Genomic DNA, 72089 nt, shown 5'->3' with positions numbered 1-72089 from the left:
TTACATTACTAAAATATCATAACTAAAACAAAAATAAACCATCAGACTTCCAAAGTGTTATTGTTAACCTGACACTAAATTTATCATTATTAATTGTCATAGAGTTTGTCCCAAAAATGTGTCTGTGAAAAAAAGTCTGATGTGGTTTGGGATTGGAATCATTTGCCCTTGAGCATTAAACCGAGGTCTTGCCGTGATGACTGATAGCCAGGCAAATGATTCCAATCCCAATTGCAGCCCTTTTCACAACATGCAGGATTTTACACAGCTTACTTAACACAGCACTGAAATTGATTAAGGCAAGGAACTTGGTCACAGTGTCCCAAAATGTTGTTGTGATCAATTGACAAATGTGCAGTAATGCGTGGCTGAAATTAAATGAAACTCATCGGGGTTGAGGCCAAGATAGGGAGTATCTGCACAATCAAACTTTTTCAAATTGGACTTCATGGTTTTGTAGTTATTTCACAAATAGTCAGACGGACATTTCTTTTGGACATACTGTATAATGCGTATAATATTTGTTTGCATTAAAAGAAAAACAAAAATTGCATTAAAAATATACGAACACTGTACACACTTACCATAACGCGCACACTGTCGTTTTCTGCTATGCTTCCGAGGATTAATTGGCTTTGTGTTTTCCTTTGTTCCCTGATCTAAACCTTTCCCAGAGACTTAGTGCACAAACCGGCGTTGGAGGACAATAGGCACTGTCGTTCGAGTACCGTATTTTGAGTACCGAAATGTGTACTCACAGTTGAGTACTTGAAGAAGACTTTGCGGAATGAATTTTGATGAACAGTTTGAGTAAAATGCAAGCAGGTCTTTAAAAAATTAAGCCAAAGTGGCAAAATGTATAACAAGATCATTAAACCAGATTTGTCCAGGTTTTTGGCTTTTTGCAGCGCTAACGTTGGTCTTTTCCAAGACCTGGACACGATTTATTTAGAGCAAATGCATTCACATTTTCCTTCCTGATTGGTTTCCGTCTAGATTGGTGGGTTGGGTAAGATCAAGACCAGCACAATCATCAAGGAGCTCTCCAAACCCTGGATGCTGGATGAGGAAGCAGCCTGGAGACCACGGAGAAGTTTCCTTGGAAGATCAGCAAGGAAGAAGTCACCATGCTCAAAGAGAAGGTAGAATCTCCTCCTTGCACTCAAGCACCCCCCCCCCTTCTATAGTGAAAACTATAAACTTTATTTTTATTTTTGTGTAAGTTGGTCAGAAGTGCAGAATGATTGTGTTAACTAATGCATGCAAAATAGAGAAAAAAAGTAAATTTTAATGACTATCATCCCAACTTTTATTTTCAGGCTAAAGAAATGTCAAACCCCCAAAAACAGATTTTTACCTACCCTACCACACAGTTGTTTCTTATATGTAAGGCCAAAAAAAAAATATTCGGTCTCTGGTCAGACCAAAGTTCCGGAATTGACGCGGGGACGAGGCTTTTTTTTTTTTCAAGCTTGGATTGTACAGATAAGCCAAGTTCGGGCAAGGACCATTAGTCGACTAGTGGTTGATTTGTGACGTACCTTACGCCTGCGCACTGATAGCAACGTGCGAACGTCTCTAGTCAAATGCTGGTCAAAATGTCATCGCAAAACTTCCGGATCCTGGCTCTCTGCTAGCGTTAGGAATACGCACGGCTATTGGTTACCAGCGAAACAACCAACCCCAGTAGGTTGGTTCCAAATAAACGACTAGCGTAGTCAATCACCGTCGACTAGACAGAGTTCGGGCAAACGTTAGTTAACCATTGGTCAACTATAGTCCTTGCGCGAACTTGGCCCAAGGTGGGGTACTATTTTGCTTTTTTGGTGTCCTCATGTACATTGGTGTCCTCCATAATTTGCCTTGGTGCTCTCGATGGTGCTCTCCAGCAATTTCCCATTCCTTGGTGCTCTTGTTAAAAAAAAATTGAGGAGATGCGGCAATAGATGGCGCTGTCGGAGCTACCGCAAAACATTTTGGAAAAAAAGATTGACGCGCATGATTAAAATCGACGCGCGCCCCGACCAGAGACCGACTTTTTTTTTTGGCCTAATAGAAAACACCCCACTTTTTGTTCTTGGTTGGCTTTATTATTTTGTTTCAGTGTCCTATTCATTTCAGGGAGCCTTTCAGAGATCTCTCAGGTTATTCTGGATGGCTGCATGTCGAAGGAAACACATGCTTTATGTCAAAGGGAAATAATGCTCTGTATAATTTATGTTTGTGAACCCCCCCCCCCTCAGCCCCCACCTCCCACCACCCCCCCCCCCCCCCAGGCTTGACCCTACTTATCCCAACCTCATCTCCTTGAAATCCAACTAGGAGAAATGCAAGCTGCGCGTCTTTGCCACCACGGGCAAGAAGGAGCAAATGGACAGGGAGAAGATGAACATGGCCAACATGCTCAGCAAGTTCCGCATCAACTGCTCGGACGTGGAGGTCATCCCTGACCTGAACAAGAATCCCAAGGAGTAGAGCCTGAGACGGTTCAAGGAGCTGTCCAAACCCTGGATGCTGGATGAGGAAGCAGGGGAGACCATGGAGAAGTTTCCTTGGAAGATCAGCAAGGAAGAAGTCACTACGCTCAACGAGAAGGTAGAATCTCCTTCTTGCGCTCAAGCACCCCCCCCCCCCCCCCTCCACAGAGAAAACTATAAACGAGGGCCATTTGGGCGCCATCGTGGCTTATAAATGCTGGTTCCAAATACACGATAACCAGCATGAGTGAACCAGTGAAGTGTCCCTCATTTCAGCTTCTGCTTGTTTGACTATTAGTCCATGCATGGAGACAATACACTTAGAGCTCTTCCCAGTATCCACTTTATACGGAAGACGGATAGTGCCACTCAATGAGTGTGAATACATTTTTTTTGGTGGGTGTGAAATTTTTTTTATTTTTTGCACACCGGCCGCCAGATAATAAGTGGCGGCCGCCACATAAGTCGTCATAATAAGTGGCGGTCGCTGTACAAAAAAATATTTTCACACGCACCAAAAAAATATATTCACACTCCTTGAGTGGCACTATCTGTCTTCCGTAACTTAACGCTTAGTCCCTGGTTTTTCAACAAAAGTCCAGTCTGGTCTTGCAACATCTTTAATTGCGTCCAACCTTTGACATTCTGGTGGGTGATTTTTCAAAAAATGAGTATTGATCACTTTCAGTGGAAATTGAACAACTCATAATTAGTTCATTTTCTTTGCCAAGTGGAACTCGACATATTAAACATCAATATTCCAGTCCATTGTCCACCTAAAATCTTTGGTCTTCTTCATAATTCCCTTCTAAAAAAAATCCTCCTAGCCAAGATAGTTAGTCTCTTTCATAAATTCCCTCTAAAAATGTCCTTATAGCCAAGATAGTTAGTCTCTTCCATAAATTCCCTCTAAAAATGTCCTTATTTAGCCAAGATGGTTAGTCTTCTCCATAAATCCCTTCTAAAACAAATATCCTCCTAACCATGATGGTTCCTCTCCTCCATAATTCCCTTCTAAAAAATATTCTCCTAGCCACGATGGTTAGTCTATTCCATTATTCCCTTCTAAAAAATATCCTATTAGGCAAGATGGTTAGTCCCCTCGGTAATTCCCTCCTAAAAAATATCCTCCAAGCCAATATGGTAGTCTCCTCCATAATTTCCTTCAAAAAAAGCACCCTCCGAGCCAAGCATGGTTTAGTCTCCTCCATAGTTCCCTTCTAAAAAATATCCCCCTAACCAAGATGGTTAATCTACTCCATAATAAAAGTATCCTCATTACCAATAATTATGGTCGTCTTCTCAGTAATTCGCTTAAAACAAGTCTGAGTCTTGCGCGTAACTTTGTACACACCTGTCCCAAGTTCTTTCCACTGACTATCCCTATTGCCGAGTATGATATATGTCTATATCTTTTATAAATAGTCGTCAATTGCTGATTCAAAGGCATATTCATAGAAAGGTGGAAATCTCCTTGCTGCCACGGTGTCAGATTTAACGTTTGGTATACCGTGAGGTATATATAGGTTGTGTTAACTTCAGGTTTACTCCGATCTTAACGATAACCAAGTTAACGATCATTAAATAACAATTGACTGTTTTTTTTTTCTTTTTCTGAAGGCTGGTACAAGGACAAGATTTTGCCCAAGATGGAGTTCTGTGCTGTTGGTTGGGTAAGATCCAAACCAACACAATAATCAAGGAGCTCCACAAACACTGGATGCTGGATGAGGAAGCAGCCTGGAGACTACGGAGAAGTTTCCTTGGAAGATCAGCAAGGAAGAAGTCACCACGCTCAAAGAGAAGGTAGAATCTCCTCCTTGGGATCAAGCCCTCCCCCCCCCCCCCCCCCCCACAGTGAAAACTATAAACTTTATATTTCTTTTTGTGCAAGTTGGTCAGTAGTGCAGAATGATTCACTTGTTAACTAATGCATGCAAAATAGAGAAAAAAGTTCAATGACTATCATCCCACCCAGGCTATAGAAATGTCAAACCCCAAAAACAGATATTACCTACCCTACGTACACAGTTGTTTTTTGTATGTAGTAGAAAACACCACACTTTTGGTTCTCGGTTGGCCTGATTATTTTATTATATGTTTCAGTGTCCAATTCATTTCATGGAGCCTTTCAGAGATCTCTCAGGTTATTCTGGATGGCTGCATGTCTAAAGAAACACATGCTTTATATAATGCTCTGTATAATTTTTGTTTGTGAACCCCCCCCCCCAACCTCCGCCCCCACCTCCCACCACCCCCAGGCTTGATCCTACTCATCGATCACCTCATCTCCATGAAATCCACCTGGGAGAAATGCAAGCTGCGCGTCTTTGCCACCACGGGCAAGAAAGAGCAAATGGACAGGGAGAAGATGAACATGGCCAACATGCTCAGCAAGTTCCGCATCAACTGCTCGGACGTGGAGGTCATCCCGGACCTGAACAAGAAGCCCAAGGAGTAGAGCCTGAGACAGTTCAAGGAGCTGTCCAAACCCTGGATGCTGGATGAGGAAGCAGGCGAGACCACCGAGAAGTTTCCTTGGAAGATCAGCAAGGAGGAAGTCTTTACGCTCAACGAGAAGGTAGAATCTCCTCCTTGCGCTCAAGCACCCCCCCCCCCCCCTCCACAGAGAAAACTATAAACGAGGGACATTTGGGAGCCATCGTGACTTATAAATGCTGGTTCCATATACACGATAACTAGCATGAGTGAACCAGTGAAGTGTCCCTCATTCCGGCTTCTGCTTGTTTGACTATAAAGCGCCCTCTTTGTCTATGCATGGAGACAATACACTTAAAGCTTTCCCAGTATCCACTTTACGCTTAGTCCCTGGTTTGTGTGTTTTTAAGTCCAGTCTTGCAACATCTGTTAATTGTGTCCAACCTTTGACATTCTGGTGGGTGATTTTCAATAATGAGATTGATCACTTTCAATCCATTTTTTCGTACAACTCTCAGTTCATTTGATTTGCCAAGTGCATGAAACTCGACTTTATTAAACATCAATAAATCACTCCATTTTTTCGCCTGAAATCTTTCTTTTTCTTTCAGACCAACAGACAGATGCGGATCCGTGAATTGCTTCTCCAACATTCCCAGGAGGCTCAGCTCATTGTCATGTAAGTACACAAAGCCACTACTAACTCAATAGACTCAATTTCATGGTTTAAGCACACAATTCTGTGCTGATGATCTAGCACACTAGCACAGAAATCCTGCGCTATCCCTGTAAGCACAGAAGTAATCCTCATAACTGATTGTTTACACTTTTGCAAAAGCCGTAATTTCTAAGTGTCATGCAAAAATGTCTGTTGTAGTGTTGGCGATTCCCATGAACATAATGAGTGGCTAATCTAAGGTCACTTACTAAACAATTACGCAAACCTACTCACTATAGCAGAAACTAGCGTGAAATCCTAAACAGGGGTGGATCTAACTTTGGCTGGGGGGTACGATGTCAAGTTGGGGGGATCTGGAAAATGTTTAGATTATTTGCGCCGGGGGGGGGGGGGGGGGGGGGGGGAGGTGACCGCCTATACATGTAGATCCACCACTGTTAAACCACATGCTCGCCATTTGAGAGCTGTGAAAATTACTTTTAATGTCTATAGAGATTGCACGATTTTAAGCCAGGTTGTTTTTTATGGGAAGGGGGGGGGGGGGGTCATTTAGACATGAAAAGGGCACTCGCCAATTCGTGCTGAAGGAACATGTAGATAGGTTTTTTTTCACTAGTCCCCCGGCCTCCGTAAAATCCAAAAGTGGGGCGTAGGGGGACGGGGCTGGGTACCATCTTCCTATGGGGTGCTTTTCAAACCGGCGATAATGGCCACTATCGGACAATTAACCTATCACGGAGGAATTGCGTCAACGCAGCTTGTGAAATATTGTCTAAACATGATATACAAATACACGTGGAACGCCAAAATCGGAGACTAACCAAAATTAACGTACAAAATTCCATGAGCTGTTTTGCGGATACCACCATCTTTGAAATGGGGGGGGGGGGCATTAAAATGAAAAGACATCCCATCATTCTCAGCTACAGTTGCATGATGAGACGTATTTTCATTGTAATGCCCCCCCCCCCCCCTCGAAAAAAATAATTCAAAGATGGTGGTATCAGCGAAAAGGCTTATAGAGTTGTCTAAGGGGCGTGGTTAACTCGCAAGCGGCGGTAGGTCAATGGGTGGCGCTTTTCATGGCGGCACAATTGCTGACGTTTACACGAAATACCAACAATCCTTAAAAGCCGCTGGCGAAACGAGAAACTTTTTAAACAAACTAAGGACACTTGTGTAAAAACTAAAAGTTACTTGTGTAAAAAGGGCACTCTTTACAGAATACTGGGGGGGGGGGGTGTTAACCGCTGGTGCAAAAAAATGGGGGCGGGGTGAGCAATAGATCTAACAGTGCTTGTGACACAGTCTGACTGAGCTACTGTGGTCACCTGATCAAAAGTGGTGATCTGATTGGCCAATGTGCACTGTTGATTGACATGCAGGAAGGGTCCATTATAACCTTTTCTTTGATTTCTTGCAGGAGTCTACCTATTCCCAGGAAGCGTACTTGTTCAGCTTACATGTACATGTGCCGGCTGGAGACATGATCCAAGGATATGCTGTCAGCAGGGGCCTTGCATCACCTGACCAAATATGGCATCCAAATTAACGTCAAGACAAAGAAATTCACTGGAAATGATAAAGTGACAAAGGACAATTCCAACCAGTTGAAAGACCCTCCTCACTTGAATGGAATTTGTGCTTTGTTTTGATTGATTTCGTTAAGATTGTTTCTTAATCATCTTACGGGCTCACACTTTCACTGATGTTTTCAAAGTGAGTTTCTTGAATGCAATCAAGTAATGCTGATTAAGAACAATAAAAGTCTTCAAATAATTTGGAGTCTTTTAATCAAAAAACACTTGTCGCACTCTTACGGGCTTTAAAAACAACAGCCAACTCCACATTTTTCATTACTGTAGGCACGTTTCTGTTTCAACTGAAAGTAATTAAAATCATTTTTTTTTTTTTTTCATAACGAAGCCAAGCGAAAAAAGAGAGTATTTATCAACAATGGTGGTGCTTTTGGTAATCCTCAGAATGAGGTTTTATGCATACTGTTTTCATAGCCAGTCAATTGTTACTTTTACATAATTCTCACATATTGTAACGTTTAAAATAATGTAATCATTTAATAAAAACCAGTGTATTCTAATTGCTGTGAATAGCATTAGAATATTTCAAACAATTGTTAATCCAAATGCCAAGCTTAAAGTCTATAAGAAAATCAGATTCACTCACTCGAGACTTTTTTCGTGACATGAAATAAAAATTGATACATGCATGGGATTGATTTAATTGACATCATCTGTGCTGGGCATACAGGGAACATAAGGCGAAGAAAATAACATGTTACAGTAAATGCTCTAAAATTATCCAGGTAGGTAGCAAAATATTGTGTTTGTTTGTCTGTATGTCTCTTATACTTTGCTTTAATTAGGACACAGTTATTGTGTTTAATTAATCTGTTTTAAATACCCAATACTACAAATTAGTTGCATTTATTTTCGGGAAAGAAAACACGTTATTTTATATGTTGACCAAATGTGGCAATAAAAAAAAAATGGCGGTCAGAAACATGGCCTAAAAAATCCAGGTTGGTCGAGATAACGCCATAAACATTATGACCCAGCTTGCTTTGAAAAAAATATTCTATCACAATACTTCTCGATAGGCCTACAATGGGTACACAAAAAAATTGTCAAAAAAATTAACGCATACTTTTCACTATATCTCAATACTCGTGCATATAAAGCTAAATATTTTTGTTTTGCAAAAAGTTTAAAAAAAAATTGGCAAATCCATTGAAGTATACAGATCGGCGCATGCGCAATGCGAAAACATTAATAATAATATTTTGTGACATTGTCATGGAACATTATTTCTTTTAATTCATTGGTTATTGTTTCGGCAAAATGGAAAGCGATTAAAACAAATCAACAACACAATGCTCGTGTATCTTTATGTGTTGGATTTGTTTTGTTTATTCGGGGTAAAGGAGGAAGCCACTGAATGAGGTCCGGTGATTGGAATTACTATACGCCCTACCGTACATTGTGAGATACATCGTATCTCCACGCTGCAGAACCACCACCGCGCTCCCAGACACCTGCTCATGGTGACTTGAATCACTGCTACGGCCAGTGACAACCACGTCGCCGTTCTTCCGGAGATAAACGTACATCTCGCTGCTGGAACGATATTTGCACACAGAAAACATGAACACGTAGGTGCCCGGCACACCACACGTGAACGTGCCGGTCTCGAGATCGAAGCTGGTACCCGGCAGAAGCGTCTCGGTCTCCTGGAAGGGCAAACGGGTGCTGCCACTCGTAGAGGTGAACTCGCTCGTCCTGACCACGGTGAATGCTACCCGCTGGTTGGAGTCGTCTGGTGCCTCCCCTGGCTCACCCTTTTGACCTTTGACACCAGCCCGACCGGTTTGCCCGACTGAACCTTTAGGCCCAGTGTCACCTTGAGGGCCAATCGGTCCGATTAGGCCTGGCTCGCCTGCAATACCAGTACGGCCTTGGAGCCCCAACTGACCTTTGACACCACGTGCTCCCCGCTGACCCCGGGGGCCGATATCACCCTTTTGACCTTTGACACCAGTTTCCCCTGTTGGCCCAATTAAACCTCTTGGTCCCATCTTTCCCGGCAGGCCTCTGCCGTCGTCACCCGGCTCACCTTTTTGACCTGCATCACCCTTTGACCCTTGTAAAATTCCGACAATTGCAGCTGTTTCCTGGCAGCACGTTTGGCCCGCCTGAGACGCAGGACCATCACCGTCCAAGGCAACCGGCCCAGTAACGGAAGCTCGGAGGTTGACGGAGTTACCCAGAAGGAGGGCGATTGAAAGAACGGTTGCCACGAAGATTTTCATTCTGTACAGAATAACAACGATTAAAATGAAACAAATCAGGTGAGATTTTTTTTTCGATAAAATAGTTTTTAAAAATGGGAAGAGTAGTGAAAAATATTGAGGTTTGATAAACAGGAGAACTAGTCTAAAATTCATGACAATCTGCCGTCAGATTTGAAGAAAAAAACCCCAAAAACATGAGATTGGAGGAATCATTGTTCGAAGAATGTTTTCTTTGTTATATAACAGTGGCGTATGAGGGATCAAGGGGCTAACATTTATGAAAAGCCTAGTTTATAAAACCGGTTGTCATGGCAACCCATCGAATCGATTTGTTTTATTTCGCCCGCCAATAAGAGTTAAGAAAGGTCACCAAAATGCATTCCGATAGGGCGAAGCGTTCCGGAGCTGTAGTATGGGGGGGGGGGGGGGGGACGGATTACATCTTGCCCCTTCCCCGTCCTGATAGAATCATTAAACCTCACCACACCCACCTCGATGGTTCGTTCTTGAAGATCAGGTCCAAGAAGAGATCACAAGGAGTTCAGTAAAGGCTGAAAAAAACATACAAACGAATACTGGTTAAGTTTACATTTTAATACTATTTTATTATCAATTAAGATAAATGAGTGAGTTTTTTTTTCTGATTGGGATCCATTGCCACTCAAAAGCATGATACTCACCAAGTTATTAGGGTCAAGTGATTAAAATAGTAGGTTTTCTCGGCCGAATTCGTCAAGAAAAACAACCTGTTTTAATGTCGCATTGTTCAATTTCTCTCGAATTGACTGATTCGTGAAATAAGCTTTCAATTTGTTTACACGTTATTATTGAACGATTTTTTTTCAAATTAAAATTTTTGAAGGCATGTATCTTTTTTTGAGACACTAGTAACTCGGTCAACAGTCTGTTGGCATTCTAAGCTTTTGTTGCACTTGTCCAGGCAAATGTACTTTTAACTCCAGTTCACTATGAGTTTTAAAGCAGAAATGAACTTTTTCATTCACTGTGAAATATTATAGGGTTTCCCGCCCAATTTCATACTTTGCTAATAATAATAATAAAACATTTTTATTCAAAATCGCATAAAACATGCAGACCTTTTCACACCCGGTTCAATTTAGCGACAGCTCAAAATATTTTAGGGTATTCTTCATTCACGCGGTGAAAAGTAAGCAGCAAATTACGTGACTTGTGCATTGAATTTCTTGTGCTTTGAATTTCAGTCCCGCTCGGGAATTCACTTTGATGCATACGTTTACAAAAGTATTACACAGTTCAATGATATTTGGAAGTTGCATTAGCAAGATATTGTGTTATAGTGATACAACAGAGTATAAAATGACATGGCTTTTGACAAGTTTGGATTAAGGAATGTACAGCTATTTCAAAGATTGGAATGCCTGGAAGGGAATATAAAAGCAGATCAGAACTGTATCAATGTAAAGTGTCAAAGTGATAGAAGGAAATACATTTAGAACACTCGCCGATATAATACTATGTCAAAATGCAGATTTTTATGTAAGAACAATTAAGTGATTAGTTTGTTAATTGTTGTAATCACTCTGTGGAAATAAAAAAAATCATATAATTTTCTTTTTGTGGCCAATACGATTGGCGATTTGCAAATTGCAAATTAAAATGGACCCCTTATTCCATTGCACTTTTGTTGAAAATGAATACTTCCTCTTACAGATTCGCCTATACTCGGTGCAAAATCGAAAACCAACAAAAGAAATGGATTTTCTTTTGCACGACAAAGTTGCCTACACGATTTGGTGGGTGTAAATATTAAAAAAAATCAAATGCGTTAACTGCGACCTTTTTTTCAATGTAATGAACAGTCTCTCTTATTGGACGAACAAGTTGCGAAATTGGACGCAAAAACCTATATGTTATGATTCCCGAAGTTGATAAACAATCACAAACGAATTACAACGTGATCAACGATCAAGAAAAAATTAGGACAACGGTTGCGAACACAATTCCGATTTAAAAAATAAATAAAAGAAGACAAATTCCAAAGAATCTGATTACGCAGCAGCTAAATATTGGTGTGATCAATATTTGTTTTCATCTTAGTTCTCTTTTTTTGCCAACTGATGTACCTGCAGAAAAAAAATGTGAAGGAAATTTCAGCGTGTTTCCGCTATAAGTTCGAGGCACCCTGATGAGTTTAACGAGGAATTTGCAAAGACTGCAGGCCAAAATGTCTGGCACAGTTCTACGGTGGGTGTTATAGGGAGGGAATATCACTCGAGCGATGTTTTCTGTTAAAATCTTGACCAAAAGGTGTATAAATATAGAGAAAAAAATACAGTCTCCCACCAAAACCACTGCTCTGTTCTGATGATTGAGTGAGGAAAATGTCAAATAATAGACACTCACCTCGATGTAACGTTCTTGAATTCTATCACGAAGGGAATCCTCAGCACTCAGCAGATTGCGAGCTGGAAATAATACCAACGAAAATGAGTCATTGAAAATCCGCTGGGAGATATCTTGGGGGCTGTTGGGGGATGCATAGCTGAATTTCACAAGTAAAACACCCCCAGATCAAAATCTCTGTCGGGCGAAATGTGATCTGGATTGATAATATATTTTTAAGCGGAATGCGTCCTGCATGCAACGGCCCTGAACAGACCCACGCACGAGCAACAATATTCAAGTCTTAAGAATTCTTTGTAGGATTTAATATTTTCGAATCAAACGCAGTAACTACCAAAACAAATGCTCAGATTTTCTGAGAGAAATCTGTATGCAAAAAGAATTAAAGACCACGTAGGATCATTTGCAATTGCCCGGAAAAGTACTTAGCGATTTAATAACAGAAACCTTGCAATGCTTAGAGTGAAGATAAGACTGGTATCAAATACCCGGTGAAAGTATTTTGCCTGTTATAATCGTTTGAAAACTTTGAAGGTGTTTTTAAAAAATAAAAAAAGAATTGTTAAGGTGTTGGCAACGGAATCAAGTTACGAGATCCAACAAAATAGTGCTTAAGTTTTCTCTGCTTTTTCTCAATGATAGTATCCACTGAGCTGAAACTTCAACAGGTTAGTTGCGACCTTCTTAGGTTTTTAAGCCATTTTGTTGCTTCTCACGAAAAAAAGATTCAGAAGCAAATAATCCTATGTTTTCTTTTTTAAATTGCTTGCATTTGAAATTGTAGGCATCCCAATGAACATACATTTTCTGCATTATCAAGGACAATCGATCTCATACCAAGGAAGTAGTGGCGGAAATCAGGTGGGCACCGCAGTCAAGGTACGGTCGTTACAAATAATAATTATGTTCCGGATTGGAAATCAGCGCACCGGTTTGACTACTAGCATCATCCCCCATTTGTTTGTTAACCGAATAATGTCCCATATTTTTTTAATTATTATTTGTGTACCAACTGACCAAACACTTTCAAAGTATTCAGCAAATACTACTATCGCCATTTCAAGAAAATATTCAAGGGAATCTAAGTGGCATGCTGAGTGGAACCCTGCATGCAAACAGAGCTTGTGCTTCATATTTTAAGACGAACAGCGGACAAGGCGGATCCGGGGGGGGGGGGGGGGGAGGGGGCCATGCCCCCCCCCCAAAAAAAACCCAACAATTTTGTTTTTAAGTGACGTCGCAATAAAGGCAGGCACTGGGTACACTACCATCTTTTCGAGACAAAAAATGGTTAAAGTGGTCAGAAATTTCCTAAAATCGCCACAGAGCATAAAAATTCGGGGCCCATGATTAAGCGGGCCCTGAACCCCACGCCGTAATTTTTTGGACCCACTTTCCGGGGACCAATTTTTTTTTTTTTTTTTTTGGGGGGGGGGGCTACCCCTAAAAAATTGTGTTCTGGATCCGCCCTTGACAGGGAACAGAAGGGACGAATAATGTGCACAGACATCAACGCTGTACATGATTGCTACAAATGAATCCAACTAGATAAAGCAATTTGAACTTGAATAAAACTGTGTGCATCATCACGATCCGGTCGATTTGTATTTGCGCCCTCTATATATTCCACGTTCATCCTGAAATGCTTGAATGTTTGATGATCAAACCGGAATGGCGCACTGTGAACTCTAGCGAAATGACACAGTTTAACAACAAAGTTCAAAAGGTACTGAGAATACATGTATCCACCTTACTGATAACACAAGTTATCATAAGACAGGCATGTTTGAGTTGTCTGGATTTCCTGAGGAACGTTCTTCCGTGACCAACTTCCCATAACTCTTCATCCTGAATTAGTTTGAGTGATTGCCGGAATACAATGTGAGTACATCGAATCAGGATTTCATGTTTAAAAATTAAAATGATAAATTAAACAGGGAAAAAACGAGGCAGAAAATAAGGGGGTAGTTGATCATACCTATATACTGTTTAGGTTAAAGAGTCGAACTTTCGCAAGATTGTTTTCTTTAAACCAAAATGTTAATTCAGTAATTTTTTACCTGAACTATTACAAGTGCGTGAATTATTTTGAATAAGTGCGAATCCCGATAAATTTCAACTATTCTGAATCACAGCAGGGAACTTGATGTAATGAGCTCTTAAAAAAATGCTCCCAAAATTTGATTCAAAACCAATCGAGTCTGAACAGCTTTGTTTTTGACACTGAATTATTTCGTGTTTGTATAGTGTTATATCAGAAAAGATATATCGTCTTAAAAAACTGAAGACGTTTTCGAAATAGTGTGCCGGTGGGCAGACTATTAACGTGTGTTAGCAACGAAATTCAGTGACAAGAACCAAAAAAATTCTCCCTTTAATTTATCTGTTTTGGTCAAATGTATAGCATCAACTAAGCTAAAAGTTCAAAAGTTAGTTGTGCTGAATCATACTTAAGATAGTGAGCAATTGATCATATGTTCCTCTAACTGGTTCAAGGTTGCTTGAACTTGTAGTTATAGGAATCACAATGAGCATACAGTTTCTGCATTTGTGGGGGAAATCGATCTCATACAAAGGAGCGCAAACACTACAGCTGGACTACCGCAGTCAAGTTACAGTCGTTCAATAAAGATTTATTTTCCGGATGGGAAATCAGCGCACCGGTTTGGCTCTAGTAAGCCACCATCTGTTTGTCAACTGAAACTTGTCTCACAAAATATTTCAGATTTGTAAAAATCTGTACCAATCACCAAAAACTTTTGAAAAATAAGCCAAAAATCAATATGGCTGTTTGTCCAAATATCCAACAGAATCTCAGCGACATGCTGAGTGGAACCCTACATGCAAATACATGAGTGAATTCATCCGAGAACTTTTGCTTCAATCTCTTCAGGCGAACAAGAAAGCCTGAGTAATTTGTACAAACATCAACTCTATAGATGATTTCTACAAATTCACCCAGTTAAATAAAGCAATTTGAACTTGTATAAAACTGTGTGCTGTGTGCATCATCACGATCCGGTCCGTTTGTATTTGCGCCCTCTATATTCATGACACGTTCATCCTGCGATGATTGAATGAAACTTGATGATGAAAGCGCACTGTGAACTCTAGCGAAATGGCAAAGTTGAAAGGGTACTGCTTCAGCAATAACACACAATAAGACAGGAATGTTTTTGATGTCCGGATTTCCTGATAAACGTTCTTCCGTGACCAACTTCCCCATAACTGCTGATCCTGAATTAGTTTCAGTGATTGCCGGGAAACAATGTGAGTACATTGCACCAGAGTTTCCGTGTTTTAAAATTAAATTGATAAAATTAAAATGGCAAAATGAGGAAGAAAATAAGGGGTGGTTGATCATACTGATTTTATGGGTGAGGTTATTTATAAAGGACGGAGCTTTCGCAATATGTCTTCTTTAAACCAAAGAAAGACACTTTTTTAAAGTATTAAAAGTGCGTGAATTTGTTTAAGCATTAATCACAATCGGTTGAAACTAACCTGAAATCAGCAGGGAACTTGATGTTTAAACTCTTCTAAAAACTGCAATCAGATATGACTAGAAAGAGTCCTACCTGATAGCCTTCGTTTTGACAATACAACTTTCCGTGAATGTACAGTGTGCTATCCATTATAGTGACAAGATTTTAACTTTATCAAAAACTAAACCAGTCAGTATGTGAACAATAATTTAGTTTGAAGCGTGCGAAATGAAAGTAGAGGCGGAAATAATGTCAAACAGGAATTCCTCATTCTGAGCAACAAAACCCTGATATATTTGGGTGATCGGGTACTACCCAATCATTGTTTGGAAATGTTTTAGGAGATTTCTTTTTTTTCTTTCTTTCTTTCTTGTTTTTTTTCTGACAATAACTATCTGCGACTTTTCTTCTGAACCGTACAGTACATGGTATAAACTTCAAGCCTTGAGCGAACATCAACACTGGTGTACCTTTTGTATACTCTGACGTCATAATGACGTCATTAGGTATCTTATTACAAGCAATTTCACTGCAAAACCTCATAAACAAAATGAACAATCATGTTCACACTTTGAAATCTGATTGACTATACATTGATAAACATTTTTGATATTCGAAGGTAAAGTCGTCTGACCTTTCCTTCCGGGGTTACTGGTAGGTCAAATTTAGGTGAATTTAAAATGCAAAAAGAAGTTGCAGAAAGACGAAACCTGGTATGAACATGAACCTAAGTGTTAAGATGTGGATATTTTAGTGACGTCGTCATGACGTCGTCATACATCAAATTACAAGCATTTCAGGTCAAAATTTGACAAAATAGTTTGACAGGCGCGAATCTAGAGGGTGGGGAGGGGGCCGATATTTTTGTAGAAGAGATTATTGAACACACAATCGATCTCGGCTTGGAAGATATTGTTTTGAAAAGGGATAATTTAGGAGACTTATCATCACGGCTAGGAGGATATTTTTAGAAGGGATTATTGAAATAAAAACCATCAATGTTAGAGGATATTTTTTAGACGAGATTATTGTACAGACAAACCATCAAGGCTTGGAAGATATTTTTTTAGATGTGATCATTGAGGAGACTAACCATCATGGCCACGAGGATATTTTTTAAAGGGATAATTGAGGAGGCTAATAATCACGGCTGGGAGGATATTTGTAGAAGGGATTATTGAAATGAAAACCATCACGGATTGGATGATATGTTTTAGAAGGAAGGGATAATTGAGAAGACTAATCATCACGGCTAGGAAGATATTTTTGAAGGGATAATGGAGGAGACTAACTATCATTGCTTGGAGGATATTTTTTCAGAAGGGATAATTGAGGAGACTTAACATCATGGCTTGTACAATATTTTTAGAAGAGATAATTGAGGAGACTAACCATCATGGCTAGGAGGATATTTTTAGAAGGGATAACTGAGGAGACAAACCATCATGGCTAGGAGGATATTTATTCGAAGAGATTATTGAACACACAATCCATCACGGCTTGGAAGATTTTTTTTGAGAAGAGATAATTGAGGAGACTACTCATCATGGCTAGGAGCATATTTTTATTTAGAAGGGCTTATTGAAATAAAAACCATCACGGCTTGGAGGATATTTTTCAGACGAGACTATTGAACAGACAAACCATCACGGCTTGGAAGTTAATTTTTAGATGTGATAATTGAGGAGACTATCCATCATGGCTTGGAGGACAATTTCTAGAAGGGATAATTGCGGAGACTCACACTCATGACAAGGAGGTATCTTTTTAGAAGGGATTATTGAACATTATTATTATTGATTATATGAACAGACAAACCATCATGGCTTGGATGTTATCTTTTAGATGTGATAATTGAGGAGACTAATCATCATGGCTTGGAGGATATATTGAGAAGGGATAATTGAGAAGACTAATCAACACGGCAAGGAGGTTTTTAAAGGGATAATTGAATACACTAATCATCATGACTTGGAGGATATTTTTTCAAGGGGATAATTGAGAAGACTAACCATTATGGCTAGGAGGATATTTTAGAAGGGTTAAATGAGGAGACTTATCATCACGGCTAGGAGGATTTTTTTAGAAGGGATTATTGAATGAAAACCAGCATGGCTTGGAGGATTTTTTTAAAGGGATAATTAAGGAGACTAACCATCATGGCCAGGAGGATGTTGTTTTAGAAGGGATAATTGAGGAGACAAACCATCATGGCTAGGAGGATTTTTTTTAGAGGGGATTATTAAAATAAAAACCATCATGGCTTGGAGGATATGTTTTAGAAGAGATAATTGAGGAAACTAATCATCTGGACTTGGAGGATATTTTTAGATGTGATCATTGAGGAGATTAACCATCATTGCTAGGAGGATATTTTTTTTTGAAAAGGGATAATTGAGGAGGCTAATCACCACGGCTAGGAGGTTTTTTTACAGGGAGAATTGAGGTGACTTATCACGGTTAAGAGGATATTTTTTAGAAGGGATTATTGAAATGAAAACCATCATGGCTAGAAGGATATTTTTTAGAAGGGATAATTGAGGAGACTATCATCCTGGCAAGGAGAATATGTTTTAGATGTGATAATTATTAAGGAGACTAACCATCATGGATAGGAGGATCTTTTCTAAAGAGATAATATTGTGGAGACTAATCATCACTGCAAGGAGGATTTTTTTTTAAGAGAATATTGAGATGAAAACCATCATGGCTTGGATGATATATTTTAGAAGGGATTATTGAGGAGACTAATCACCACGGCTAGGAGGATATTTTAGAAGGGAAAATTGAGGAGACTAAACATCATGGCTAGGAGGATTTTGTTTTTTAGAAGAAATTATTGAACGCACAAACCATCACGGCTTGGAAGATATTTTTTAGATTTGATAATAATTTAGGATAGTAATCATCATGGCTTGGAGGAATTCTTTTTAGATGAGATCATTGAGGAGACTAACCATCATGGCTAGGAGGATATTTTTAGAAGGGATAATTGAGGAGACTATGGCTTGGAGGATATTTTTTTAGAAGGGATAATTGAGAAGACTAACCATCATGGCCAGGATTATTTTTTTCGTAGAGGTAATTGAATGACGTGTTCTGGTTTCTAATTTGGACCAAAAAGATTAAATGCACAGAAAGAAAGGAACAGTCTCCTACCAAATCACTGCTCTATTCTGATGCTTGAATGAAGAAAATGTCAACAGACACTCACCTAAGCACAGTTCTTGAATTCTCTCGCAGAAGCACTCTTCAACACTTAAGCGGATTGCTGGCTGAAAAAATACCAACAACAATATGAGTCATTAAAAATCCTCTAGGAGATAACTTGGAGTTTGGTGGGGAGGCATGGCTGAATTCCACAAGTAAAATACGGCCAAAAAAATGTCTGTTCAGTAAAAATGTAATTTGGGTTGACTATTTATCTCAAATGCGTTCTCCAAAAATCAAATCTATCCATGAATTCTACATAATGCATCCAGCTATTGAACTTGTATAAAACTGTGTGCATCATCATGATCCAGTGCGTTTGTATTTGCGCCCTCTAGTCTATTCCGACCAGTGACACGTTTATCCTGCAATGCTTAAAAGTAACTTGATGAAACCGGAATGGCGCACTGTGAACTATAGCAAAATGCCAGTTGAACAACAGAGTTCAAAGGCACTGAGAATATCCACAAATAATAACACATATAAGACCGGCATTTTGAGATGTCCGGATACCTGTATACGTTCTTCCTTGACCAACTTCCGCATAACTTTTCATTCTGATTGAGTTTGAGTGATTGCCGGATATAATGTGATGATTACACTAGGATTTCATGTTTGAAAATTTAAACGATAAAGTCAATAGGAAAAAGGGAGGCAAAAAGTAAGATTGTGCTTGACCGTGCCAAAAAATATTGGCCAGGTTATAAAGAGTCCAGGTTTTGCGAGCCTTTTTTTTTGAAACCGAAAATGTAAAACACCGATTTGCAGTTCCTCTGAAATATTATTTTGAATGATCAATACATCTTTACTGTTCTGAATCACAGCAGGGAACTTGATGTTTTATACTTGCGAAAAGCTGCGGTCAGAAAACAGTCCAACCTAACAGTCGAACCTAAATAAAAAAGTCCATAAATGTGACTTCGTAGTGTATTATCCATATCGACAAGAATCCAAATGATTTTTGTTCAAGACGAAAAGAAACCAGTAAGTATTTGGACAATTTGTTGATGAGAGTGCACAATGGAAGTAGTAGCGGAAATATTGCCAGACAGGAATTCCTCATTTTTATTGCCTTGAAATTTGACCTCACAAAACCGTGCTCTGCATCCGCACCAACTGTTTACATTAAGAGCTGAAATAAAATAGCTCGATAATTTACAAAAGTGTTTGAAATTAACTCTTTCAGAAGGGCTTTGATTAGTGCATGTAATGCACAAACAAAGCCCGTCTGAACAAGTTCATTTCAAACACATTTGTAAATCATCGCGATACTTTATCAACTCCAAAGTGGTCGTTGGGAAAAGGCACAACTTCTGGGTCGAAATTAGCGCGCTGGCTTTGCTGCTAGCAAACGTGTATCAGAGTCATAGTAAAAAGAAATTGAACATTTATTCCTAAAAAAAATGTTCAGTCCTCAAGCTACCACATTTCACAAACGTTTCACAAAGACGAGGAAATATCAAGCCTACTACCGAGCTCGTTGTTTGAAAAATCATTGAATCAGCAACATTCAACAAAATCTGAATCCCGCATTGATTCAAACACATTGTGCAAAAGACAACAAATGTTTTTAGAAGAAAAATGATTGTTTCAAACACTCACCGAGCAAAATCTTGTTCTTGCAGTCAGTTCTCTCTCTGGTTGTCGTCCGAAGGTGACCTGTGGTTGATGTGAAAGGTGGACGGCCCCACATGTCTTAAATAGTGCCATCGATTTCCTGAGCAGTGACTAAAAACTCGGACCTGGATTGTGATTGCATGGCTCCTGTGCGCTGTCAATCACACATCACCGACTCGCTTCATATTAATGATATGAAAGCAATGTTAATGTCGTTGAGGCTATAAAGTCACCATAAAAACTAGTCACCGAGATTGAAATGGACGCTTCTTATTGGTGGATATTGTATGGATGTCGGTGACACATCCAAACATGGAATTTATGATTGACACACACAACCTGTCAGTCACAGACCACTCACTTGTGGTCCACGACTTGTCGTCACCGACTTGTCACCAACAAACTGTGATTGGTGGATAGACAAGTGACGTATACACTGGCCGTGATTCATTCAATGTACAGTTGGCGCTTCAGTCTATTAAATTGTGTGGATATATTCGGGATTATATGAGGAATTAAATCGTACTCAAGCCAGCGGAGAAACTTGGGTTTAACTTGGGGTAGGGCACCTGGGGTGCGTTATTTTTTCAAAGGCTGCACTAAATACAAAATAAACGTATTATTACAACAGTTAATGTTTTATTTCAGGCTTTCAAACTGGAGGGGGGGGGGGCTTCCACTGGGGGTGGGGGTACATATGCCCCGTGTCCCCGTAGTTATGCCCCTGAGGTAGGCTTTGCTCCTTGATTGGGACTTTGAGGAAATAAAATACAGTTAAATAAACTTCCATGAACTTTACGCATCATATACGGCCCGTGTATAATCTTGGCCTTCTAAATGTGGAAAAGGTTTTTACACTTGAATATCTCCCAGTTCGAATAATCATTTCCAGAAATGTTAGAATGTATGACCGGTGATGATGGACCTAAAAAGCAAACGTTCACTACCTAAAGTAATGACACAGTTCCAATAAAGCATGTAAAGTGATTTAAACGAGAAAGGCTTGTATGGAACGACCAGACTTCCTACATTTGCTAGTTTGTGGCCTCCGCATAAAGCGCACGGTTCACCCTGAACTAGCCCTGGTGATATCCGGACAAATCACACCAGAGTTTGCCATTCTGTATTGCGAACCACCTCGATTTATAATAATATCTGAAGCAATGACGTAGCGACGATGGGGGTGGGGTGGGATAGTTGAACGACCACATGCCCCCCTTCCCCCTCCCCTCCCCCATACCAGTGAGACCATATCATACAAGTAAATGACAAAGCCACTTGTCTGATTAGGGGCCTTACATGGCTTTGTTCCGAACCGGGCACGAAGCCTATGTTTACAAAACGACCGAAAGTCACCGAGGTCATGAGACATACCGGGGTTTCCCAAACTCCGGCTTCGTTCTGTAACTGCCTTCGGGCATGCGTCTTGGCAATAGAGCTGGATCCGGTATTGGAATGAAGCCGGGATTTTTAAAACCTCGCTTGCAGCTCACTCGACTTATGTCTAGTCTCCGTTCCGAACGCCTCGCTGTTTCGCCACTAGGTTAACTACCGGCGCTAATCAGGGTGACATTGTGGTAAGGCTACAGTTACTCCTCTTGACCAGCAGCGGCAATCTCTTGTTAGTATTTGCGGAACTATCAACTTTGAAAGTTGGAAAAACAGGGGTGGAGGGGGTTGGGCTAGACGCTACCTGACTATTGAGGGCACTGTTTCAAAATGCGTGTATACATACCCGCGTACGTATGAATACTTGAAATAAAAGATTTCGTTACATTAATATTATTATTTGACGGTTCCTCGCCAAATTCAACAGATTTTTGTGATTTGTCACCTTTAATCAACTTACGAAATGTCGATTCCATGCAACAGATATTTCCTGAGTTATTTTTTTTTGAAGCCCAGTGTGTTGTTTTTGTGTCATGAAAGTTGACTCGAAATCGCCATTTAGTTTTCGTGCTTAACACACTTCATTTTTGGGGTATATTGATTTAAGTTTTTAATGATTTCTCTCCAAATTCGAACCGGTTGTGTTACATATGAACGTCCAATCAGGAGGTATAATTTCACTCCAATAAATCAATGTTTTTTTTTAGTTATTGTCTCCACAAACAGGGGATTGTTTTTATTCCATGAAGGTTGACTCAGATTCGCCTTGTATTTTGCGCGTTTACACGCCACACTGTCTTTGCTATATTTCTATTATTGGGGAACGATTCATATCCAAATTCGAGATATTTGATTGATATATCACGTTAAATCACTATGGAATACTTCAATGCAAGGCATCAAACATTTCTTGAGTAATCGTCTCCACAACGAGTAGGTTTTGTTTTTGTTCCATGAACGTTGACTTAAACGCGTCTTCTATTTTGTGTGCTTAACTCACTTATTCCTTTGGTTATTTTTTTTTTCATCGATTAATAATTGCTCTCCATATTCAACGTCTTTGGGTATTTCTTGAGTTATTGTTTGGAAACCGAGTGTGTTGTTTTTGTGTCACGAACGTTGACTTCAGTTAGGTGTCTCGTGTTGACAACAAATATTTACGGTGGTGACCTCTATTTGTGAAGCGCGCCCTCTTTTGAAAGAAAATTAAAGCTGACTTAATGAGGCAGTTTTTCTCCGTTTTAATACAACGCATTTTTTGCTATATTTTTTTGTACTACTAGACAACTCCTCTCCATTTTTACACAGATTTTTGTAATCTGTAACTTTAAACAATTACGAAATATCAATTCCATGCAACATGTATTTCTTGAGTTATCTTCCGGAAACCGAGCGTGTTTTTTTTTGTCATCAAATAAGTTCACTCTAAACCGCCAGTTATTTTTTTGCGCTGAACACACTACATTTTCGGAATATATTAATTATATCTTCTAACTATTCCTCTTCAAATTCAAAAGTGTTGTGTTTTATATAACGACCAATCAGGAGATATAATTTCACTCCAATACAAGAAAATTATTTTCTCTAAATATTTAACAGGCAAGTGTTGCAAGTCGTACTTTAGGGGCCATTCAGAATTTTCAATGTTTTAAAATTTCGATCTTTTTTCCAAATTGTGGGTGGGTGGGTCAAGCTAAATAATTGAAAATCGAAATTCACTTTCCATGGCAAAAAGAAAAAAAAAAGAAAAAAAAGAAAGATAGATCTTTTGACTTGTCTGAACTACGCGCAAGCGTTCCGATATCGCGATGCGTGTTTCTTTTCCAACTTCGTCCCCTGTATGTACTGTCAGTGGCGTAGCCAGGAATTTTTCAGGGGGGGGGGGGGCTGGAACATTTCATGGGGGCGTCATGTAGATCAATGAAATTTCCAGAACAAAAAAATTTCCAGACAAATATGTTTATTTTGTAACATTTTCTGTTCGTCTGTCGGTCTTCTATGCTGTTATGTTTACTTTTAGGTACCTTCAATGGTGCTATGTTTAATTAACCTGTTCATTTGTGTAATTAAACTAATAACGCACATATAGTTGCCAAATATGGCACTAACAAGTTTGAGGTCGGCAATTTCCTCTTTAAAAATCTGGGTACGTCGGGTTACCGTACACACAATTGTCCAGGAAACAACAGTACCAAAGTACAGAAAGTCGTACGCAAGAGCTCCCCAGCAAGTATCGTTGACGCCATTATGATTCCAAAATTTCTCACTGTGTCACACAGCTCCAAAGGTGTCGAATGTTTGGCTGTTCTCATTATGCACCCTCCGCTGATGTTTATGGCATGTTGACGCGATCCGGCGGGAGGAAGCACGCGAGATGGTTCGGAATAAATCAGGTGTTTGTGCCGTCTGGGTCTGCCGGGTTCAACCTTTAATTATAATATCAATGCCGTTGCCCTGGGGATGAACCCACTTTATGATTACGTGAACTTGGGCTTTTGTTCGTCATAAATATTGCCAACTTGTATGCCTATTGCTCATCGAGGGTAGTTTCCCTAACTTTTTTGGCTGCTATTTTGAACCACATCACGCCAGCCCATGAGTAAACAGACCTCTCTATGGCCAGGCTATCATGGCTGAACATACACGGAAATGGAACACTGTAAAGGAAACGAAATATTCCCCATGAACTTGTGATTTCCAATTATTTTATTTCCTCAATCAAATTTGTGGTTGGCTTTTCAGAGCCAGCATTAGTCTACGATCAATTAGGGCCTAAAAAGCGATATTAAATGCTCCGTTTGGTTCCACTACATTTTGTTGATCATCGTTTTGCGTAGTCTGGTTCCCAGACCAAAAGATTCCGACTATTCCTGATGAATCTTAGGTCAGGTAGACTCCGGTAATACAATGTATTACAATTTACATCACGTGACTAAAATGGGAGGAATTCCTCCTTTTTCCGAAACTGTCCGAAGTTTGCCGAATTCTTTCGTCGACGATCGGATAGTGTCAGAGTATTTCCGAGTATAATATATGTTTTATTAACTGCTAATTGTTTATTAAAAACTTTAAAAAAACTAGTTGATAATTAATATCCATTGCTTTTATTTAGAAAACTTGAAATTCAACGACGATTTTGCACTCGGATCGTATACGAGGGGCGAACTTTTTGCTGCGTCATGCACTAGTTTGAATTTGACGACCGTTACCGGCATTTTCCAAAACGCGGCGTGGTCTCAATTCGGCTCCGCCTGCTAACAGTGCTGTTTGGGTGTCCAACTTTGAAGATTCCAGGTTAAAATTAGTCAATGTTTTTTTACAGAAGTATTAAACTGTATGATATATGAAGCAAATGATTTATTTTTAAAAAAATTATCGGAACATTAAAAGCTTTATGTGATAAAGCGAATTCGGAAACGAAGTCGAGCTTTGAAAAAGGGCCGTCAATGTCGTCATGTTTATTTTTAGCCACGGAGGCTGCCTGACCTACAATTTAGACGTGTAGACGTCGGGGGAAATTGTCAGGTCGGGGAACCTGACTACGTTTTGCGCAATTTGGCGCGTTCAATCTTTTTTAATTTCTTTTTTAAATTTGCGTCAGTTTTGGCATTTAAACAGTAAATGTCGAAAACAGCAACTTCAATGCAGTCAAGTATTGTGAGTTTACGTGAAAAGTGTTTTTAAGAAATTGAAATTGTTTCCGTTTTTGCATGAGACAAATCTGTGTCTTTAATGCTGTATCAATGTCGGATTCAGATTATTCATTTCTTCAAAGGCAAAGTGTGTTAGCATAGATTTTTTATTATACCCCAAATTCTAGGTATCTAAGTAATTCTTTTGCTCTTTTTTTGGAATAAAGATGATAATTTTTTTGATATGTGGTTGCGAGAACCATTATTTTGTTTGGCGCCAAATGCATGATTTATTATGAGTTCAAGTGCGCAGTGGCGCCATATACTTGGCGTTCGCTGATTGGACGAAAGGCATGAGCTCAGCGCGCGCGTGATACCAACGTGATACAAGCAATAGTAGACAAAAACCACGCCATAAATAAACTGGGGAAAAAATGTTTGCGCAACGATGGCACAAAAAGGACCTTTGTTTTGTTGGAATGCTAACTGCCTGGGAATTTCCAGATGTGAGAAATTCCGAGGCTGAGAAAATTCTAGAAAGATATGGATTGCGGAACACATCCGGGGGGAAAACCGGCATTTTTAAGCTTTCGCAACAGGTTGACGTGGACAGAAATTGGATATTTTTTTGCTGCCAGTAAAACTGAACCGAAGGCTGAGTCATTATAGCCAAAATCAATATATCGTCAACGAAATAATAACCTTCCATATGGATACTAAACTACACATCTGAACCATTTTTGTTTTAAAGAGCATTAGACTGAAAAAAAAGAGATACCTCTATCCAGATTCATGCAGTGTTATAGGGGAGACAACATGACGAATTTTCTTTTAAAATAAATTTATAAAAAAGTCACTCTTTTTACCATTTTTGTGTTTTTGTTTTTGGTAACATTTACTATTATGGCCTCGAAATTAAAATGGTATTTCTATTAAGATAAAAGCCATGGGTACAAGACTGATAAATATGACAGATCTTTTAATGCAACTAACTTCAGAACAAACACTTCTTATACGGTGGATTATGGTGAAAATGCCACAAATTTGTGGCTATTTTGCAAATTACGGAATAACGCGGATAATTACTTACTGGAAAGTGATAAAAAAGTCACATAAAAAGTTATGTCCGTCTCCTACTTCAGTATTTCCTTCCTTGAACGAATGTTATATTTCGGAGTCTTAATATTGCAATTTCTTTGCTGGATTGTTAATTATTTCCGCATAAAATGGACAAAATAAATAAAGAAAAGTTACATTTAAAACGTTTGTATATTAATAACCAATGATCTATATTAAAAAAAAATTCCATCTTATGAAAAAAAATTTGATTCAGTAAAACCGTAAAGATGGAAAAATGTACTTAGAAGTATCCGAAATAGAGCAGCAGCTTTTGTATGAGGTTGGAAAATGCAGTCACAAAGCACCCCGACGTTCCTCCGTTGGAGGAAGTGCAATCCATGCAAGGGAGCCATACTAATGGTATAACAAATACGATATTTATGTATTTTGTTTTGAAGATAAGGGCTTCGAATCGTGAATGTTGAAATGTATTTCTTATCGTTGAAATAATTAATGTTCAGGTTAATGTATAAACGAATGAATATCGAAATTTCTTGATAATATTTTGTTATATCATATATTTTGTGTTGTAATTTCATTCGGATTCAGTGACTATTTCAAATGGTTTAAACATCTCCAATTATTCTTAAGTTATTTCAAATTATTTGAAGTCTTATAAAATATTTTACTTTAAGTTTATGGGTAATGGGTTTTAGAATTCAACGTGTTAGCATGTACACGTTCAATAATTTATTTGGTCCAAATTATGAAATGCCGAACATTTCGTTATGAACTCGTCTACACAAAACTGGTGTATTGTACGTCCTTCAATTCTTACAGACGGGGGGGGGGCAGATCGTAGATATTGGCAAAGACTCTGCTGGCGAAGACAGAGAGACCTACGACCCACGTCTGTGACGTAACGTCCTTCAGAGATTGTGCGCAATCACGGCGTTTTGCGTGAAAATCGCGAGTGCCGAAAAATGACGCGCCGCGTCTTTTTTCGGCACGTGCACCAGAAAAGGTCAGGTGTGTGTGAATTCAACCGGGAGGCATCATTCTGTATATAAGACACAAATACCGTCTAGAAAACCCAAGTAGAGAGATATTACCAAGTGTTCAAACAAAACGTGCAGCACAAACTATATGAACTGGAAAAGTTGTTCAACTTACCATAGCTCGGTTGTGGTTTTTTTATTGAAAGGCAGAAATTAATATGAATTTGTTTTGTGTTTCAAGATCGAAGGAAGAACCTAAACGAATCATCTCAGATACGTTTCATACATCTACAATAGACAAAGTTATGACAGTGTCAGATCGGTATCTTTTTAGAGGCTCGACCTATCTGTCAGTATATGTTTCTACATTTGTATCATCATTAGTAAACACAGTGACTGCATAATAATGTACACATGGTTCAAGGAGCAAAATGGAAGTAAAGACAAGTAATAAAACGCAGTTTTAGGAATTCCTTTTAAACGTTTATAATTATTTGCGACAAACCATAAGCAGTCTTAGGTTGACATACACTGAAAAAATATACACGAAATTCTTCAGTCTTTAGTAAAGATCTAAACCCCAGTCTAGTTAGAAAGATAAGCATCACGGACTTCTTTCGACTTAAAAAAAAAAAAACGTTTAAAAAAGTTTTCACTGAAAGAGTACTTCTTTGTGCTTGTAGGGAAAAATTTGCGTTGATTTCAGATGACAGATAAATGAATGGGAGGCGTATGAAATGCGACAATTCTTGGCACAGGCTGTAGTGGAGAAAAGTGCTAAACAGCGTCGTTGTATTGTGAACACATAAAAGCATGTGTGGTGTTGGTGTTGTCTATGATGACCACAAACTCCAAATGATCACTCCAAAACAACACATGATTTTCTCTAAATATTTAACAGGCAAATGTTGCAAGTCATACTTTACATCTAGTCAAAATTTCAATCCCATAAAATAACTAGTGTTTGAGCAATCGTGTGGCGTAGGTGTCACACGATTTTCTGGAGGCCGTGACTTCACTTTGGATGGGCTTTGTCTGTGTTACTGAAATTATATTGCCGCCGATAATCTGTGTGTTTTCTCTCGATATTTATCATGCTTGTGTTGACTGTCATGCTCAACCTCTATAGGAAAAATTCCAATGCAATATAACAAATATTTTTTGAGTAATCGTGTGACATTATGTGTGATTGTGTCTCTGTTTAATAGTAAGGACGATTTTTTGGACACCGTGACTTCAATTGGGAATGCAGTTTTGTCGGTGTTACAAAAAACTATATTGGCGCCGATAATCTCTATTTTGTCTGTCAGTATTTAACAGGCTTGCGGTGCCAGTCATGCTTAACGTACAACTATATAGTATTGAGTAGAAAGTGATTTGTACAAAATTCAAAGAACAAGAAAGAAAATGAGATCGAAACAATTAAATGTTTTAAACGTGAAAAATATTATCCATATGAAGCAACGTTCATGGCAAAAAAAGTCACAATTCCTTTTCAAGAAGAAAAGAAATTCCCAAGAGGTTCCGTTGTTTCCTTTTTTCCAAGGGCATTTCACCCAAACTCTTTCCAACTACTCTTTGCTTTCTGATTGTCTCGCACAGAGACAGCTGTACCCACCGGTTTAATCTTTCAATAGAGGGCGCACCACATGCACAGGGGTCGCTACTGCTAAACACGCAGAGTCAACTCGAACTGGTATTGAATAAAAACAAGACACTCATGGTTCGGGCAATATCTCATGGAATACTGAGTGTATTAACTCAGTATTTCGTTGAGTAATTGTTAATAATGTGTTACGATCGCCAGTACAATTTCAATCGAATTCGTCAAAGAACAAAATAATGTGAGCAAAACAACTTAGTGTGTTAAACCTGAAAAAAAAACTTCCGAATGAATGACATCGTAAATGATAGAAAATACTATATGGTTCGGTTGATAAGTCACAATTTACAAATTGTATTTTAGTGAAATTACGACCAATAATTCGTCATAATGTATCACATTCAGGAGTATATTTTCACGGGAATTCATTGAGCAAGAACGAAAACGAGATAGTGGACTGAAGTCGGTGCGCGGTGAGCGGTGTTTGTTTAGCGCGCCCTCTTATGGAAGAAATTGGAAAAAATAAAAATAACACGGAATGTCCTCACAATGCCAATTCCTTCAATTGTTTTACATTCAAGATGCTCTTGTCAAATATCATGGCAAAAATGTTAGAAGAAATTTCATTTCAATGTAATGTGTTTATCTTGAGTTAATACAATAACTGTGTTTGCACTTTTGAGGCAGAAAAAACGATATTTTTTATTCTCATTTTCTACCTTGTTTGTCTTTTTTCATGACCAATCATCTAGCCAGAATTCAATTAAATGCGTCTCTTAATTTTTTGAGATAGCGTGTCCAGCTTGACTATCGTTTCTGTGCAAAAGTGAGGCAAATGTTATGTGTAGGCTGCGTCTGCAGCCCATCGCAAAGTTTTTCTCCATGTTGCGACACAAGACACTGTTGAGGGAGAGAAATCAATATTTTGTCTCAGTCTTCTATCTTGTTTGTCTATTTTCATGACTAATCATCTGGCAACAATTCGATTCGATGCATCACTTAATTTTTGTGATAGCGTGTCCAGCTGGACTATCGTTTCTGTGCAAAAGTGAGGCAAATGTTCTGTTTGGACTGTGACTGCAGCCTATAGCCAAGTTTTTCTCCGTGTTGACGGAGGGCACTGCTGATGGTGAGAAAAACAGTATTTTGTCTCAATCTTGTCTTGTTTGTTTATTTGTCATGACCAGTCATCTAGCTAAATTTCAATTCGATGCATCACTTAATTTCTGAGATAGAGTGTTGGTCCAGCTTGACTATCATTTATGTGCAAAAGTGAGGCAATTGTTCTGTTTGGACTGCGTCTGCAACCCATCGCCAAGTTTTTCTCCGTGTTGCGACACAAGACAATGTTGAGGGAGAGCAAAACAATGTTTTGTCTCAATCTTCTGTCTTGTTTGTCTATTTTTCATGACCAATTATCTGGCCACAAGTCAATTCGATGCATCACTTAATTTTTGAAATAGCTTGTCCAGTACAGTACATTTATGATTGCCAATGAAGGATATGTTTTGTTTATGAGACTATAGCATTACACTTGAAACCACCTTTCATCATATCAATCCAAATATTGTTAACATTGTAATTGACCTTAAAAAAACGGTGTAATTTTGCGACAGTCGCATGCACACTACATTGTTTCTTTTCAGTGAAAAGTTCAGGCTTTTAAAGGGAAAATACAACATTTGCAAACATCAAAAAATAAAACTACCAAATCATTTTGAAATACTTTGCCGGACTGTTAGTGAATGACAGTGTAAAGCATCCTGTAAAATCATGGCACCTGGTATACTGTTATTTTCAAGAAAAGTGGTATTTTTTGTATCAATTTCCAACGCTGATCGGCCGATCAGCGTTGGAAAAAACTGGCTTTTTTTTTTCAAATACTGGCCCCAGTTGACCATCGCAATTGTTTGCAATCGATTACACACCTATGAACGGGTACAAGCCAGCTAGACTGGTTCCCTGACCTTACAATTCCCCAATATTTGTAAACTGCTCTGTTTATTCTTAAATGGAGTCAGGGAACCAGACTACAGGAAAATGATTGTTTGTCTTGTTTTTTATAGCATTTTCGAACCCAAAACCTCAAAAAAAGTCAGTGTAAATATATTTGCTATATATTTCCAACCCCCCAATTCCATCCATTTCTGAAAATTACAGCAAAAGCAAATGATGTATGTTCCCTTTAAAGTAGCTCTACCCGCATTGTTTGGTTTACTAGTTTAAACAATGTAACCACTTGATTTTCTATTTCGCTCTCGGACGTTTCACGCCGTCAGAGAAAAAAATTATAAGCTTTATTTTAGATTCGAGTGATCATTTATTGGGCTCTTAAATAGTTCGAAATTTTTGTAACATCAAAATTCTATAATTAAACGTGGGCGGATCGTTTCGATAGATGTCTCCATCATTACAAAGTGCAAAGCTTTCATATTGCTAGAAAAATAGAAATTTGAAAACAAAATGTATTTTTCATTGTCAAAACTAAAAAATTGCACGGGCAAGCAACTATAAACTGATCACATTCCGGTTATGCCATTCTACTTGTCCGATATAGCGCCCTCTGTTGAAAATTTGAAGAGCTTCCTCTATTGATATACATAAACAGCTAATTTGTGATCCAATAAATAGCGCACTCTATTGAAAAACAAAACAGCGCCCTCTACTGACCATACAGTTACCAACTCGCCCCACTTGTTTGCCCCAAACGGGAAAGGTCAATAGAGGGCGCCACTCATCTTATCAATTGAGGGCGCTATTTATCGAATCAATAGAGGGCGCAGTTCTCTTATCAGTTGACAGCTGGCGCCAGATATCACCACATGGGGAAATTACAACGTGATCCACAACTCGTTTTGGAAAGGTAAATTTCAGAATAAAATACAGGATTCTGTTGGAGCAGTTACTCAAGATCAGTTTAGTAAGACACTCGTAACGTGAACGTATAGTTTTGTCCCATTCTGACTAATACAAAAGTAATAAATTATGCTGGCAATGGCTGGCAAAAAAAATGTCATTAATGATTTAGGCCGCCCTAGGGCTAGGCTAGGCCTAGTCTAGACCCGTGAACGTGGCGTTGTATACAACGCCACGCGCTTCCCTCGGGTAAATACAAGCGAAAGCATTCTATCTTTTGATCCGCTACATATGACCATGTATAATTTCGCCCATGGGTGAATCACTTACTTGTTGGGCTTCCTGTGAATATACGCGAGTGTTGGATCTGTCATTGCCAAGAAATTTGATGTAAAATACGGCACAACTTTGTCACAACGAATGTTTCAAAATGATCAGAAATCTAAGACAGGCATGACACTCTGGTACCCCGAGTTCCGCATGCGTAAAACGGTTGGAGTATCACGAGTGGGTACCAGACTAACCGTCTTACATGGCAGGCTGACCGTAATACCATATATATTTCTGCTAAATCCACTTCGAAAGTCTGTCAAATTACCCAGTATAATTGCTGGTCCATTGTGCAAGGGTTTGTTTCAGGGATCTTTCAATAAATGAAGGTTTTTCAAACCAAATGTGCCATATTTCTCTAATCTTTTTCATTTTTCCTTCATCTTCATAATTCTGCCGAAAAAAAAAATTCTGCTGATTTTCTGTACAACTCATTTTTGTATGCAAATATTCTGTCAAATGTAGCCGAAATTCGGCTAGAACGGTCACTCCATCTTTGTAACCGCGGATCGCAATAGAGTCTTTTTACTATAGACTGAAGCGTGGCTATGTATATAGCCACGTTCACGGGTCTAGGCCTAGTCCGAAAATTTGGGACTCTCAATACTGTGTATGAGAGTCCCAAAACTTAAGGCATCCATATCGTGCAAAAGTTTGTGCTGCATAATAAAACCAGTGTGAATCAAATTTGCAAGCTTCTTTGGCACTACAGTTTCCTCAATAATCCCCGAAACTTCTGCCTCGCAAAGTTGCTTTGGTGAGCATTGTATGACCCAAAATTCAGCTTTTAATTCTAATTTTGCAAAGAGTTATCGAAATCCAAACGTGAGACATCACGTTGATGTGTACTGCAATGCATTGTGCAAAAAAACTCCCTAGCTAGAACATTTTCATCGTGTAGATAAAACAGCGCCCTCTTGTTGATCTGAGTGAATGTAGAATGTTTCATTTTTTAACAGAGGGCGCTATATGTTCATTTGGCTATCGATTGAAAAACAAGTGAGCTGCAAGGCTCTTGAACTATACCTACATGTACCCAGAATACATTGGGAATCACATACACATTTCCAGAGCATGGAGATTGACGTGGATGGTTTTTGAACTGCCAAAAACTTGCCTTAAAATTGGATTTAAGGTCTCAAATTTCGCAGGTGACATGCTTGCAACTATATCATGTTGATGTATGTGTTGTGTGGGCATTCAATTAGCCTAATCGTGAGTAAAAAAGCGTCAGTAGTAATTTTGCACGTTTTTATGCACTCACGGTCCCAGTCTGGTTCGAGATAGGTCAGCAAATTATGTCGGGTGGGATTCGGGTTTTCAAAATCATGGTCATGGTGTTTGAAGGTTCAAGTGTAGTCCGCGGACCGTCGCCTAACTTGGAGTTGGACCCTAGCCGGCATAAATGTGGCCAATTTACTGGACTACCTCCGCAAATAAAGGCCACACTTCCACCATGTCCATCATGTACAAAAACATGTCGAACTTTGTCAAATTTTGATATTCACATTTAGGCCTAGTTTGTACTTTATTTTTGGTTTAGAAGTTACTCACCATGCTCACCCTCTTTTGTCATGTTTGTGCTGCCTTTTTCAGATGTCTAATTTTCGTGAAATTTCATGTTGAAATTTTGATATGCGATTGTGTGCAAACGAATCTGGAAATTTCACGAAAAAGAGACATCTGAAAAAGGCAGCACTTTCTGATTAGGCTATCAAGAGGGTGAGTAGGCTTCTAAAGCAAAAATAAACTACAAATTAAGCCTAAATGTGCAAATCAAAATTGACAAAGTTTGACATGTTTTTGTACATGGTGGAAGTGTGGCCTTTATTTACGGAGGTAGTCCAGTAAATTGGCCACATTTATGGGGCTAAGTTGGACCCAACTTATCGCCTTTTTAACATTCGGACATGGTCTGGCGATAGTGGGGTCCAAGCAATTCCCGTATATGCCGAGCAACACAATTTTCTCTTTTGTCCCAAAAACCCAACATTGCCCAACAAAAACATCAGATTTCACCCTCAAAACGGTCTCCAAATTACTAGATACGCCACCTGAGGTTCAAGTAGACATCAATAATTAAGATGGTTGTACTGAAGTTTACTTACGATCTGGATGAAAAGTGAAAATTTCCCATTTAATCCTGAGAGCTCCCCTCGCGATTGTGAACACGTTCAATTTCCGACTCATGTTAATGTTTGAACGATGCGATGTGGTCTTCATGCCCAGTGTACATTGTACATTCGATGGTCCCCATATCCTGAGTGCGATTCCGTTACCGAGCGCAATGCATCGATTATGATAATGAGTAGACTGGATCTCGTTTGTAAACACAGGTACATTTCGAACGATAATAGTGAGTCGGGAACTAGGACAGCTTTTATGGGCGGAAACCAGTTCAAGCTAGTTCCCGATTGTCTTTTACCATTTGAAATCCACTTGTGTTCACAAGCGAGATCCAGTCTACTCATTATCATAATCGATGCTTCGCGCTCAGTAACGGAATCGCACTCGGGATATGGGGACCATTGAATGTACGCTGGGCATGAAGACTATATCACGTCGTTCAAACATTAACACGAGTCGGAAATTTAACGTGTTCATGATCGCAAGGGGAGCTCTCAGAATTGAACGGGAAATTTCACTTTTCTTCCGGATCGTAAATAAACTTCAGTACAACCATTTTAATCATCGATGTCCATTTGTACCTCAGGTGGCCTATCTAGTAATTGGGAGACCATTTTGAGGGTGAAATCTGAATGTTAAAAAGACGATAAGTTGGGTCCAAGCATGGTCCAAGTTACTCGGACTACTGTAAGTGTAGTCCGAAAATTTGGGACTCTCAATACTGTGTATGAGAGTCCCAAAACTTATGGTATTGAAAACATGCAAAGCAAGAAAAAAGACTGGCACCTGAAACAACCAGTCCAACACAGCTTCAGTACTGCATCAATCAACCATGCCAAAAGAATTAAAGAAACATGTGGCATGAAGCGGGAACTAGTCTCAATTTACTACACATTTCTCCGTAGTCAAGCCACCAGACTATTGACACTGAATGAAGAGGTCAGTCTTTTCAAATAGTTGGACCATATGGTCATGATGGTTGGACATGTACCAGTCTAGTATTTAGTCCCATTTTGAAATCACTTGACTTCCCTCTAATGTGCAAAACATTGAAGAAAAATGTCCTTTGAAAATTGAATTGAGTCTCCAAACTTGGTTGGTGAAATACTGAGGACATTTTCTTTGCCCGTTTTGTTTTGCACGTTTCAGAGCACTCCAGAGCCCTGTCTGCTGTAAGTGTAACTTAGCCCTAGTCCTAGCCCAGGTTGGACTCTGTTGTGTACACGCAACGGAGTCCAGGGTATGAATCTCTCCTGCCATAGCGAAAACAGTTTTAACACATTTAGTATTAGTAAATATTGCTTGAGATTATTTATGCTGATTGAATTCTTCTCATTGTCTTTGGGTAATGTATTTTTTTTTTCATTAGAAAATTGACGTGACAGGTCACACAGTGGATGATTTGGTGAACAAGACAATAGAATACCTTAAGCCCAATCCAGGTAAGAACCAAAATTGAAACATCATTGGCGCTAACCTTCCCAAATCCTCCAAAATCCTATTTGCAAAATGTAGGCTTTTGCAGGATTGAGGCTATATGGCAAAAATGTGTGCCTGATTAGTGATTTATGAGGATGCACTGTGTCAAGGTCTTGGGCCGGATCTTGTGTTGTTCCCCCTGAGCTCAGGGAACCAGACTAGCTGGCTTGCATCCATTCACGGATGTGAAACCGCTTGCAAAAAAAATGTGGACTGAATAAATTGGGTAAATTGGGGCACTATTTGGACAAATCAGTTTCTTCCAACGATGGTCGGCCGACCATCTTTTGAAATCAATACAAAAATTCCACTTTTCTTAAAAATGACAGCACACCAGGTGCCATGATTTCACAGGATGTCTGAGACTGTCATTCACCTACAGTCAAGTAAAGGATTTCATAATAATTTGGTAGTTTTGTTTGTTGGTGTTTGCAAATGTCGTATATTACCTTTAATTGTAACCCTTTGGAATAATTACGTTTGGGGTGACTATAGAACACCGGTTTGAATCGGGTCTAAGTATTCACTTCAAACAAACCAAATAGAGATAGATCTTCTATTTGTGTGCTGACCCTAATCAATCGTATTGTCTTTCCTGAACAGTCTCCAGAGCCATGAGCAAAGTCCGTGAAGAACGGCAGAGAATTAGGAGAAGATTCAACATTTGGTGAGCAAGCTTCAAGATGTATTCTCTTTCCTTCTGTGGTAGACTGATCATAAAGCTCTCAAAAAGGTGCTATAATCAGTGTTCCAATCCACCAACATATACCATGAGTATTGCGTAATTTATGTAGGGCCCAGCACTTCAGATATATGCAAGGCCAAGTAAAGAAATAAACCAGTTTCTCGTAGCTGCCCGCTGCCTTTTTTTGCACCCACTTTTTATTTTTTAATTTTTTTTAATTTATAAATGCATACATTTGCAATATACAGGTGAGTCAAAAAAGACGAAACCCAAATGGCAGGACCAATTTTTGAATAAAGTTTTGCCTGTAGCACTTTCCAAATCTAGGATATGAAAACCCAATCAATGAGCTTTGTATTAACACAATATAATCTTTCCTGTTATAGGCATTATAAAAAGATGGATTTTGTTATGTTTTTGTTTTTGTTTGGATACAGGTACGGCGATGGTCGAGATGGAAGAATCACTGAGGCAACTTTCTGAAGTCAAGGGCGCCTTCGATCTGAACGTCAGACAGAACTTCCTGGATCCCCTGGATCATCTCAAGAACAAAGATCTGAAAGAGATCAACGTGAGTTCCATCTTACAAAATCTAACATCATCCATTATCTGGTTGATTCTGATAGAATCAGGACTGTGTTGCACAGCCACGTTCGGGGAAATTCAAGCACAAATTAGGGAAAATGGAAAAGCATAAAGCCACGTCAGAATGAAGTGGCTACGGCTAATACATTAGTTGCACCTATGGAAGCAGATGAAGCCACTTCCCATGTGGGCTAGTGTTAGTCGTAGCCATGTCATTCAGACATGGCTTATGCTCACTAACAGAAGGGTTAACCAGGGTTACTGGAAATTACATTCTCATATAGCGTAATCCGGCGAACAAAATTAGTAGCCATTTTTGAGGTCGCGCCACGACTACGTACATGCGTTCTTAAAGACGAGGCTCGCAAATGTTTTGGTCGAAGGAGTCCGGAGTGCGCGATTCACGTGAGCCTAGTGCCTCCGCATTTATCCTGAGTTATCCTGTTCACAGACAAACCAAGGCCGATGAAAACATATACCTCACCTCATGGTGGAGGAAAAAAAAAGCAGACGGGAAACCATTTTTTTTTTTACTCTGTCTAATAATGCATTTCATAGACCATGCATTTCATAGACAATCTTAGCTTCCAGGGTATACTTAGCACAGCTGTTTAGTTTTGGTGGAAACAACAGAACAATAAAATGTTGTTTTTTATAGGTATCAATAAAAAAAAAATTGTTTTGGTTATTTTTTTAATACAGCTACGGCGATGGTCGAGATGGGAGAATCACTGAGGCAACTTTCTGAAGTCAAGGGCCCCTTCGATTTGAACGTCAGACAGAACTTCCTGGATCCCCTGGATCATCTCAAGAACAAAGATCTGAAAGAGATCAACGTGAGTTCCATCTTACAGAATCTGACAGAATTTGGTTGATTTTGATAGAAGCAGGACTGTGTTGCACAGCCACCTGCGGGGAAATTCAAGCACAAATTGTGGCCAATCTGGAAAAAAATTGATACAAGACAAGTGATCGATTACTGGTTGATTTGGGTTGTAACTTATGCCTGTGTACTTTGGGTCATTCGATAAATTTGGGGTCCACTTTTTTCCTGTCCCTGTTAAATCTGACATCTGTGATTTTATAATTCTGGTGCACTCCTTAATGCAGTCGTCCTCCAAGAGTGATTATGAATAGCAAACTACCTACACAACGAATACAAAATTGTTTAAAGTCATTTTAACCCTAACTCCCTGGGCATTTTTGTGATGATGCTGCAAAATCCTCCAACTGCCTCCATGTCAAAATTGCAAGCAGCCTCAATCCTGCAAAATCCTCCATTATTTCTTGAATGTGATCCGTGGAAGAATGATCACTGCCTCAATCCTACAAAATCCTCCAGCAATCACTGTCAATATGTTGAGGCAGAGCCAGTGACATCCTGGAGCAGTGTGGAGGACTTCAAGTATAATTTATGCACAGCTGAGCATAAACAAACACAAGGCCCGGCCCAAGACCTTGACACACGTGCATCCTGCAAAATCAGCCACACATTTTTGCCAATTAAACAGCCTCAATCCTGCAAAATCCTTCATTTTGCAAAGAGGATTTTGGAGGATTTGGGAAGGTTAGGGTTAATGCAGTCGTCCACCAAGAGTGATTATGTGAAGCAGACAACCTACCCAACAAATTGTTGAAGTCATTCTTAATGACACTTGAACAGCAAATGGCAACGTTCAGAGATAACAGGAACTCGAAAATTGTCACACTTTGACCCATAATTTATATAAGGAGCCTTACAGCAATGTGCAAATGTCTCTTGTCAAACAGTACATTAACTTTCTCCCCAATGTTTGATTTCTACAGCACCATCGGAAGAAGTTACAGGGGCGACGTCTTGACTTTGACTTCAAAAAGAAGAAGCAAGCAAAAGGTAGGCGACAGATTATCTCAAATCCATCATATCAAATCATCTTACATTACTAAAATATCATAACTAAAACAAAAATAAACCATCAGACTTCCAAAGTGTTATTGTTAATGTGGGGGCACGTAACCTCCATCCACACACCGGCTGCCCGGATACAGGGCTATATTTAGATTGACCTATGTTGTTGTTGACGCGTGACCTATGCAAATGTAGCACTTGTTAACTCAATGTCCATTCACTCTTGAAACAAGTAGGTCCATAGTTTTAGAGGGTTTCTTCTACATTTTCTTATTATAATTGTATAAGAATGACAATAATGTCTAGGTGGAAGTTCCTTTGAGTATATTATGTCATTTACGGGTGTAAGTAATCCGTAACAGCATTTTGTTGAGGGTGCAATAATATTTTAGAGACACTTGGTGATGTGTCCGCATCGTGCGGGAGCGCGCGAAACAGGCACTGCTTGTCTTCCAACTTTTGGACGGCAGTCACTTATTTTGTAGCCGGGATTTTCTCGGTGAGAATTCACCTTTCCTTTGCTGTTTGCCAGCATAATCATGTGCTGAGTGGGAAGGTGGGCGCCTCTGGAACCTGTGGTGAGTGTCCTTTTTATCATAACTTTGCGGGAAACTTGCGTTTTTGTGACACTTTCACTCACGAACTTTCCAATTTTGCAGCGTCGTCGTCATAGCTACAGTCGTGCATATTCCCACACACACCCACGTTGTACTTGTATGCACAGCGTCTGAACTCGTGTTGTGTGTGTGACCTTTGACCGCCATTGTGTGTACACATTCACCATGTATTTTGACCGCAGTGTTGTCTTGTTTATTTTTCCGTAGGCAATATGTAGGCGCGGTCTACTGTGAGACCTTCATTTATTGCACCTGGGGATCTTTACTACACGGGATCTTTACTATACGGGATCTTTACTATACGGGATCTTTACTATACGGGATCTTTACTATACGGGATCTTTACTATACGGGATCTTTACTATACGTGATCTTTTGCCTGGTGATCTGTCTTTGCATCGTGACCGGGATCCACACACATAGCACATATACTGGGGAAGTTTTGGGATCAACATCTGTTCATCATGTTCATTAACTGCAACTGATCTAATTAACTCATTGGTTATTCTACTGATTTGCTGATGATTGAATAAATTCTCTATTAATCGCTGAAATTGAACTGAACTGGTGATTCCGTGTGATTCCATCTGGGGCAGCCTCCAACACACTTATCCTGATTTAGTTTGGGATCAAACTCCCTCATCATGCTGTGACACCGCAGTATTCAAATCACTTCAAAAATGGCGACGAGGATGGGATGGAGTGTGTTGCTTGTTGATCTCGTCGTGATCCTTCATCATCGGTCATCAAATTCAAAGATCCCCTGGTGCACGTTTCAACCTTTCAAGTCCTGCGACTGTGGAGGATGTGGCTACTGATGTCCTTCAGTGGGAGATCTGTAAATCGGCAGTTTTCTCAAATTTTGTATGTATTTTTACATGTTTATTGCACACGTGTATAACCCGTTTACAGTGATGGTCTTTGTGCATTGTTTATATGAACCCATTTTTTATTGACATATTTAGCTGCCTTTGTCAATAGAATTTTCATGTCAATGGTGCCCATAGAGGAGCCGTACGTATATTCATTGACCAGTTTCATCTGTGTCTGTTTTTCATATTTTGAGCCAATGTTGCATGGTTGGTGATTTGTAGGATGGTCAAGTCTATCCTCACGTTTAACGGAGCATATTTTTGAGCTTCAATTGAGGCATTTCGTGCATTCAGTTTTGAGTTGATGCAATTCAACATGTCACGTGTGTTTTGTACGCCATATATTTTGTAGTGCTCAAGAAGCCATTTGTATTGTGTTTTCATAGACTTTGTTCTGTGAAATTTTGACTTTGGTCAGTTATGGCCATGTTTAAAGTGCTGGAAGATGCACTTGCCCTTCGGAATGAAAGGCTAGTTGAAACACTAGTCAGTGTTTTTGAAAGTGCGTCTGTTGTGGAGCCCACTGTTGGGACTCTGTTCATAAATTCCGAGGCAAATTTTGATAATCTTGTTGGGGATATTGTAGGCATACTCACAGAAAGTAATGCATTGCTTGTTAACAGTGTTAGCTCGTTAATGGAGCAAGATTTAGCAACTAGCACCCCCGTAGGCTGTACTGAGCAGTTTCATGATACTGATGTTAGTCAGGGAAATGCCCTACCCCCGTCACAGCGAGCCATGTGGCGGTGGGTGAAGTTGATCTGCCAAATACAAAATGTATTGTCATTGAATCTTGTGGGGATTTTTGCGGTGATACAGTGTCTGAAGAGGGAGATAGTTTTGAGGAAATATTTATCGATACTGTAGGGTCATATGATGTATTAGAGGGGAGTTGTGATGTAACTCTTTGCCCTCAGTCTGTTTCAGAGAAGGAAACTTCCTGTTTTATTCAAGACCCTCAATTTGTTGCTCTCAGAGAAGAGTCGTTTGAAGATCCTCATTTTGATGTTACTCCCAATATCTTTGAATGTGCTGACTGTGTACTTGTTGAAAGTTCACAAAGTGAATTGCACAATACATTTGTTTGTGATGACACATTTTTATCTATCCCCAATTGTAGTGCAGATAGGCTCACCTGTTATGATGTATATGAGGTTTCGCCCTTCAAGGTGACCAAGTTGTTGTTGACCGTATATGTTGAGTGTTGGATGCCTTCCTTGCAGAGTAGGGCTTGCAAAAAAGCAGGGAAGTGTTATCCCGGATGGCCTAATGCCATAACTTAATTGAATTATCATTTGTCATCATACTTTTCAGCGTATGAAAAATCTTTAGTGCATTGGAGAGGGGATTACTTGCACCACATTTGTGGTGTGGGACGAGGTGTACTGCCGTCTTCGCCTCCCAATATAATTGTGATGTACTGCAAGTTAAATGTAGAGTTTTGAAGATTTGTATTTTCGTGATAACAAATATACTATGCAAGCAGTATACATACACTTAAGTTATGCGGTGTGGTGGAGAAATTTGTCATGGTATATCCTTACTGATCACTGTTTTTAAGGAATGGGAATTATTGTTCATGTATTGACATTTCCTCTTTTTACCCTACGTACTGATAGTGACGGGTTATTGGCTCATGCTTTTAAAGCCATTTTTGTGTGGAAAATGTTATCATTTCCCAAATTCCAATTTGTTTTACCCTAAGTACTGATAGTGACGGGTGTTGCTCCACTATTGTTGGAAGCACATTTTTGTGGTCGGTGGGATTATCTGTGACAGTTTCTCCATCTCATTGTTGACGGGTTTATGGCTCATGCTGTTGTAGCATTTATGTGAAATATATGCCATTTTTCGGTGTAGTTGGTAAATTCCAGCTCTCTGTTCTCACAATTTAGTAAGGTTTGAATAACCTCGTGTGTGAGACTTTTTTTCGGCATTTCACCATTTTGTAAAGCCATTTTTGTGTGGAAAATGTTATCATTTCCCAAATTCCAATTTGTTTTACCCTAAGTACTGATAGTGACGGGTGTTGCTCCACTGTTGTTGGAAGCACATTTTTGGTGGTCGGTGGGATTATCTGTGACAGTTTCCCCATTACATTGTTTGTTGCTGGTAATGCAAATGAAGACAGTGATAGATTATGTCTGTAACCTTGGGTGTTGATACCTTTGTTTCAATCAGGTAATCAGATTACCTTGTACATGTGTACTTGTGATTGCTTTTGTGAAGGAAGTCAATCTAAGATCCTTAGTTCTATGAAGGCGACTACTATTTTAGAATACCTTATGATTAAAACAGCAGCTGTAGAAAAGTTGATTTCATTGTATTGACTTTAAAGAGTAATTATCGAGCCTTGACCTTTGACTAAGGTTATCAGAAATTTGTTGTGGAACAGAATTTGAGAAATACAAGTGTGGATATCCATTGTTTGACTATTTTGGAAATAAGAATTGATGCATGTGCATTGACAAGTGTTAAAACTTTTTGCTATAGTTGACTAAAGTATAAACTTATCCATTGATCTTGAATACGTTAAATGAGAAGGTCTTTGGAAATGTATGTGCTTGGAATTATTGAAAGCTTTTTGTAAAATATCATGTTTCCCATTTAGCACTACAAGTGTCAAATGTCTATTGCGTAGTATTAAAGGAGACGCATACATGTGTATCTTTCATTCATGCCATATTCTTATGTAAAAGTATGTCAGCTTCATCCTTTTTAACAATGGAAGTTGAGTAACGACCAGTAGACATGTACTTGTATGCACACTTTATCATACATGTATATATAACATGTATAACATAAAAAAAAAAAATGTTCTCGTTAAAGTTTATCTTTAAAGAAATATTTTGGATGTTAAATTATATCTTGCCAATGTGTAAAATTAATATGGTGCTTAATACTGATGTTGCACAGTGAAATCTTACAACCTTTGAATAACAGTACATTGTACTTTAGTAGGGACCACTCGGGTCGCGTGGTCTTAAAGCAGGGAATTTGTGGGGGCACGTAACCTCCATCCACACACCGGCTGCCCGGATACAGGGCTATATTTAGATTGACCTATGTTGTTGTTGACGCGTGACCTATGCAAATGTAGCACTTGTTAACTCAATGTCCATTCACTCTTGAAACAAGTAGGTCCATAGTTTTAGAGGGTTTCTTCTACATTTTCTTATTATAATTGTATAAGAATGACAATAATGTCTAGGTGGAAGTTCCTTTGAGTATATTATGTCATTTACGGGTGTAAGTAATCCGTAACAGCATTTTGTTGAGGGTGCAATAATATTTTAGAGACACTTGGTGATGTGTCCGCATCGTGCGGGAGCGCGCGAAACAGGCACTGCTTGTCTTCCAACTTTTGGACGGCAGTCACTTATTTTGTAGCCGGGATTTTCTCGGTGAGAATTCACCTTTCCTTTGCTGTTTGCCAGCATAATCATGTGCTGAGTGGGAAGGTGGGCGCCTCTGGAACCTGTGGTGAGTGTCCTTTTTATCATAACTTTGCGGGAAACTTGCGTTTTTGTGACACTTTCACTCACGAACTTTCCAATTTTGCAGCGTCGTCGTCATAGCTACAGTCGTGCATATTCCCACACACACCCACGTTGTACTTGTATGCACAGCGTCTGAACTCGTGTTGTGTGTGTGACCTTTGACCGCCATTGTGTGTACACATTCACCATGTATTTTGACCGCAGTGTTGTCTTGTTTATTTTTCCGTAGGCAATATGTAGGCGCGGTCTACTGTGAGACCTTCATTTATTGCACCTGGGGATCTTTACTACACGGGATCTTTACTATACGGGATCTTTACTATACGGGATCTTTACTATACGGGATCTTTACTATACGGGATCTTTACTATACGGGATCTTTACTATACGTGATCTTTTGCCTGGTGATCTGTCTTTGCATCGTGACCGGGATCCACACACATAGCACATATACTGGGGAAGTTTTGGGATCAACATCTGTTCATCATGTTCATTAACTGCAACTGATCTAATTAACTCATTGGTTATTCTACTGATTTGCTGATGATTGAATAAATTCTCTATTAATCGCTGAAATTGAACTGAACTGGTGATTCCGTGTGATTCCATCTGGGGCAGCCTCCAACACACTTATCCTGATTTAGTTTGGGATCAAACTCCCTCATCATGCTGTGACACCGCAGTATTCAAATCACTTCATTAACCTGACACTAAATTTATCATTATTAATTGTCATAGAGTATGTCCCAAAAAAGTGTCTGTGAAAAAAAGTCTGATGTGGTTTGGGATTGGAATCATTTGCCCTTGAGCATTAAACCGAGGTCTTGCCGTGATGACTGATAGCCAGGCAAATGATTCCAATCCCAATTGCAGCCCTTTTCACAACATGCAGGATTTTACACAGCTTACATAAAACAGCACTGAAATTGATTAAGGCAAGGAACTTGGTCACAGTGTCCCAAAATGTTGTTGTGATCAATTGACAAGTGTGCAGTGATGCGTGACTGAAATTAAATGAAAATCATCGGGGTTGAGGCTAAGATAAGGAGTATCTGCACAATCAAACTTTTTCAAATTGGACTTCATGGTTTTGAAGTTATTTCAAAAATAGTCAGACGGACATTTCTTTTGGACATACTGTATAATGCGTATAATATTTGTTTGCACTAAAAGAATAAAAACAAAAATTGCATTTAAAATAGTGTTCCTTGCAAGCCTTCAATTGTGGTTTAGTTTTTTTGAGGACTTAGTTTAGGCAATCGAGAAAAAGTTTGAACTTTGTGTCAACCATATTCACTCAGCAGCCAATATGATCTGCCAAATATTGTTTCCAAAAGTGGATATTGTCATCGGGAACTGAACTTTGTTACTTTGATCGATAGGCCTAACTGTCTCTAATAGAAGAGTTTAATCATGAAATCCTGTAAATTGACGTCGCTGTGAAGGAATTTTCAACACCTTTGATTTCAACATCATTTTTTTTTTTACCACTCACTGTATTAATGTTTTACTTTCATTTTTCACTGTGTATCATCTACATACTCATCAGCATTAGCAGGTTTGGTCGGTATGTCAATAGTCTAGTTCCTAGACTCGTCATGAATGGTCCCTTATTGTGCTTAGCACCCATAGTGTACACCCATAGCTCACTACAAGTTTGAACTAACAATAAGCGAAATTGTCTGTGAGTTTCAAAAATGAGAATAGATAGTGTTGTTGACATTTGTTAATGCACAATATTACCTTGTACTTTCCCTACAACAATATTGTGAATGTGTGTATGTAGAATGCTAGATGCTTAAGATTTACAACTGTGATAAATGTCCATGTAATAGATTAACCTCAGTCCACATGTACGTGCAGGCTTTTAAGTACTCCTACTTTTCCTAGATATATATTTTTTTTACCGTGCTCCAATTTTTCCTACTTTTTTCTTGATTTTTGTCCCACAACTCCGAAGAAATTTAATCTCATTGAAAACTTTCATGGCAGTGTTACACACTGTCAAATCACACAATGAAGGGCTTGGGCGCAGGAGTACTGCAACTGTACTTTCAAGAGCTTAGTTTAGGATGGAGCACAAGTGTTGTGAGTACAGAACATGCCAAATGAGGCTTATGATGCTGTGGACGTGGGCGAGCATCAACGAAAACTACCCCAGAAAGCCCACTACAGTCCTACTTTTATCCTGAGTTTGTCCTCCAAAATCCGACTTCTGTCCTGTTGGTTTTTGTAAATTTTGACCCTACTTTTCTCCTTCTTTTTCACCTGGGTCTGCTTGAAAGCCTGTACGTGTATCGTACTATCATGACATTCTATTTTGAAGTGTGTTTTAAATCAAATTAGGTTAATTGCCCTTCAACGACGTTTAAACACTGTATACTCAGTGGGTAACACACTGAGTATACAGTGTTTCAACGTCAGTGAAAGGCAAAACCTAATTTGATTTATATCACCCCGACGCAAAAGTCCATCTTATAAAAGTGTGTTTTAGTTAGTTCATCAGTTACATGTCCGTAATAAACGTTTACCCCTTCAGGATTGGTCTAGACAGCCTCCGGGATAAAAAAACGACCAAACTGAATACAAAGGAATCCAACGGCTGCTTAGATTAATGGTCTCCATGCGCAAACAGGAGAGGGAGTTATTTGATCACTTTTAATAGTCCAGTGGATGGGGCACACTACGTATAGCGCATGGTACCCTGACTACTTTCATTCCCAATATGCACAAAGCCATAGCGTCTTCCTGTGACGTCAGGCGTCGTTGGCAATGCGTTCAAATGTCTCTCCCAGTCGTCTCCCCGACCCCAACTCTCCCTTTCTTACCGTTGAGGGGGTACTTGTGCGAAGAGCCCATTGGTCTATAATCCTATGATGACATCATGTTTCTATTTTTACTTTCCATGTACCCGTAAAAACGTTTTCGTCGGTTCCTCTCAGCAGCAGGTGGTATGTCAACACCGATTTTGTAGCGTAGCATTTCGTAGAAAATATTGTGGTGAAATAGATCAGAATTGATTGAGGATTCCGAAAATACAGTATAAGGCCAAAAGTCTATGTGTCCGTCATGCGTAGTGCGCACTTCCTGATGTGTAGAAATCAGTTGTTTGATAAGCAATGTGCATACATACATAGGTCCATGTACCTGTATTGCGCATTGCGCTATCCCTACTGCGTTAAGACCAGTCATTGTGGGAATATGAGTTTGTACGTCGGTCACAAGTGTGCCGAGAAATACGTACTCGTGGATTTTCAGAGTACGCATCGCGGATACGCAACTGGTATGCAAAACGCAATATACGCACATCAAAAACGGACACATGGATTGTCGGCCTAAAGCGTATCAAATTTGGCCAGCAGTCTGGGCTATAGAGTAGGCAGTAGTGCTATATTTGTAGATTTCGCCGTGGGTGCAGAGTCGAAAATGAAGGCAAAAGGAAAAAGCGTAAAGCCACGTCAGAATGAAGTGGCTACGGCTAATACATAAGTTGCACCTATGGAAGCAGATGAAGCCACTTCCCATGTGGGCTAGTGTTAGTCGTAGCCATGTCATTCAGACATGGCTAATGCTCACTAACAGAAGGGTTAACCAGGGTTACTGGAAATTACATTCTCATATACAGTGGAACGTTGCTATACCAAACACCGCTATTTTGAAATATATTATCCCAGATTTCTAAAGCTCGGTAGTCATTTTTTTTGAAAATCAAAACTGGATTAGAGTTCACTTTGTCATTTTGCAGTTTTGGTTTTGTTTTGGTTTTGATGCTAGCTTGTGCATGTTACTTCCTTTATTTTGTTTGGCATTTCACGGGAACGTCCTCATGAAAATTGCATGTTTTGTTTTCAAACATCTTGCTTGAAACACTAACAGCATGTCATAGAACAAACGTAACCAGCATTTTCACTTTGCCTGCATGTTTAAGCCAGCTGCTATGTTTTCTTGATTGGAGATTATCATGCCTTTTTTAATTTCATTTTTTTTTTCATTTTATTTCAAACTCATCCAAATCGAGCAACAGTCTAAAGACCAAAAATGTCTGATTTACTGGGGGATTAAATAAGACAAAACTTTGTTATTAAAAAAATCCAAACAATATATTCAAAAAGAAAACAAAGTTGCATTGGAAGATGTTCAGATTGACAAAAAAATGGTAAACTGTAAGAGTGTTTTCAGTTTTAACATCAAAAGACATATTGTGTTACAAGTTTTAGAATGTAATTTGTAACTGTTGTAAATTATTGTGTCTTTTTAAGAAGGACAACTACTTATGTTGGCAAAGAGTTAATGTTGGTTGTAGTTGATTCTGTCAGAAATAACATGAATTTGTATATATGGAGGTATCATGAATATTCATTACATCTCATACATATTAATGAGCCTGTTTGCTCATTTTGTTGGTCAATATTCAATTGCATTGATGAAAAAAATTGACCCAAATCATTTTTGCTTGGACTAAACCTTGGATAAGTGTAGATAAGTGACTTTTCCGAGGACGAAATTGAGAAAGTTTAAGTGTTAAATATGTGTGAGTTGTAATAAGTACGGAACTTTGTTATGCAGCTGATTTCACAAAAAACAGTGCGTAACTTACGCCATGCGTAGGACTTAATGCAACAAACTTATTGCGCGGCCATGCAATGAACTTATGATTGATTTCACGAAAGCTGGCGTACATGGGCCACGTTTTAAATAATCTAAAAATCTTGGACGAGGATAATAACAGCATTTCATGGAAGAAATGTTTGTGTATGATTTGTTCGTTCGTGAAGCAGTTGTTGAATCACTTCCGCCCGCCATTTTGGAAAAAAAACCTGGATTAATACAAAAAAATCTTAAAAAGCAATCAAATTTAATAGACGAATGAAGTATACAAAATGTAGCTCCATGGAATGCCATTGGAAGCTATTGAGCTGAGTGAGAATTACAGATTACACACAGGCATTCAAAAACAAATGAGATTTCAATCATTTGAGTCAAGACTAAAACAGTATTTTTACTGTCAGATTTTGTGTTTCGATTATGAGGAACAAGTCCACTCTTTTTTTCTGAAATATTGATGGCGATTTTTGTCCGTTTTTCCATTCATTCATGGAGGTGGGAAAACGTTTATGTTTCATGGTATTTAATGGGTATTTATTTGTTTGTAGAATGATAATTATCAGTGGTGGACAACTGAATGTTGGATCATTGTATCAAAATATTCATTACTTGGGAATAGAGTATGCAAATTACGTGAAATTTTCACAGTTACTAGTCAATAACAAGTACTTTACCCCTATTTATATTAAACAGAGCGAGCCACATATTTTTTGAAATATGTTTCTAATTTGGTCACTTTTTTTATGACTCATTGTGTACATGGTGATGGAGTAACTCTAACTCCCTAGCATGATGTACCAGGAACCATACCCATCCTGGCAAATTCCAACACCATATGGGAAACTGCTCACACATATTTCTGACTTTGATTCTGGAGGTGTGCCAACCCAATGTAAAAGACTGTCAGTTTAAGGGTACTGTACCCATCCTGACGGATTCCCACTAAACATGCCGTTGGGGTTTGATGGTTGAGTTCTGTTAGGGTTAATGCATGCTTGCATGATGCAGCAATTATACTACATTTCCACACCAGGAAAATACTGGCATCTTGGATAATTCTGAGCCAATATTTCTGACTTTTGTTCTCATCAATCTTGTTTTTGTTTGTGTTGCAGGAAGCACAATTCCTGAAGAAGAAATCCAGTTTGCAGAAGAGAAGTTTCACGAATCTCAGGAGCTTGCTGAGAACGGGATGAGGAACCTCCTTGAGAGTGATGTAAGTACCTGACAAATCGGAGCAAAGATGAGCCAAGATGCACTAGAGCATCTTACTACTCAATCAGATACCACTCATTGAGTCTCAAGAACAAGTTTTCACTTTATATTTCTGCACATTTATTTTGATATTTCTCTCAGTTCAACCATGGAAGAATAATTTATACCGATATTGTATGGGTGAAGAGATTGACGGTTTCCTTTTTAATTCTGTTGTGTAAGATATTCTTTAAATTGCCATGTAATTTAATTGTTTTAATGCAATCCTTGAAAATGCACCTTGTTTTCTTTAACAGGTTGAGCAGGTGTTACAGCTTCAAGCGTTAGCCGAGGCACAGCTAGAATACCACAAACAGTCTGCGGAGGTCTTGGAAAGCCTTCTGTCAACACTCATGAAAGGTATGCCAACAGGGGAAATCTGCCCCCCCCCCCCCCCCCACTCACAAGTGTCCATGTTTGATAATCAAAAAAAAAACGAAGAGAAGTAGGGGTTACTTTTTTTCTAAATCGATGCTTCTCGTCATCAACGGATTTGTGAAACTTAAATCAGAAAGAAATATAAAAGCATCTTACTACTCAATCAGATACCACTCATTGAGTCTCAAGAACAAGTTTTCACCAGAAATCAAGCTCTCACGGGAAAGGCCCCTGATGCCATGGCCAAACCCATGATTCCCTTGGTTACCACGTTTCACCCCAATCTCCCTCCCCTCCGCAAAATCACTAATGACAATCATCATATCCTCCATACTTCAGATCGCCTTGCCCGCGCCATCCCCAACGGCCCCACATTGGCTTACAGGCGTCCTCGAAATCTACGGGACTTGATTGTTCGAGCTGAAGTCCCATCCTTAGATGCATCCCCTCCCACCCAGCATGGTACTTTCAAGTGCAGTTCCAGATGTGTTGTCTGCCAGATTCATATCCAGGAGTCTGACTCCTTTTCTGTCCACTCTTCTGTCACTACCCACAGAACCATTGGTAACATCACTTGTAACACCTCTAATGTCATATATCTCATTTCTTGCAGGGTCTGTGGAGTGCAGTATGTAGGTGAGACTAAGAATACGCTCAAGAAGCGTTTCTATGCCCATCGGTCAACGGTCAACACCAAGAAACTAGACACCCCTGTTGGTCATCACTTCAACCTGCCTAACCACTCCATTTCTGATATGATTTTGCAGGGCATTGAATCTCTTGGCCATCGCAAGGACTCAGTTCGCCTCAGCAGAGAGTGGATGAATCGTCTTCGAACTATTCAACCACATGGTCTCAACATCCAACTTGGAAATGATTAATCCTTTTTTTTTTTCCTCCATTGTCTTCTGTTACAGATAATCCATCTGGTCTTCCTTGTTTGTGTTTACCCATCTTCCCCCATCTTTCATCCCTTTCCACCTCCATACTGTTTCCCCCCCACCCCCCCCCCCCCCCCCCCGCATCATCCCTTCACTCTCACACTCTTTTGTCCGTTCCCACTCCCTGTGACCTTTGATCCTTCCCCTTTCTGGTCCCTCCCCTGTTCACACAAGACCCCTTGTGGTTTGCCATCTCCCTTTGTTTCTTTGTTCTCTCATCCACCCTCCCCTGCATCTTTCTACACCTTTCCCACTTAATCCTCCTTTTGTGTTTCTTCTTTCAGCCCTGCATGTTTGTGTGCACCCCCATGTTAATGTATGCACCTCTGTCATTTCTGTTTTAGCCTCTGAAGAAGAACTTGCTAAGTTCGCAACGTCAGGCCACATTAATTTTAAGATTTATATATTTCAGGTCCATCCAGTCAGTAAGCAGTTTGCAGCAGTTTTACTTTTTTACATGTTTTTTTATATATAATAGAAAACACCACACTTTTTGTTCTTGGTTGGCCTTATTATTTTAATATACGTTTCAGTGTTCAATTCATTTCATTTAGTCTTTCAGATATCTTTCAGGTTATTCTGGATGGCTGCATGTCAAAGGAAACACATGCTTTATGTCAAAGGGAGATAATGCTCTGTATAATTTTTGTTTGTGAACCCCCCCCCCAACCTCCGCTCCCACCTCCCACCACCCCCCAGGCTTGACCCTACTCATCCCTCACCTCATCTCCATGAAATCCAACTGGTAGAAATGCAGGCTGCGCATCTTTGCCGCCACGGGCAAGAAGGAGCAAATGGACAGGGAGAAGATGAACATGGCCAACATGCTCAGCAAGTTCCGCATCAACTGCTCGGACGTGGAGGTCATCCCGGACCTGAACAAGAAGCCCAAGGAGTAGAGCCTGAGACAGTTCAGGGAGCTGTCCAAACCCTGGATGCTGGATGAGGAAGCAGGGGAGACCACGGAGAAGTTTCCTTGGAAGATCAGCAAGGAGGAAGTCACCACGCTCAAAGAGAAGGTAGAATCTCATGCATGCATCCTTCTCACGCCTCACCGCACCCATCCTTATCACATCGCATCATCGTTGGAATCCTTCATTCTCCTGACGACGGGCAGAGCATACTGTTCGAAACGCTGAGTCCCTCCGGTTCTTTTCAGAACCACACATACTCAGAAAAGAGATTTATTCACATGGTGCTACCGCAAAACTTATCTTGTCTTAGTATCTTTCCACCATGCAAACCTTCAAATCTCATCCTATATCATTATTAATTGTCATACATTATGCCCCCAAAAAAGTGTCTGTGGAAAAAAAAGGCTGATGTGGTTTGGGATTGGAATCATTTGCCCTTGAGCATTAAACTGAGGTCTTGCCGTGATGACTGATAGCCAGGCAAATGATTCCAATCCCAATTGCAGCCCTTTTCACAACATGCAGGATTTTACACAGCTTACTTAACACAGCACTGAAATTGATTAAGGCAAGGAACTTGGTCACAGTGTCCCAAAATGTTGTTGTGATCAATTGACAAGTGTGCAGTGATGCGTGACTGAAATTAAATGAAACTCATCGGGGTTGAGGCCAAGATAGGGAGTATCTGCACAATCAAACTTTTTCAAATTGGACTTCATGGTTTTGTAGTTATTTCAAAAATAGTCAGACGGACATTTCTTTTGGACATACTGTATTATGCGTATAATATTTGTTTGCATTAAAAGAAAAACAAAAATTGCATTAAAAATATACGAACACTGTACACACTTACCATAACGCGCACACTGTCGTTTTCTGCTATGCTTCCGAGGATTAATTGGCTTTGTGTTTTCCTTTGTTCCCTGATCTAAACCTTTCCATAGACTTAGTGCACAAACCGGCGTTGGAGGACAATAGGCACCGTCGTTCGAGTACCGTATTTTGAGTACCGAAATGTGTACTCACAGTTGAGTACTTGAAGAAGACTTTGCGGAATGAATTTTGATGAACAGTTTGAGTAAAATGCAAGCAGGTCTTTAAAAAATTAAGTCAAAGTGGCAAAATGTATAACAAGATCATTAAACCAGATTTGTCCAGGTTTTTGGCTTTTTGCAGCGCTAACGTTGGTCTTTTCCAAGACCTGGTCACGATTTATTTAGAGCAAATGCATTCAAATTTTCCTTCCTGATTGGTTTCCGTCTAGATTGGTGGGTTGGGTAAGATCAAGACCAACACAATCATCAAGGAGCTCTCCAAACCCTGGATGCTGGATGAGGAAGCAGCCTGGAGATCACGGAGAAGTTTCCTTGGAAGATCAGCAAGGAAGAATTCACTATGCTCAACGAGAAGGTAGAATTCTCCTCCTTGTGCTCAAGCACCCCCCCCCCCCCCCAGTGAAAACTATCAACGTTATATTTATTTTTGTGTAAGTTGGTCAGTAGTGCAGAATGATTCACATGTTAACTAATGCATGCAAAATAGAGAAAAAAAGTTCAACGACTACATGTATCATCCTACCCTATATTTTTAGGCTATAGAAATGTCAAACCCCCAAAACAGATTTTTATCTACCCTACCACACAGTTTATGTAATAGAAAACACCACAATTTTGTTCTTGGTTGGCGATATTATTTTAATATATGTTTCAGTGTCCAATTCATTTCAAGGAGCCTTTCAGAGATCTCTCAGGTTATTCTGGATGTCTGCATGTCTAAGGAAACACATGCTTTATATAATGCTATGTATAATTTTTGTTTGTGAACCCCCCAAACCTCCGCCCCCACCTCCCACCATCCCCCAGGCTTGACCCTACTCATCCTCACCTCATCTCCATGAAATCCAACTGGGAGAAATGCAAGCTGCGCGTCTTTGCCACCACGGGCAAGAAGGAGCAAATGGACAGGGAGAAGATGAACATGGCCAACATGCTCAGCAAGTTCCGCTTCAACTGCTTGGACGTGGAGGTCATCCCGGACCTGAACAAAAGGCCCAAGGAGTAGAGCCTGAGACGGTTCAAGGAGCTGTCCAAACCCTGGATGCTGGATGAGGAAGCAGGCGAGACCACGGAGAAGTTTCCTTGGAAGATCAGCAAGGAAGAAGTCACTACGCTCACCGAGAAGGTAGAATCTCCTCCTTGCGCTCAAGCACCCCCCCCCCCCCCCCCCCCCCCACAGAGAAAACTATAAACAAGGGCCATTTGGGCGCCATCGTGGCTTATAAATGCTGGTACCAAATACACGATAACCAGCATGAGTGAACCAGTGAAGTGTCCCTCATTCCGGCTTCTGCTTGGTAGACTATAAAGCGCCCTCTTTGTCCATGCATGGAGACAATACACTTAGAGCTCTTCCCAGTATCCACTTTATACGGAAGACGGATAGTGCCACTCAATATGTGAAAATGTTTTTTTTTTGCACACCGGCCGCCACTTATTATGTGGCGGCCGCCAGATAATAAGTGGCGGCCGCCACATAAGTCGTCATAATAAGTGGCGGTCGCTGTACACAAAAATATTTTCACACGCACCAAAAAAATATATTCACACTCATTGAGTGACACTATCCGTCTTCCGTAACTTAACGCTTAGTCCCTGGTTTTTGTGATTTTAAGTCCAGTCTTGCAACATCTTTTATTGCGTCCAACCTTTGACATTCTGGTGGGTGATTTTTCAAAAATGAGTATTGATCACTTTCAGTGCAAATTGAACAACTCATAATTAGTTCATTTTCTTTGCCAAGTGGAACTCGACATATTAAACATCAATATTCCAGTCCATTTTCCACCTAAAATCTTTGGTCTTCTTCATAATTCCCTTCTAAAAAAAATCCTCCTAGCCAAGATAGTTAGTCTCTTTCATAAATTCCCTCGAAAAATGTCCTTTTAGCCAAGATGGTTAGTCTTCTCCATAAATCCCTTCTTAAACAAATATCTTCCTAAACCATGATGGTTCCTCTCCTCCATAATTCCCTTCTAAAAAATATTCTCCTAGCCAAGATGGTTAGTCTCCTCTGTACTTCCCTCCTAAAAAAATATCCTCCAAGCCAATATGGTTAGTTTCCTCCTTAATACCCTTCTAAATGATACCCTTCTCAAAATATCCTCCTAGCCAAGATGGTAGTCTCCTCCATAATTTCCTTCTAAAAAAAAACACCCTCCGAGCCAAGCTAGTTATAGTCTCCTCCATAGTTCCCTTCTAAAAAAAAAATCCTCCTAGCCAAGATGGTTAGTCTCCTCCATTATTCCTTTCTAAAAAATATCCTCCTAACCAAGATGGTTAATCTACTCCATAATAAAAATATCCTGAACTACCAATAATTATGGTCGTCTTCTCAGTAATTCGCTTAAAACAAGTCTGAGTCTTGCGCGTAACTTTGTACACACCTGTCCCAAGTTCTTTCCACTGACTATCCCTATTGCCGAGTATGATATATGTCTATATCTTTTATAAATAGTCATGCTCATTCAAAGGCATATTCATAGAAAGGTGGAAATCTCCTTGCTGCCACGGTGTCAGATTTAACGTTTGGTATACCGTGAGGTATATCTAGGTTGTGTTAACTTCAGGTTAATTACTCCGATCTTAACGATAACCAAGTTAACGATCATTAAATAACAATTGACTGTTTTTTTTCTTTTTCTGAAGGCTGGTACAAGGACAAGATTTTGCCCAAGATGGAGTTCTGTGCTGTTGGTTGGGTAAGATCAAGACCAACACAATCATCAAGGAGCTCTCCAAACCCTGGATGCTGGATGAGGAAGCAGCCTGGAGACCACGGAGAAGTTTCCTTGGAAGATCAGCAAGGAAGAAGTCACCACGCTTAAAGAGAAGGTAGAATCTCCTCCTTGCGCTCAAGCACCCCCCCCCCCCCACCTCCTATAGTGAAAACTATAAACTTTATTTTTGTTTTTGTGTAAGTTGGTCAGAAGTGCAGAATGATTCACATGTTAACTAATGCATGCAAAATAGAGAAGAAAAGTGGATTTTAATGACTATCATCCCACCTTATATTTTTAGGCTATAGAAATGTCAAACCCCCCAAAACCGATTTTTACCTACCCTACCACACAGTTGTTTCTTATATGTAGACCGAAAAAAAATATTTGGTCTCTGGTCAGACCAAAGTTCCGGAATTGACGCGGGACGCTGCTTTTTTTTTTTTTTTTGCTTTTTTTTTTTTCAAGCTTGGATTGTACAGACAAGGCCAATTTCGGGCAAGGACCATTAGTCGACTAGTGGTTGATTTGTGACGTACCTTACGCCTGCGCACTGATAGCAACGTGCGAACGACTCTATAGTCAAACGCTGGTCAAAATGTCATCGCAAAACTTCTGGATCCTGGCTCTCTGCTAGCGTTATGAATACGCACGGCTATTGGTTACCAGCGAAGCAACCAACCCCAGTAGGCTGGTTCCAAATAGTCGACTAGCGTAGTCAATCACCGTCGACTAGACAGAGTTCGGGCAAACGTTAGTTAACCATTGGTCAACTATAGTCCTTGTGCGAACTTGGCCCAAGGTGGGGTACTATTTTGCTTTTTTGGTGTCCTCATGTACATTGGTGTCCTCCATAATTTGCCTTGGTGCTCTCGATGGTGCTCTCTAGCAATTTCCCATTCCTTGGTGCTCTTTGTTAAAAAGAATTGAGGAGATGCGGCAATAGAGGGCGCTGTCGGAGCTACCGCGAAACATTTTGGAAAAAAAAGATTGACGCGCATAATTAAAATCGACGCGCACGCCGACCAGAGACCGACTTTTTTTTTTGGGCCTAATAGAAAACACCACACTGTTTGTTCTTGGTTGGCTTTATTATTTTGTTTCAGTGTCCTATTCATTTCAGGGAGCCTTTCAGAGATCTCTCAGGTTATTCTGGATGGCTGCATGTCGAAGGAAACACATGCTTTATGTCAAAGGGAAATAATGCTCTGTATAATTTTTTTGTGTGAACCCCCCCCCCCCCCCCCACCTCCGCCCCCACCTCCCCACCACCCCCAGGCTTGACCCTACTCATCCCAACCTCATCTCCTTGAAATCCAACTGGGAAAAATGCAGGCTGCGCATCTTTGCCGCCACGGGCAAGAAGGAGCAAATGGACAGGGAGAAGATGAACATGTCCAACAAGTTCCGCATCAACTGCTCGGACGTGGAGGTCATCCCGGACCTGAACAAGAAGCCCAAGGAGTAGAGCCTGAGACGGTTCAAGGAGCTGTCCAAACCCTGGATGCTGGATGAGGAAGCAGGGGAGACCACGGAGAAGTTTCCTTGGAAGATCAGCAAGGAAGAAGTCACTACGCTCAACGAGAAGGTAGAATCTCCTTCTTGCGCTTAAGCGACCCCCCCCCCCCCCTCCACAGAGAAAACTATCAACGAGGGCCATTTGGGCGCCATCATGGCTTATAAATGCTGGTACCAAATACACGATAACCAGCATGAGTGAACCAGTGAAGTGTCCCTCATTCCGGCTTCTGCTTGTTTGACTATAAAGCGCCCTCTTTTGTCCATGCATGGAGTACAATACACTTAAAGCTTTCCCAGTGTCCACTTTACGCTAATTCCCTGGTTTTTGTGATTTTAAGTCCAGTCTTGCAACATCTGTTAATTGGGTCCAACCTTTGACATTCTGGAGGCTGATTTTCAATAATGAGATTGATCACTTTCAATCCATTTTTCGTACAACTCTCAGTTCATTTGATTTGCCAAGTGCAGGGAACTCGACTTTAGTAAACATCAATAAATCACGAAATTTTTTCGCCTGAAATCTTTTTTTTTCTTTCAGACCAACAGACAGATGCGGATCCGTGAATTGCTTCGCCAACATTCCCAGGAGGCTCAGCTCATTGTCATGTAAGTACAATCCGGCGATAATGGTCACTATCGGACAATTAACCTATCACGGTGGAATTGCGTCAACGCAGCTTGTAAAATATTGTCTAAACATGATATACAAATGGACGCAGAACGCCAAAATCTGAGACAAACAAAAGTTAACGCACAAAATTCCATGAGCCGTTTCGCGGATGCCGCCATCTTTGAAATGGGGGGGGGGGCATTACATTGAAAGGTCATGCCATCATTCTCAGCTACAGTTGCATGATGAGATGTATTTTCATTGTAATACCCCCCCCCCCCAAAAAAAAAATTCAAAGATGGCGGTATCAGCGAAATGGCTTATAGAGTTGTCTAAGGGGCGTTGTGATTATTTGCGCCGGGGGGGGGGGGGGGGGGGGGGGGGGTGAGCGCCTATAGATCCATCACTGTAAAACCACACGCTCGCTATTTGAGAGCTGTTTTTGATGCGGGTTTTACCGCTGGTGCAAAAAATGGGGGCGGGGTGAGCAATAGATCTAACAGTGCTTGTGACCCAGTCTGACTGAGCTACTGTGGTCACCTGATCAAAAGTGGTGATCTGATTGGCCAATGTGCACTGTTGATTGACATGCAGGAAGGGTCCATTATAACCTTTCTTTGATTTCTTGCAGGAGTCTACCTATTCCCAGGAAGCGTACTTGTTCAGCTTACATGTGCATGTGCTGGCTGGAGACATTATCCAAGGATATGCTGTCAGCAGGGATGCCAAATATGGCATCCAAATAAAAGTCAATACAAAGAAATTCACTTGAAATGATAAAGTGACAAAGGACAATTCCAACCAGTTGAAAGACCCTCCTCACTTGAATGGAATTTGTGCTTTGTTTTGATTGATTTCATTGAGATTGTTTCTTTACCATCTAACGGGCTCACACTTTCACTGATATTTTCAAAGTGAGTTTCTTGAATGCAATCAAGTAATACTGATTAAGAACAATAAAAGACTTCAAATAATTTGGAGTCTTTTAATCAAGAAACACTTGTCGCACTTTTACGGGCTTTAAATCAATAGCCAACTCCACTTTTTCATTACTGTGGCCACGTTTCTGTTTCAACTGAAACTAATTAAAATCATGGGTTTTTTTCATAACGAAGCCAAGCGAAAAAAGAGAGTATTTATCAACAATGGTGGTGCTTTTGGTAATCCTCAGAATGAGGTTTTATGCATACTGTTTTCATAGCAAGTCAATTGTTACTTTTACATAATTCTCACATATTGTAACGTTTAAAATAATGCAATCATTTCATAAAAACCAGTGTGTTCTAATTGCTGTGAATAGCATTAGAATATTTCAAACAATTGTTAATCCAAATGCCAAGCTTAAAGTCTATAAGAAAATCAGATTCAATCACTCGAGACTTTTTTTGTGACATGAAATAAAAATTGATACATGCATGGGATTGATTTAATTGACATTATCTGTGCTGGGCATACAGGGAACATATGGCGAAGAAAATAACATGTTACAGTAAACGCCCTAAAATTATCCAGGTAGGCAGCAAAATATTTTGTTTGTTTGTCTGTATGTTTTTTAAACTTTGTTTGCTTTAGGATACAGTTATTGTGTTTAATTAATCTGCTTTAAATACCCAATACTACAAATTAGTTACATTTGTTTTCGGGGAAAAAAAACGTTATTTTATATGTTGACCAAATGTGGCAATAAAAAAAATGGCGGTCAGAAACATGGCCTAAAAAATCCAGGTTGGTCGACACATTTTTTTTTAGTTGTTAACATTTCTGGATACATGGTGGCACTGCTTTATTGCAAACCTTTTGTTTCTAAAAACAATGGTGACCCAGCTTGCTTTGAAAAAATATTCCATCAAAATACTTCTCGATAGGCCTACAATGGGTCAAAAAAAAATCGTCAAAAAACTTAACACACACTTTTCTCTATATCTCAATACTCATGCATAAAGCTAAATATTTTGTTTTGCAAGAATTTAAAAAAAGGGCAAATCCATTGTAGTATACAGATCGGCGCATGCGCAATGCAAAAACATTAATAATAATACTTTGCGACATTGTCGTTGAACATTATTTGTTTTAATTCATTGGTTATTGTTTCGGCGAAAATGGAAAGCGATTAAAAAAATCAGCAACACGATGCTCGTGTATCTTTATGTGTTGGATTGTGTTTATTCGGGGTAAAGGAGGAAGCCACTGAATGAGGTGTAGTGATTGGAATTACTATACGCCCTACCGTACATTGTGAGATACATCGTATCTCCACGCTGCAGAACCACCACCGCGCTCCCAGACACCTGCTCATAGTGACTTGAATCATTGCTCCAGCCAATGACAACCACGTCGCCGTTCTTCCGGAGATAAACGTACATCTCGCTGCTGGAACGATATTTGCACACAGAAAACATGAACACGTAGGTGCCCGGCACACCACACGTGAACGTGCCGGTCTCGAGATCGAAGCTGGTACCCGGCAGAAGCGTCTCGGTCTCCTGGAAGGGCAAACGGGTGTCGTAACTCGTAGAGGCATCCGAGATGCTCGTCCTCACCACGGTGAATGCTACCCGCTGGTTGGAGTCGTCTGGTGCCTCCCCTGGCTCACCCTTTTGACCTTTGACACCAGTTTCCCCCGTTGGCCCTACAACACCTGGGACTCCTCTTGGACCAATTTTTCCGGGCTGGCCTATGCCTTCGTCCCCTTGAGGCCCAGCTGTTCCACGCTCACCCATAGGTCCAATCGATCCAATATCACCCTTTTGACCTGGCTCGCCCTTTGACCCTGGCTGACCTAGGGACCCAGGCAAACCTGGTATTCCGGGAATTGCAGCCGACCCCTGGCAGCACATCGGACACGCCTGAGACGCAGGACCATCACCGTCCGAGGCAACCGGCCCAGTAACGGAAGCTCGGAGGTTGACGGAGTTACCCAGAAGGAGGGCGATTGAAAGAACGGTTGCCACGCAGATCTTCATTCTGTACGTAAACAAAGCATGAAACTAAACCAAATCAGGTGAGATTTTTTTCTTCAATAAAATAGTTTTTAAAAAAGGGAAGAGTAGTGAAAAATATTGAGGTTTGATAACAAGAGAACTAGTCTAAAATTCATGACAATCCGCCGTCAGATTTGAAGGGAAGAAACCCCAAAAACATGAGATTGGAGGAATCATTGTTCGAAGAATGTTTTCTTTGTTATATAACAGTGGCGTATGAGGGCTAACATTTATGAGAAGCCTAGTTTATAAAACCGGTTGTCATGGCAACCCATCGAATCGATTTTGTTTTTATTTCGCCTGCCAATAAAATTAAGAAAGGTCACCAAAATGCATTCCGATAGGGCGAAGCGTTCCGGAGCTGTAGTATTTTTTTTGGAGGGGGGGGGGGGGGGAGGGGGCGAAGCACATCTTGCCCCTTCCCAGGTCCTGATAGAATCATTAATTAAACCTCACCACACCCACCTCGATGGTTCGTTCTTGAAGATCAGGCCCAAGAAGAGATCACAAGGAATTCAGTGTAGGCTGAAAAAAAACATACAAACGAAGACTGGTTAAGTTTACACTTTAATACTATTTTATTATCAATTAAGATAAATGAGTGAGATTTTTTTCTCATTTGGATACATTGCCACCCCAAAACAGGAACAATTTCTCACCAAGTTATTACGGTCAAGTAATTAAAATAATTTTTCTCGGCTGAATTCGTCAAGAAAAACAACCTGTTTTAATGTCGCATTGTTCAATTTCTCTCGAATTGACTGATTCTTGAAATAAGCTTTCAATTTGTTTAAACGTTATTATTGAAACGATTTTTTTTTTCAAATTAATATTTGTGAAGGCCTGTATCTTTTTTTGAGACACTAGTAACTCGGTCAAAAGTCTGTTGGCATTCTAAGCTTTTGTTGCACTTGTCAAGGCAAATTTACTTTTAACTTCACTATGAGTTTTAAAGCAGAAATGAACTTTTTTATTCACTATGAAATATTATAGGGTTTCCCGCCCAATTTCATACTTTGCTAATAATAATAATAATAATAAAACATTTTTATTCAAAATCGCATAAAACATGCAGACCTTTTCACACCCGGTTGAATTTAGCGCAAGCTTAAAATATTTCAGGGTATTCTTCATTCACGCGTGAAAAGTAAGCAGCAAATTCCGTGACTTGTGCTTTGAATTTCTTGTGATTTGAATATCAGTCTCGCTCGGGATTTCACTTTAATGCATACGTTTACAAAAGCAACACAGTTCAATGATATTTGGAAGTTGCATTATCAAGGTATTGTGTTATAGTGATATAACAGAGTATAAAATGACATGGCTTTTGAAAAGTTTGGATTAAGGAATGTACAGCTATTTCAAAGATTGGAATGCCTGGGAAGGGAATATGAAAAAAGCAGAACAGAACTGTATCAATGTAAAGTGTCAAAGTGATAGAAGGAAATACATTTAGAACACTCGCCGATAAAATACTATGTGAAAATACAGATTTTTATGTAAGGACAATTAAGTCACCAGTTTGTTAATTGTTGTAATCCCTCTTTGGAAGTAAAAAAAAAAATCATATCAATTTGTTTTTTTTGTGGCCAATATTGGCGATTTGCGAATTGCAAATTAAATGGACTCCTTATTCCATTGCACTTTCGTTGAAAATGAATACTTCCTCTTACAAATTCGCCGACACTCAGTGCAAAATCGAAACCAACAAAAGAAATGGATTTTCTTTTGCACGACAAAGTTGCCCACACGCTTTGGTGGGTGTAAATATTTTTTAAAAATATCAAATGCGTTAACTGCGACCCTTTTTCAATGTAATGAACAGTCTCTCAGATTGGACGAACAAGTTGCGAAATTGGACGGGAAAACCTATATGTTATGATTCCCAAAGTTGATAAACAATTACAAACGAATTACAAAGTGATCAACGATCAAGAAAGAATTAGGACAACGGTTGCGAACACAATTCCGTTTTAAAAAATAAATAAAAGAAGACAGATTCCAAAGAATCTGATTACACAGCTACTAAATATTGGTGTGATCAATATTTGGTTTCATCTTAGTTCTCTTTTTTTGCCAACTGATGTACCTGCATAAAAAATAATGTGAAGGAAATTTCAGCGTGTTTCCGCTATAAGTTCGAGGCACCCTGATGAGTTTAACGAGGAATTTGCAAAGACTGCAGGCCAAAATGTCTGGCACAGTTCTACGATGGGTGTTTATATAGGGAGGGAATATCACTCGAGCGATTTTTCTGTTAAAATTTTGACCAAAAGGTGTATAAATATAGAAAAAAATACAGTCTCCCACCGAATCACTGCTCTGTTTTGATGATTGAGTGAGGAAAATGTCAAATAACAGACACTCACCTCGATGTAACGTTCTTGAATTCTATCACGAAGGGAATCCTCAACACTCAGCAGATTGCTAGCTGGAAATAATACCAACAAAAATGAGTCATTGAAAATCCGCTGGGAGATATCTTAGGGCTGTTGGGGGAGGAATAGCTGAATTTCACAAGTAAAACACCCCCATATCAAAATGTGATCTGGATTGATTATATATATATTTTTAAGCGGAATGCGTCCTGCATGCAACGGCCCTGAACAGACCCACACACGAGCAACAATATTCATGTCTTCTTTGAAGGATTTAATATTTTCGAATCAAACGCAGTAACTGCCAAAACAAATGCCCAGATTTTCTGAGAGAAATCTGTATGCAAAAAGAATTTAAGGCCACGTAGGATCATTTGCAATTGCCCGGAAAAGTACATTTAATGACAGAAACCTTGCAATGCTGAGAGTGAAGATAAGACTGGTATCAAATACCCGATGAAAGTATTTCGCCTGATATATCGGTTGAAAACTTTGCAGGTGTTTTTAAAATTAAAAAATATAGTTCAGGTGTTATAAAGCACGGAATCAAGTAACGAGATCCAACAAAATAGTGCATACGTTTTCTCTGCTTTTTTCTCAATGATAGTATCCACTGAGCTGAAACTTCAACAGGTTAGTTGCGACCTTCTTAAGTTTTTAAGCCATTTTGTTGCTTCTCACGAAAAAAAAAAAAAATTATTATTATTTCTGTACCAACTGACCAAACACTTTCAAAGTATTCAGCAAATACTACTATCGCCATTTCAAGAAAATATTCAACGGAATCTAAGTGGCATGCTGAGTGGAACCCTGCATGCAAACAGAGCTTGTGCTTCATATTTTAAGACGAACAGCGGACAAGGCGGATCCGGGGGGGGGGGACCATGCCCCCCCCCAAAAAAAAAAAAAAAACCAACAATTTTGATTTTTAAGTGACGTCGCAATAAAGGCAGGCACTGGGTACACTACCATCTTTTCGAAACAAAAATGGTTAAAGTGGTCAGAAATTTCCTCAGATCGCCACAGAGCATTTACAATTACAAAAAATTCGGGGCCCATGATTAAGCGGGCCCTGAACCCCACGCCGTGATTTTTTGGACCCACTTTCCGGGGACCCATTTTTTTTTGGGGGGGGGGCTACCCCCAAACAATTGTGTTCTGGATCCGCCCTTGACAGAGAACAGAAGGGACGAATAATGTGCACAGACATCAACGCTGTACATGATTGCTACAAATGAATCCAACTAGATAAAGCAATTTGAACTTGAATAAAATTGTGTGCATCATCACGATCCGGTCCGTTTGTATTTGCGCCCTCTATATTCAGTTACACGTTCATCCTGCAGTGCTTGAATATAACTTGATGATCAAACCGGAATGGCGCACTGTGAACTCTAGCGAAATGACACAGTTTAACAACAAAGTTCAAAGGGTACTGAGTATCCACATAAATGATAACACAAAATAAGACAGGCATGTTTGAGTTGTCCGGATTTCCTGATAAACGTTCTTCCGTGACCAACTTCCCCATAACTCTTCATCCTGAATTAGTTTGAGTGATTGCCGGAATACAATGTGAGTACATCGAATCAGGATTTCATGTTTAAAAATTAAAATGAGAAATTAAACAGGGAAAAAACGAGGCAGAAAATCAGGGGGTGGTTGATCATACCTATATAAAGAGTCGAACTTTCGCAAGATTGTTTTCTTTAAACCAAAATGTTAACGCAGTAATGTACCTGAACTATTACAAGTGCGTGAATTATTTTGAATAAGTGCGAATCCCGATCAATTTCAACTATTCTGAATCACAGCAGGGAACTTGATGTAATGAGCTCTTTAAAAAAATGCTCCCAAAATTTGATTCAAAACCATTCGAGTCTGAACAGCTTTGTTTTTGACACTGAATTATTTCGTGTTTGTATAGTGTTATATCCGACAAGATATATCGTCTTAAAAAACTGAAGACGTTTTCGAAATAGTGTGCCGGTGGGCAGACTATTAACGTGAGTTAGCAACGAAATTCAGTGACAGGAACCCAAAAAAATAATCCCTTTAATTTCTCTGTTTTGGTCAAATGTATAGCATCAACCAAGCTAAAAGTTCAAAAGTTAGTTGTGCTGCATCATACTTAAGATTGTGAGCAATTGATCAAATGTTCCACTAACTGGTTCAAGGTTGCTTGAACTTGTAGTTATAGGAATCACAATGAGCGTACAGTTTCTGCATTTGTGGGTAAAATCGATCTCATACCCAGGAAGTAGAGGCGCAAACATTACAGCTGGACTACCGCAGTCAAGTTACAGTCGTTACATAAAGATTTTTTTCCGGATGGGAAATCAGCGCACCGGTTTGGTTCTAGTAAGCCTCCATCTGTTTGTCAACTGAAACTTGTCTCACAAAATATTTCAGATTTGTAAAAATCTGTACCAATCACCAAAAACATTAAAAAAACAAGCCAAAAATCAATATGGCTGTTTGTCCAAATATCCAACAGAATCTCAGCGGCATGCTGAGTGGAACCCTACATGCAAATACATGAGTGAATTCATCGAGAGCTTTTGCTTCAATCTCTTCAGGCGAACAGAAAGCCTGAGCAATTTGTACAAACACCAACTCTACACATGATTTCTACAAATTCACCCACTTAAATAAAGCAGTTTGAACTTGTATAAAACTGTGTGTATCATCACGATCCGGTCCGTTTGTATTTGCGCCCTCTATATTCATGACTCGTTCATCCTGCATGCTATGATTGAATGAAACTTGATGATCAAAGCGCACTGTGAACTCTAGCGAAATGGCAAAGTTGAAAGGGTACTGCTTGAGCAATAACACACAATAAGACAGGCATGTTTTTGATGTCCGGATTTCCTGAAAAACGTTCTTCCGTGACCAACTTCCCCATAACTGTTGATCCTGAATTACTGATTGCCGGGAAACAATGTGAGTACATCGCATGTTTTCTAATCAAAGTGATAAAATTAAAATGGCAAAATGAGGAAGAAAATAAGGAGTGGTTGATCATACTGATTTTATGGGTGAGGTTATTTATAAAGAATGGAGCTTTCGCAGTATGTCTTCTGTAAACCAAAGAAAGACATATTTTTTAAAGTATTAAAAGTGCGTGAATTTGTTTAAGCATTAATCACAATCAGTTGAAACTATTCTGAAATCAGCAGGGAACTTGATGTTTTAAACTCTTCAAAATACTGCAATCAGATATGACTAAAAAAAGTCCTACTGATAGCCTTTGTTTTGACAATACAACTTTCCGTGAATGTACAGTGTGCTATCCATATAGTGACAAGATTTCAACTTTTTCAAAAACTAAACCAGTCAGTATGTGAACAATAATTTAGTTTGAAGCGTGCGAAATGAAAGTAGAGGCGGACATAATGTCAGACAGGAATTCCTCATTCCGAACAACAAAACCCTGATAATTATATTTGGGTGATCGGGTACTACCCGATCATTATTTGGAAATGTTAAGAAATTTCTTTCTTTCTTTCTTTCTTTCTTGTTTTTTTTTCTGACAATAACTATCTGCGACTTTTCTTCTGAACAGTACAGACTTCAAACCTTTAACAAACATCAACACTGACTCAGAGGTATACCTTTTTATACTCTGACGTCATAATGACGTCATCAGGTATCTAATTACAAGCAATTTCACTGCAAAACCTCATAAACAAATTGAACAATAATGTTCACACTTTGAAATCCGATTGACCATACCTTGATAAACATTTTTGATATTCGAAGGTAAAGTCGTCTGACCTTTCCTTCCGGGGTTACTGGTAGGTCAAATTTAGGTGAATTCAAAATGCAAAAAGAAGTTGCAGAAAGACGAAAACCTGATTTGAACATGAACCTAAGTGTGAAGATGTGGATATTTTAGTGACGTCGTCATAACGTCATCATACATCAAATTACAAGCATTTCCGGACAAAACTTGACAAAATAGTTTGACAGGCGCGGATCCAGAGGGTGGGGAGGGGGCCGACCCCCCCCCCCCCAGCCCTCGCTGTGAAACACACACACAAATTTATCACAATTATAGTAATAATAATTACCCGTTCGCCTGTCACAACAATCTGTTTTTTTTTTTTTGCTAGGAGCCTGACCCTCCCCCTGCAAAAATTCCTCGATCCGCCCCTGTTTGAGCAATCTTTTGTCCTAATAAACCAGAGTGTTCATTGTTTTGTGACGTGGCAGATTGTGCCTTGGGCGATTGGCTACAGGACTACAGGGTCATCATCTTTGGATGGAATTTTTATCCCAAAAGGTCATCGGATTATACCGCAAAAATTGAACAGACAATGAAAGATGATGAAATAAGCTGTAATTTGATGGGTGTCTCAAACACCTTGGAGAGTTGTGAGTATTTGTCCTGATCTTTACAAGTGGGGGTATTTATCACTGAGGTCCATGGCAGTTTATTTGCTGGTCTGCCGTAGATATTCTTTGAATTACCATAAACGTCTTTGCGACAATTCAGCATTGTGACGTCATCGAACAAAGTTAATTATAATAGGGAGAATTTGAAACTGAATCGCATGTTGATTCAAAGACCACAAACAAAAAGGCTACGGTTCAAAAAGGTGTGTTCCAGGCGCAGTTCTATAAGATTTTTTTAGAAGGGATTATTGAATGAAAACCATCATGGTTAGGAGGATATTTTTTTGAAGGGATAATTGAGAAGACTAATCATCATGGCTTAGAGGATATTTTTAGAAGGGATAATTGAGGAGACTAACCATCATGGATAGGAGGATATTTGTTTAGAAGGGATAATTGAGGAAACTAACCATCATGAATGGGAGGATTTTTTTTAGAAGGGATTATTGAACGCACAAACCATCAAGGCTTGGAAGATATTTTTTTAGATGTGATCATTGAGGAGACTAACCCTCATGGCTAGGAGGATATTTTTTAGAAGGGCTAAATGAGGAGACTAACCATCATGGCTACGAGGATATTTTTTAAAGGGATAATTGAGGAGGCTAATAATCGCGGCTGGGAGGATATTTGTAGAAGGGATTATTGAAATGAAAACCATCATGGATTGGATGATATGTTTTAGAAGGAAGGGATAATTGAGAAGACTATTCATCACGGCTAGGAAGATATTTTTGAAGGGATAATGGAGGAGACTAACTATCATTGCTTGGAGGATATTTTTTCAGAAGGGATAATTAAGGAGACTATTCATCACGGTAAGAAGGATATTTTCAGAGGGATTATTGAATGAAAACCATCATGGCTCGGAGGATATTTTTTGAAGGGATAATTGAGGAGACTTATCATCATGGCTTGTACAATATTTTTAGAAGGGATAATTGAGGAGACTAACCATCATGGCTAGGAGGATATTTTTAGAAGGGATAACTGAGGAGACAAACCATCATGGCTAGGAGGATATTTTTTAGAAGAGATTATTGAACACACAATCCATCACGGCTTGGAAGATTGTTTTTTAAGAAGGGATAATTGAGGAGACTACTCATCATGGCTAGGAGCATATTTTTATTTAGAAGGGCTTATTGAAATAAAAACCATCACGGCTTGGAGGATATTTTTCAGACGAGATTATTGAACAGACAAACCATCACGGCTTGGAAGTTAATTTTTAGATGTGATAATTGAGGAGACTAACCATAATTGCTTGGAGGATAATTTCTAGAAGGGATAATTGCGGAGACTCACACTCATGACAAGGAGGTATCTTTTTAGAAGGGATTATTGAACATTATTATTATTGATTATATGAACAGACAAACCATCATGGCTTGGATGTTATCTTTTAGATGTGATAATTGAGGAGACTAATCATCATGGCTTGGAGGATATATTGAGAAGGGATAATTGAGGAGACTAATCAACACGGCAAGGAGGTTTTTTAAAGGGATAATTGAAGACACTAATCATCATGACTTGGAGGATATTTTTTAAGGGGATAATTGAGAAGACTAACCATCATGGCTAGGAGGATATTTTTAGAAGGGTTAAATGAGGAGACTTATCATCACGGCTAGGAGGAATTTTTTTAGAAGGGATTATTGAATAAAAACCAACATGGCTTGGAGTATATTTTTTTAAAGGGATAATTAAGGAGACTTACCATCATGGCCAGGAGGATATATTAAAAAGGAATAATTGAGGAGACTAATCAACACGGCAAGGAGGTTTTTTAAAGGGATAATTGAAGACACTAATCATCATGACTTGGAGGATATTTTTAAGGGGATAATTGAGAAGACTAACCATCATGGCTAGGAGGATATTTTTAGAAGGGATAATTGAGGAGACTTATCACGGTTAAAGGGAAAATACAACATTTGCAAACATCAAAAAATAAAACTACCAAATATTTTGAAATACCTTGCTGGACTGTTAGTCAATGACAGTGTAAAGCATCCTGTAAAATCATGGCACCTGGTATACTGTCATTTTCAAGAAAAGTGGTATTTTTGTATCAATTTCCAACGCTGATCGGCCGATCAGCGTTGGAAACAACTGGCTTTTTTTCAAATACTGGCCCCAATTGACCATCGCACTTGTTTGCAATCGATTACAAACCTATGAACGGGTACGAGCCAGCTAGACTGGTTCCCTGAACTTACAATTCCCCAATGTATGTAAACTGCTCTGTTTCTTCTTATATGGAGTCAGGGAACCAGACTACAGGAAAATGATCGTTTTTCTTGGTTTTTAAAGCATTTTCGAACCCAAAACCTCAAAAAAGTCAGTGTAACTATATTTGCTATAAATTTCCAACCCCCCAATTCCATCCATTTCTGAAAATTACAGCAAAAGCAAATGATGTATATTCCCTTTAAGAGGATATTTTTTAGAAGGGATTATTGAAATGAAAACCATCATGGCTAGAAGGACATTTTTTAGAAGGGATAATTGAGGAGACTATCATCCTGGCAAGGAGAATATGTTTTAGATGTGATAATTATTAAGGAGACTAACCATCATGGATAGGAGGATCTTTTCTAAAGGGACAATTATTGTGGAGACTAATCATCACTGCAAGGAGGATTTTTTTTGAAGAGATTATTGAAATGAAAACCATCATGGCTTGGATGATATATTTTAGAAGGGAAAATTGAGGAGACTAAACATCATGGCTAGGAGGATTTTTTTAGACGAGATTATTGAACAGACAAAGCATCACGGCTTGGAAGATATTTTTTAGATGAGATCATTGAGGAGACTAACCATCATGGCTAGGAGGATATTTGTAGAAGGGATAATTGAGGAGACTATGGCTTGGAGGATATTTTTTAGAAGGGATAATTGAGAAGACTAACCATCATGGCCAGGAATAATTTTTTTCGTAGAGGTAATTGAATGACGTTTTCTGGTTTCTAATTTGGACCAAAAAGATTAAATGCATAGAAAAAAAGGAACAGTCTCCTACCAAATCACCGCTCTATTCTGATGCTTAAATGAAGAAAATTTTAGCATACACTCACCTAAGCACAGTTCTTGAATTCTCTCGCAGAAGCACTCTTCAACACTTGAGCGGATTGCTGGCTGAAAACAAATACCAACACAAATATGAGTCATTAAAAATCCTCTAGGAGATAACTTGGAGTCTGGTGGGGAGGCATAGCTGAAGTCCACAAGTACAATACGGCCAAACAAATGTCTGTACAGTGAAAATGTAATTTGGGTTGACTATTTATCTCAAATGCGTTCTCCAAAAATCAAATCTATCCATGAATTCTACAAAATGCATCCAGCTATTGAACTTGTATAAAACTGTGTGCGTCATCATGATCCAGTGCGTTTGTATTTGCGCCCTCTAGTCTATTCTGACCAGTGACACTTTTATCCTGCAATGCTTAAAAGTAACTTGATGAAACCGGAATGGCGCACTGTGAACTATAGCAAAATGCCAGTTGAACAACAAAGTTCAAAGGCACTGAGAATATCCACAAATAATAACACAAATAAGACCGGCATTTTGAGATGTCCGGATACCTGTATACGTTCTTCCGTGACCAACTTCCGCATAACCTTTCATTCTGATTGAGTTTGAGTGATATCCGGAAATAATGTGAGAACATTGCACTAGGATTTCATGTTTGAAAATTTCAACGATAAAGTCAATAGGAAAAAGGGAGGCAAAAAGTAAGAGTGTGCTTGATCGTGCCAAAAATATTGGCCAGGTTATAAAGAGTCCAGGTTTTGCGAGCCTTGTTTTTTGAAACCGAATATGTGAAACACCGATTTGTAGTTCCTCTGAAATATTATTTTGAATGATCAATACATCTTTACTGTTCTGAATCACAGCAAGGAACTTGATGTTTTATACTTGCGAAAAACTGCGGTCAGAAAACAGTCCAATCTAACAGTCGAACCTTAATTTAAAAAAGTCCATAAATGTGACTTTGTAGTGTATTGTCCATATCGACAAGATCCAAATGATTTTTGTTCAAGAAGAAAAGAAACCAGTAAGTATTTGGACAATTTGTTTTTGAGAGTACACAATGGAAGTAGTAGCGGAAATATTGCCAGACAGGAATTCCTCATTTTTATTGCCTTGAAATTTGACCTCACAAAACCGTGGTCTGCATCCGCACCAACTGTTTACATTAAGAGCTGAAATAAAATAGCTCGATAATTTACAAAAGTATTTGAAATTAACTCTTTCAGACGCGCTTTGATTAGTGCATGTTATGCACAAACAAAGCCCGTCTGAACAAGTTAATTTCAAACACATTTCTAAATCATCGCGATACTTTATCAACTCCAAAGTGGTCGTTGGGAAAAGGCACAACTTCTGGATCGGAATTAGCGCGCTGCTAGCAAACGTGTATCAGAGTCATAGTAAAACGAAATTGAACATTTGTTCATAAAAAAATTCAGTCCTCAAGCTACCACATTTCACAAACACACAAAGACGAGGAAATATCAAGCCTACTACCGAGCTCGTTGTTTGGAGAATCATTGAATCAGCAACATTCAACAAAATCTGAATCCCGCAATGATTCA

General features: G+C 39.4%; 2 long non-coding RNA genes across 8 annotated transcripts; both read left to right on the top strand.

The window, feature by feature from the left end:
• The first annotated feature begins 36801 nt into the window (after positions 1–36801).
• On the top strand, positions 36802–49927 carry LOC119738545. 7 transcript variants are annotated; one of them, XR_005272469.1, is made up of 4 exons: positions 38694–38716; positions 46666–46671; positions 49441–49541; positions 49837–49927. It is a non-coding gene; the product is annotated as an uncharacterized LOC119738545 (long non-coding RNA). The 7 variants fall into 7 exon arrangements; XR_005272470.1 differs by lacking the exon at positions 38694–38716 and adding an exon at positions 45257–45404; XR_005272475.1 differs by lacking the exon at positions 38694–38716 and adding an exon at positions 45269–45287.
• Positions 38828–40446, top strand: LOC119738571. The gene is made up of 2 exons (XR_005272476.1): positions 38828–39309; positions 39556–40446. It is a non-coding gene; the product is annotated as an uncharacterized LOC119738571 (long non-coding RNA).
• Positions 49928–72089: the final 22162 nt, after the last annotated feature.

This window comes from Patiria miniata, unplaced genomic scaffold (genome assembly GCF_015706575.1).
Source record: "Patiria miniata isolate m_02_andy unplaced genomic scaffold, ASM1570657v1 HiC_scaffold_10, whole genome shotgun sequence".
NCBI lineage: Eukaryota > Metazoa > Echinodermata > Asteroidea > Valvatida > Asterinidae > Patiria > Patiria miniata.
Note: the sequence above shows the minus strand (reverse complement) of the source record. Positions and strands in the feature narration are given on the sequence as shown.